The following is a 72089-nucleotide window of genomic DNA, read 5'->3' as shown; positions in this document are numbered from 1 at the left end:
GTTGCACATGTTTGTTTGGAAACCAAGCCGAATGCCTGCCAGGCAGCCAGAGGTCTGGGTGAAGGCTGACTCCCCTGCTCAGTTCAGGGGCGCCTGTCCTAGGCCAGCCTGCCATCCCTGGAGCAGGGGGCTACCTCCCAGGGTTCATTCCTGGGTCAGGGTGCCCAGGCGTGTGGCAGGAGGCTCACCTTGGAGAGTCCTTGTCCCAAGCGCTGAGGCCCCTGAGGGCTGGAGGGTAGCTGAACAGCTGTGCATTGTAGGAGACAGGGCTGCTATGGATCCCAATGGCCAGGAATCAGCTTGGGAATCTCTGTGTGCTGAGGGCACTAGGGGTCTCAGCTTCCCTGGACTTCTCAGACAGCCCTCCTCTTCCCAAAGCTATTGATGGAGCTTCTCTGGGATTGTTTGCCAAACCCCACGTTAGACTCCAAGGGTTCCAAGACCATTTCCATCTGAACACATGTTTTCCTTTTCTGTAGGAACTTGTGTTTTTGTTTTTGTTTTTTCCAACTAGCACCACACCATGCTTCTGAAGGTCACATTTTGCCTTTCCCCATCACTACACTGAAATAGTACAGTTGTACAGTTCCCAATCTTGCCTTGGCTTGCTTGGATAAGACTTTGTATGTATTTTGTAAGACATAGATTCTATATTGTAATGATGCCCTATGCAAAAAGAAAAAAAATTAACAAAACTGTAAATTTTATTGTTTTAATGCATATGCATGTTTAGTGAAGTTTACATTTTGAAATAAAATTTATAATTCATTATTTTAAAAATTAAATAAAAAGAATATATTATGAAGTTCATGGATATGAAAAATGGTAAAATAGGAAAAAATAGAAATAATGAAAGATAAAGGCATGCATTTATCAGAAGAAATATAGACAAAATTTTTTTATAAAATCAACCTCAACCATCTCAGTACTAAGAAAAAGGCAATGAAAACCACTTTTACACTCCTTAAATTAGCATATACTTAGAACAAAAATCAGAAAATACTAAAAATTAGTGAGGATATAGAGAAATAGCAATACTTATGCATTGCTAATGGGATATTAAATGTGCATCCACTGGTTTCAAGATCAATTTAAAATATTTAGCAAAGTTACAGGTATGCATGTCTTACAAACCAGAAATTTCACTCCTCAATATTATCCTTTGAGGCACACTGCACAAGTGAACAGCTATCTTTAAATAAGAATATTAAACACCATTTATTTTGGCATTATTATCTTCAAATGTTTGTTTTTACAGTTGAATCAGAATCATTTTGGCAAGATTTCAAATACAATAAATCATTAAAATGTGTTTGGATTTGCCATTAATTTATAAATTCATTTAAGAAGTTGTAGCCTTTAAATAGTTGTGCTGGATTCCCTCATGGTACAGTGGATAAGAATCTGCCCGTCAATGCAGGGGAAACGGGTTCAATCTCTAGTCCAAGAGGATTCAACATGGCTTGGAACAGCTGAGCCCATGTGCCACAACTACTGAGTCCTTGCTCTAGAACACTTGAGCTGCAACTATTGAGCCCAAGTGCCACAAACTACTGAAGTCCAAATGCCCTAGAGCCTGTGCACCACAGGAGAAGCCATCACAGTGTGGAACACTTGCACCACAGCAAAGAGTAGCGCCTGATCATGGCAACTAGATAAAGCCCGTGTGCAGCAATGAAGACCCAGTACAACCAATAAATAAATGAATAAATAAATTATTTTTAAAAGATTTGCTTTGTGTGTTTATATATATGGGAAAACAAAAGCAAGTAAAATTTCACAAACTAGGATACATATTTAGTTAATATTTAAATGACATTATTTGCTTAGTCATTCATTCATTTATTTGGCAATTATGTATGCCTACTATGTACCATGAAACTAGAGATCTCTTCAAGAAAATTAGAGATACCAAGGGAATATTTCATGCAAAGATGGGCTCGATAAAGGACAGAAATGGTATGGACCTAACAGAAGCAGAAGATATTAAGAAGAGGTGGAAAGAATACACAGAACTGTAGAAAAAAGAGCTTCATGACCCAGAGAATCATGATGGTGTGATCACTCACCTAGAGCCAGACATCCTGGAGTGTGAAGTCAAGTGGGCCTTAGAAAGCATCACTATGAACAAAGCTAGTGGAGGGGATGGAATTCCAGTTGAACTATTTCAAATCCTGAAAGATGATGCTGTGAAAGTGCTGTACTCAATATGCCAGCAAATTTGGAAAACTCAGCAGAGGCCACAGGACTGGAACAGGTGATTTTTCATTCCAATTCCAAAGAAAGGCAATGCCAAAGAATGCTCAAACTACCACACAATTGCACTCGTCTCACACGCTAGTAAAGTATTGCTCAAAGTTCTCCAAGCCAGGCTTCAGCAATACATGAACCATAAATTTCCAGATGTTCAAGCTGGTTTTAGAAAAGGCAGAGGAACCAGAGATCAAATTGCCAACATCTGCTGGATCATCAAAGAAGCAAGAAAGTTCTAGAAAAACATCTATTTCTGCTTTATTGACTATGCCAAAGCCTTTGACTGTGTGGATCACAATAAATTGTGGAAAATTCTGAAAGAGATGGGAATACCAGACGACCTGATCTACCTCTTGAGAAACCTTTATGCAGGTCAGGAAGCAACAGTTAGAACTGGACATGGAACAACAGACTGGTTCCAAATAGGGAAAGGAGTACGTCAAGGCTGTATATTGTCACCCTGCTTATTTAACTTATACACAGAGTACATCATGAGAAACTCTGGGCTGGAGGAAGCACAAGCTAGAATCAAGACTGCTGGGAGAAATATCAATAACCTCAGGTATGCAGATGACACCACCCTTATGGCAGAAAGTGAAGAGGAACTCAAAAGCCTCTTGATGAAAGTGAAAGTGGAGAGTGAAAAAGTTGGCTTAAAGCTCAACATTCAGAAAATTAAGATCATGGCATCTGATCCATGGGAAATAGAAGGGGAAACAGTGGAAACAGAGACAAACTTAATTTTTGGGGCTCCAAAATCACTGCAGATGGTGAATGCAGCCATGAAATTAAAAGACGCTTATTCCTTGGAAGGAAAGTTATGACCAACCTAGACAGCATATTCAAAAGCAGAGACATTATTTTGCCAACAAAGGTCTGTCTAGTCAAGGCTATGGTTTTTCCTGTGGTCATGTATGGATGTGAGAGTTGGACTGTGAAGAAAGCTGAGTGCTGAAAAATTGATGCTTTTGAACTGTAGTGTTGGAGAAGACTCTTGAGAGTCCCTTGGACTGCAAGGTGATCCAACCAGTCCATTCTAAAGGAGATCAGTCCTGAGTGTTTATTGGAAGGACTGATGCTGAATCTAAAACTCCAATACTTTGGCCACCGATATGAAGAGTTGACTCATTGGAAAAGACCCTGATGTTGGGAGGAACTGGGGGCAGGAGGAGAAGGGGATGACAGAGGATGAGATGGCTGGATGGAATCACTGACTCGATGGATGTGAGTTTGAGTGAACTCCAGGAGTTGGTGATGGACAGGGAGGCCTGGTGTGCTGCAATTCATGGGGTTGCAAAGAGTTGGACATGACTGAGCAACTGAACTGAACTGAACTGAACTGAACATCATGAGAAATGCTGGGCTGGATGAAGCACAAGCTGGGATCAAAATGGCTGGGAGAAATATCGATAACCTCAGATATGCAGATGAGACCACCCTTATGGCAGAAAGTGAAGAAGAACTAAAGGGCCTGTTGAAGAAAGTGAAAGAAGAGAGTGAAAAATTTGCCTTAAAGCTCAACATTTAGAAAACTAAGGTAATGACATCTGGTCCCATCACTTCATGACAAATAGATGGAGAATAAATGGAAACAGTGACAGATTTTATTTTGGGGGGCTCCAAAATCACTACAGCCATGAAATTAAAAGACACTTGCTCCTTGGAAGAAAAGCTATGACCAACCGAGACAACATATTAAAAAGCAAAGACATTACTTTACCAACAAAGGTCCATCTAGTCAAAGCTATGGTTTTACCAGTAGTCATGTATGGATGTGAGAGTTGGACTGTAAAGAAAGCTGAGCGGTGAAGAACTGATGTTTTTGTACTGTGGTGTTGGAGAAGACTCTTGAGAATCCCTTGGACTGCAATGAATCCAACCAGTCCATCCTAAAGGAGATCAGTCCTGAATATTCATTGGAAGGACTGATGTTAAAGGTGAATCTCCAATCCTTTGGCCTTCTGATGTGAAGAACTGACTCATTGGAAAAGACCCTAATGCTTTGAAAGATTGAAGGTGGGAGGAGAAGGGGTCAACAGAGGATGAGATGATTGGATGACATCACCTACTCAATGGGCATGAGTTTGAGTAAACTCTGGGAGTTGGTGATGGACAGGGAGACTTGGCGTGTTGCATTCCATGGGGTCGCAGAGAGTCGGACATGACTGAGCAGCTGAACTCATTGATGTGCCATGTGCTGGGCTGTGCTTATCTCAGTCGTGTCTAACTCTTTGCAACTCTATGGACTGTAGCTCACCAGGATCCTCTGTCCATGGAGATTCTCCAGGCCAGAATACTGTAGTGCATTGCCATGCCCTCCTCAAGGGGATCTTCCCAACCCAGGGATCGAACCCAGGGCTCCAGCATTGCAGACAGATTCTTTACCATCTGTGCCATCAGGGAAACCCAAGAATACTGGAGTGGGTAGCCTGTCCCTTCTCCAGGGGATCTTCCCAACCCAGGAATTGAGCCGGGATCTCCTACTTGCAGGCAGATTCTTTACCAGCTGAGCTACCAGGGAAACCTACTATGTGACATATATGATGTTAATGAGAGGGACACACTATTTGCAGAAAAGTTTTGACTAAAATGAGAATCCTCTGGTTGATAATAGAAGGTGCTTGATGGAATTGGGGGCATACTATGAAAAAAGGTTTCTTTAGTAATTGTGTTCAGCTATTTGACAGGCCCGAGGATAAAATAATGACAGGCCCAGGACTAGGAAGAAATGGTTATATTTGATTGCTACCTGTCATTCAGGACCACCATGGGACATAGAGAAAAACAAATGACCGAGCTCAAGATTTCTGCATGTTATTAGAGTTACAGCTTTCTGTAGGGGAAGCTGTGTGGATCTGTCTATGAACAGGTGCATCTATGTTGGCCCTTATGGTGATGCAGTGGTAAAGAATCTGCCTGCCAATGCAGGTGATACAAGAGATGTGGGTTAGATCCCTGGGTCAGGATGATTTCTTAAAGTAGGAAATGGCAACCCACTCCAATATTCTTGCTTGGAAAATTCCATGGACAGAGGAACCTAGTGAACAACAGTCCATGGGATCACACAAAGTTGGACATGACTGAGAAACTAAGCACATAAGTACATTGATGTACTCTTTCTATTGATGTACTGACTGACCCAACACATTAATTTTGTCACTCACATTCCTCTGTCATTGTTTCACTCTTACTGACACCTGACTGTGAACAAAGTCTTCCTACAGAGCCTGTCTGCAGGCAGAACTTGAACTATATCAGGTTTTAAAAATGGCTTCCTGAGCCCCATTTCTGATACATCTTTGAAAGATTTTTATGATGGTTTTGTTCTGTTTTGTGCATTTTGCAATGGACTTGGAGAGATACTTTTGAAGACTTTAATAATTTGCTTTTTTTGGAACCATGAGAAAGGAAATATGGTCACATCTGGACTCAGAGATTGAGAGGATACTGAGACAGAAGAGACTGTGGTGCTGAGTGAAGGAAGTGGTATCGAAGAAAATTCCCTGGAGACTGTTTGGATCAAAACTATTAACCTGCGAAAAAAGTTAGAGTGAAGTCAGAAAGCACTGAGGGACAGACAGAACTTGAGACTACTAACACCATTTTACCAGGGTCTCAACAACAGGGTTTGTGCCTGTGACTATTTCATGAGCTTGAATACTTCAGCCAGAAAGCAAAGTCTCCCTGGTTCTCAAATGCTCACACGTGTGGGAATGGGGTCTTTGGGATGTCCAAACTGCAAAGCCCTAATATAGTTCCAGATTCAGATTTAACTTCACCCTCCATCTACAAGATCCCCTGGAGAAGGAAATAAGGACCCACTCTGGAGAAGGCAATGGCACCCCACTCCAGTACTTTTGCCTAGAAAATCCCGTGGACGGAGGAGCCTGGTAGGCTGCAGTCCATGGGGTCACTAGAGTTGGACACGACTGAGTGACTTCACTTTCACTTTTCACTTTCATGCATTGGAGAAGGAAATGGCAACCCACTCCAGTGTTCTTGCCTGGAGAATCCCAGGGACGGGAAGCCTGGTGGGCTGCCGTCTATGGGGTCGCACAGAGTTGGACACGACTAAAGCGACGCAGCAGCAGAAGCAGCCAGTACTCTTGCCTGGGAAAGATCCCATGGACGGAGGAGCCTGGCAGACTATACTCCATGGGGTCGCAAGAGTCAGACACAACTGAGTGACTTCACTTTCACTTTCCCCTCTCTCAAGCTCCTCTAGGACTGCTAAAAACAGGGTTATTCCCAACATCCCTAAGGTCTATCAGCATTATCTTTTGGGAGCTCAGGGCAACCTTCAGCATCAATCCTACAATTAACACAAGTAGTGTGCATGTTTAGGGGATGAAGGAGTAACAAAGAGCTAATTTTGGACACCCTGGGGTCCTTTACTTAAGTTATTTAATGAGACACACCATGGATTCTGGGTGCCTGAAAGAGAGGAGTGGAGAGATGCTGGGCCATGAGTGTGCTCTTCAAGAGGCAAATGAATGTTTGCTAAGACATGCCTGCATACATGTGTATGTACTCACAGACATTTGAAGACGGTGTGTGTACTAGCTTTCCACTCTCTTATTGCCTCACATTCAGATAAGTGATTCTAGGTGAGTGTGGACTTTATATTCACATTCTGGTGGCCTTGTTTCAGAGATTCTGATGATCAAAATCTTACTGCTTGCTTTATTCTAATTCAGCATTACAGTTTCCATGATTCCTAAGCCTGCAATAAATGTGTATTATTTAGCTGGATAAGAATTCTGCTGTAAGTTTTCAAGTTCTCTTATTTTATAAACAGTTTTTTTGTTGACCAGTTTATTTGGCCTTTGGTTTGTTGAAAAAGGAATGTGATACTTCATCAATTTTTCTCTGTATTTCTATCTATGTCTGTTTCATATACTTTGAGTTATAGTCTTTAGGTGAAAATACATTCAAAATATATGCAATGTATTCTTATAAATTTAATGACATGTCTTGATAATTATGAATCCGTCTGTCCTTAATAAAATAGTTACTATAAAATATATTCTCTCAGATATAAATTTTATGCCACATTATTACTATTCTACTACCATAGCATATAATTCTTTTCTATTCTAATAAAAATTAGAATTATTTTTGTGTATCTTAATATTCCAACTTTTATTTCTACTTTGCAAATCTTGATTCTTTTTAAAATCCAGGCAAGGTTGTTTCTGAATTGCTCTTTTCAGGTGCTCCACCAGGGGGCCAGCATGACTGACTGCAATGCCTCCCAGGGCCACCCATCTTTCTTCCTTCTCCAAGGCATTCCTGGGATGGAGGACAAACACAAGTGGATCTCTATTCCTTTCTCTTCCATGTACTTTGTCACCATCCTGGGGAACTGCACCATCCTCTTCACCATCTCCACAGAGCACTCCCTGCATAAGCCCATGTTCCTGCTGCTTGGCATGCTGGCCCTCACGGACCTGGGCATGTCCACAACCACCATCCCCAAGGTGTTGTGCATCTTCTGGTTTGACCAGAGTGACATCAGCTTCGAGGGCTGCCTGGTCCAGCTGTTCTTCCTCCACTCCATCTCTGCCTTGCAGTCTGCCATCCTCATGTCCATGGCCTTTGACCGCTATGTGGCCATTTGTGAGCCCCTGCGCTATGCCACCATCCTTTCCAACAGCCGCATTGGGCTCATCGGCCTCGTGAGTTTAGTGCGAGCTGTCCTGCTCATTCTCCCCATGCCCATCCTCCTCCAGAAGATGCCCTTTCATGCCAGGCATGTCATCCCCACCACGTACTGTGAGCACATGGCTGTGGTGAAGATGGTGTGTGTGGACACCACGGTCAACAGGGTATATGGTCTGGTGGTGGCCTTGTTGGTTGCTGGGGTAGACATCTCAGCTATTGCCTCATCTTATGTGCTGATCATCCGGGCTGTAATGCGGCTCTCTTCTAAGGAAGCCCATCAAAAAGCAGTAAATACCTGCACCACACACATCTGTGTCATGCTTATCTCTTATACTCCCTCACTGTTTTCTTTTCTCACTCATCGCTTTGGCCAGGGAATCCCACCTCATGTGCACACCATTCTTGGCAGCCTCTACTTCCTTGTACCTCCAATGCTCAACCCTATTATTTATGCAGTGAAAACCAAAGAGTTTCGGGACAAATTGACAAAATATGGGTTCTGGAGGAAGAAGCTTATAAACATTATCCATGATCAGAAACCTCTCTGATTATTAGTGCTGGTGGGGATGAGAAAAAAAAATAATAAGTAGATGCTGTTCCTGGAGGAATTGGCTCATGGGAAAAATATGTCATACTTTAGATTAGCATCCAAAATCCTTGGACAGATGGGCTAAGACACATGAGACCCCCTGTTCACAGTAATTTCAAAGCAAGGCAGTTATCCTCCGTTAAATAAAAATAATGACATATTCTTCCATAACAGACATACTTGTTGGGCAAATTATATGTGGTCATACATGTAAGAACAAGCACTTGGAACAGTAACATACTGTACACATAAAATAGGGTGGTATGTTTCCATAAGAACATAAGAGCAAACAATAACTTGCTCACCACTTTGTCACATCAAGGCTAAGGTGTAATATACCTGTGTGTTTAAGGAGCAATAGAAAGTGGTGAAAGCTTGAGGTGAGTGAGAAGGAACAGGGAAAGTTCTAAATTGCATTTAGGGTCATTATTTTATTATCCCTGCTGCAGAAGGCTTATATTTGGGCATCAAGAATTGTTGCTTCCTTGAAGAACTAGGCAATTTGGGCAGTGAATATCATCTCCAATTAACAGAGAAATTCGAACAGATAGTGAAAAATGGGAAAATTCTAATTTTAAAAGGTTCATATGTATTTTAATTAATTTTATATTTTAATTCCTCAAGTCAACTCTCCTACCCTTTTCAACTAATTCCAGTGTCTGTCAGAATCTCTTAAAAAGAAAGAATTCTGAGAAATTCTGTTGATGGTTACAGTTATAAAAGTTGGTTTTATACTGAACATCTTTGGCTAAAGACATCTACAAGGCAATTTCTCTTGGAATATGGGAGGAAGTCATGAACAAGAACTTGAAGCGGCTTCTGGAGCTCTGATCCTCTGCTCGGATATGGGAATTCATTCAGTTTAGAAGTTATTGTTTAAGACTTCTAGACAATGATTATGGATATTCTGCAAATAATTAAAGATGCATGAAGGATGAAACCAAAATGATTCTAGGATTTGTCATCATATTGTAGAACCAATCTATGAAGGCAGAATTTGGTGAAAAAGAATACCCACCATAGGGTCAAGATGGCCACTGTTTAAAGGAGAGTCATGATACTTAAACTACAGGGGAATGAAAAACTTCTCCCGTGTAGTACCAGCTACAATAAATAATAATAAAGGCTTCCAATATACTGAATAATTCAATAACAAGGTCTGAGAAAGGAGGCATATTTCAAAGCTTGAAATAATGGGTGCAACCATAAGGAGAAAAAATAAAATTATGGATTGTGTAGGAAGTGTGTCTTCTATAAATGGAGAAAACTTGCAGAAGCAATAATGGTTGAGTGCTGCCTATCTCTAACGCATACCAAGAGTAGGTATTTACCCCACCCGCAAACATATAGATGAAAAAAGACCCACAAATTACTCAGCATGATGTTTTATGATTGATCATAATATTTATATTATGTGTTGGAAATGACTAATGTGAACTTTTGAATCTAGGTTATAGAAGGAAATACAGACTTGTTCTCGCCTCTCTGCCTGAGCTTTGCCTTCCTTCCCTTATCCTTTTCATCTCTTCCTCCTCCATCTCTTTTTCCTTCTTCTCTCTCTCACTTATGTGTAAGCATTCCAGCTTCCTTGAAGCTGCCATGATATCATGTACAGATGGAGAGAAATTAATGAGGCTTCCTAGCTCTTCAAGCCCTTACCTATTTATATTCATTCAGCCCAGACACCAGACTTTGGAGTAAGTCAGTATTTAGATGATTTAAGCATTCTGTCTGATACCAAATTGAACTAGCCTTCAAATGCCTCAGCCAGTACCTACAGGAGCAGAAACAAAGGGTCCCTCTGAGCACTGACTAAAAAGTCAGATTTGTAAGCAAAATAAAATTGCTGGTTTCTGCTACTAGTTTTCACTAAAATTTATTTATTTATCTGGTTGCACTGGTACTTCATTACTACATGCAGGCTTTCTCTAGTTGAGGTGAGTAGGGAATACTCTTCATTGCAGTGCATGGGTCTCTCATTGCAGTGGTTTCTCTCGTTGCAGAGAATAAGCCTTATTGTACATGGCCTTCAGTCGTTGTGGCACATGGGCATAGTTGCTCCATGGCATGTGGAATCTTCCTGGACCAGAGATCAAAACCATGTCCCCTGTGCTGGCAGGTGGACTCCCATCCACTGTACCACCGTGGAAGTCCTCAACAACTAGTTTTGAAGTGGTTTGTTATCAACAAAAAATAACAGATACCATGATTTACATTAAAATTTTTCCTTATGGTTAATTTAGCCTAATATGACTAAGAAAATGTTTCTCTACCCAGTGTTTATAGTTATCTAGAATTGGCCAAACTGTAAGTCCTGAGAGAGTAATTCCCACAAGATCACTCTCACTTCAGATGTCATCAGCTAGTTCAGGTTCCCCCAGATGATTAAAAATTGGGGGGTCACAATGATTACCCTCATGTTCAATACTCTTCTAGAGAAATCATGAAAACTTAGAAAAATATACTTATGATTAAAATTTTATTATAACAAGAAGATGTAGAGTAAAACAATAGAAGTAGAAGATATACAGAACAGAGTCCAGGAAGAGTCCATATGGGGAGTTTTAGTCATCTTTTCCCTGTGAAATCATTGTTGTTCAGTTGCTAAGTCATGTCCAACTCTTTGCAACCCCATAGACTGCAGCAGACCAGGCTTCCATGTCCTCCACTATGTCCTGGAGTTTGCTCAAACGCTTGTCCCTTGAGCCGCAGTATTGGAACTTCGGCTTCAGCGTCAATCCTTCCAATGAATATTCAAGGTTGATTTCCTTTAGGATTGACTGGTTTAATCTCCTCACAGTCCAAGGAACTCTTAAAAGTACTACTTCCTCTTGGTCACCATTTGTGACAATACACAAGGTACTGCCAACCAGGGATACCCACATGAGCCTTTGAGCATAAAAAGTTATAAATATATTAAATACAAATATATTAAACTTTCCTCAACCATCTGAGTAATAAAGTAATTTAGTTAGAACCACTTTCACACTTCTCAGATTAGTAAAATTAAAACAAAATAATCACATAATCAAAGGGACTAGATCTGATAGAGTGCCTGATGAACTATGGACGGAGGTTTGTGACATTGTACAGGAGACAGGCAGCAAGACCATCCCCAAGAAAAAGAAATGCAAAAAAGCAAAACGGATGCCTGAGGAGGCCTTACAAATAGCTGTGAAAAGAAGAGAAGTGAACAGCAAAGGAGAAAAGGAAAGATATAAACATCTGAATGCAGAGTTCCAAAGAATAGCGAGGAGATATAAGAAAGCCTTCCTCAGCTATCAATGCAAAGAAATGAGGAAAACAATAGAATGGGAAGGACTAGAGATCTCTTCAAAAAATTAGAGATCCCAAGGGAACATTTCATGCAAAGATGGGCTCAGTAAAGGACATAAATGTTAGGGACTTAATAGAAACAGAAGATATTAAGAAGAGGTGGCAAGAATACACAGAAGAACTGTACAAAAAAGATCTTCACAATCCAAATAATCATGATGGTGTGATCACTCACCTAGAGCCAGACATCCTAGAATGTGAAGTCAAGTGGGCCTTAGAAAGCATCACTATGAACAAAGCTAGTGGAGGTGATGGAACACAAGTTGAACTATTTCAAATCCTGAAAGATGATGCTGTGAAAGTGCTGCACTCAATATACCAGCAAATGTGGAAAACTCAGGAGTGGCCACAGGACTGGAAAAGGTCTGTTTTCATCCCAGTCCCAAAGAAAGGCAATGCCAAAGAATGTCAAACTACCGCACAATTGCACTCATCTCACAGGCTAGTAAAGTAATGCTCAAATTTCTCCAAGACAGGCTTCAGCAATACGTAAACCTTAAACTTCCAGATGTTCAAGCTGGTTTTAGAAAAGGCAGAGGAACCAGAGATCAAATTGCCAACATCCGCTGGATCATGGAAAAAGCAAGCGAGTTCCAGAAAAACATCTATTTCTCATTTATTGACTATGCCGAAGCCTTTGACTGTGTGGATCACAATAAACTGTGGAAAATTCTGAAAGAGATGGAAATACCAGATGACCTGACCTGCCTCTTGAGAAATCTGTATGCAGGTCAGGAAGCAACAGTTAGAAATGGACATGGAACAATAGACTGGTTCCAGATAGGAAAAGCCGTACGTCAAGGCTGTATATTGTCACCCTGCTTATTTAACTTATATGCAGAGTACATTATGAGAAATGCTGGGCTGGAGGAAGCACAAGCTGGAATCAAGATTGCCAAGAGAAATATCAATAACCTCAGACATGCAGATGACACCACCCTTATGGCAGAAAGTCAAGAAGAACTAAAGAGACTCTTGATGAAAGTGAAACAGGAAAGTTAAAAAGTTGGCTTAAAGCTCAAAATTCAGAAAACTACGATCATGGCATCTGATCCAATCACTTCATGGGAAATAGATGGGGAAACAGTGGAAACAGTGGCTGACTTTATTTTTGGGGGCTCCAAAATCTCTGCAGATGGTGATTGCAGCCATGAACTTAAAAGACCCTTACTCCTTGGAAGGAAAGTTATGACCAACCTAGACAGCATATTAAAAAGCAGAGACATTACTTTGCCAACAAGGTCTGTCTAGTCAAGGCTAAGATCTTCCTGGTGGCTCATACAGTAAAATGTCTGCCTCCAATGTGGGACACCCAGGTTTGATTCCTGGGTCGGGAAGATCCCCTGGAGAAGGAAATGGCAATCCACTCCAGCACTCTTGCCTGGAAAAACCCCGTGGACGGAGGAGCCTGATAGGCTATGGTCTATGGGCTTGCAAATAGTCAGACATGACTGAGCGATTTCACTTCACTTCACTTCAGTCAAGGCTATGGTTTTTCCAATGGTTATGTATGCACGTGAGAGTTGAACTATAAAGAAAGCTGAACACAGAAGAATTGATGCTTTTGAACTATGGTGTTGGAGAAGACTCTTGAGAGTCCCTTGGACTGCAAGGAGATCCAACTAGTCCATCCTAAAGGAGATCAGTCCTGGATGTTCATTGGAAGGACTGATGTTGAAGCTGAAACTCCAACATTTTGGCCACTTGATGCAAAGAGCTGACTCACTGGAAAAGACCCTGATGCTGGGAATGATTAAGGGCAGGAGGAGAAGGGGACGACAGAGGATGAGATGGCTGGATGGCATCACCGACTCAATGGACATGAGTTTGGGTGGATTCCAGGAGTTGGTGATGGACAGGGAGGCCTAGTGTGCTCTGATTCATGGGGTCACATAGAGTTGGACACGGCTGAGCAGAACTGAACTGAACTGAACTGAATCAAATAATACTGACAATTAGTGTCAATGTTGAGAAGTAGAAACACTATCATCTCTATATCCTCACTGTTAATATAGAGAAATAGGAATCACAGCTTATGGGATGCTAAATATGGATCAACTACTTTCAAAATCAATTTATTAATCTTTAGAAAAGTTAGAGATATTCTACACCCAGGGAATTTCACTCCAAATATAAGCACTTGAGGCACACTTCACAAGTAAGCAAGATAGCCTCATATTAGAATATTAATAACAGTATTATATTTACAAATAATTATAAACCACCTATGCTCATCAAAGAAAAATGAATTAATTAAATACAGTTTTTTCATTCAAACAAAGGAATGAATTAAATGTGCTGTCTTAACTAAATATAATATCTTAACATGCCTGCTGCTGCTAAGTCACTTCAGTTGTGTCCGACCCTGTGCGACCCCAGAGACGGCAGCCCACCAAGGTCCCCTGTCCCTGGGATTCTCCAGGCAAGAACACTGGAGTGGGTTGCCATTTCCTTCTCCAATGCAGGAAAGTGAAAAGTGAAAGACAAGTCACTCAGTCGTGTCCAACTCCTAGAGACCCCATGGATTGCAGTCTATCAGGCTCCTCCATCCATGGGATTTTCCAGGCAAGAGTACTGGAATGGGGTGCCATTGCCTTCTCCAAAATAAAACATAGGAGGAGCATATAGATGCATATAGTAGTAATAAAAGATTTATCAGTTCAGTTCAGTCACTCAGTCATGTCCAACTCTTTGCGACCCCATGAATTGCAGCATGCCTGGCCTCCCTGTCCATCACCAACTCCCAGAGTGCACCCAAACTCATGTCCATCGAGTCAGTGATGCCATCCAGCCATCTCATCCTCTGTCGTCCCCTTCTCTTGCTGCCCCCAATCCCTCCATGCATCAGAGTCTTTTCCAATGAGTCAACTCTTCACATGAGGTGACCAAAGTATTGGAGTTTCAGCTTTAGCATCAGTCCTTCCAATAAACACCCAGGACTGATCTCCTTTAGGATGGACTGCCTGGATCTCCTTGCAGTGAAAGGGACTCTCAAGAGTCTTCTCCAACACCACAGTTCAAAAGCATCAATTCTTCTGCACTCAGCTTTCTTCACAACCAACTTTCACATCCATACATGACCACCAGAAAAACCGTAGCCTTGATTAGATGGACCTTTGTTGGTAAAGTAATGTCTCTGCTTTTGAATATGCTGTCTAGGTTGGTCATAACTTTTCTTCCAATGAGTATGCGTCTTTTAACTTCATGGCTGCAATCACCATCTGCAGTGATTTTGGAGCCCCAAAAATAAAGTCTGACACTGTTTCCACTGTTTCCCCATCTATTTCCCATGAAGTGATGAGACCAGATGCCATGATCTTAGTTTTCTGAATGTTGGGCTTGAAGCCAACATTTTCACTCTCCTCTTTCACTTTCATCAAGAGGCTTTTGAGTTCCTCTTCACTTTCTGCCATAAGGATGGTGTCATCTGCATATCTGAGGTTATTGATATTTCTCTTGGCAATCTTGATTCCAGCTGTGCTTCTTCTAGCTCAGAGTTTCTCATGATGTACTCTGCATATAAGTTAAAGACACAAGGTGACAATATACAGCCTTGACATACTCCTTTTCCTATTTGGAACCAGTCTGTTCCATGTCTGCGGGGAGCCGGCGTGAGGACCTCCACCCGTGGCAAAGGTCATGAGGAAGGAGGCTCGGCATATGCAAAGGCGGGATCGAGCCTCAGGAGTCCCCCTGGAAATTCTCATCCATCTACCCCCAAATCCAGAGCCTGCCTACTTTACTACTTTGTGTTCTCACCTACACCTCTGACTTTACGGGGGGTTGTCCCCCACCACCTCTTTTGGAGAAGGAGTTAACTTAGAGCTCCAGTTAATAATAATTCCTGGGCATGATAGGAGTGTTTCAACCTACAAACTCCTCTGAAGGTTCTCTAGCCTGCCTGACAGGCTTGTCCGGCCACATGTGATTGCTCACAGCCTCCCAACCGTGAGAGGCACGAGATGCTTTAAACCTTCTAAAAACAGGTTCTTTAGAGAAGTTAGAAAACTATTAGTATAGTAGAGTGGGCTGATTAGAAATTGTATTGATGAAGGGTTTTTCATTTGTTGAGCCAATGTTCACTGCTAAGTCTCCACATCCCATGCCCTTATACACATTAAAGAATATATAGAAGAAATAAGTATTAACCTTTGATATTAATCACGTTAGACCTTAGGCTAAGTAAATTCTTTCCTTGATTAAAACCCACTACACCCTAACCCTATAGGAATGTAACTTTATTTGGGTGGCATCTGTTTTAAGAATAATCACCTCTGGAGAAATAAGTATTGACTGACCGCTGTCACAAGGAAAGAGTCATAAATTGTCAGCAGGCCCTCCTGGCCAGAAGATGATATAACACCCCTAAGACCTCTGTATATATTTGTATGAAGCACCTGACTTTAATAAAAGTCAGGACTGCTGACCCCGTGTGACTTTTGTATAACATCTCAGTGTATAAAAACAGATCCTGGACAAATAAAAAATGGGATCAGTTCCTCAAAAGACTGGTCTCCCCATGTCCTTCTCTCTCTCAAACTCTGGCTGAGTTTCCATCTGGAGCACGGAGACCACCAAGCTTACTAATTTTGCCTGGGCTTCTAAGATCTGACTGGGGAGGCCTCAGTGTCTCCTCTCCTTTGGGAGAATGGAAGGACGCCTGTGGCCTATATAAGTGGTGCAAGCTTCTTGTCTTGAAGTTTTATTGGTTTCCTGCATAAACCAAGCTACTCAGCCTCTTTTCTCCACTGAATTTTCCTACTGAAATATCCTCATTCTATTACTCTTTGTATCTCTAATTAATATTTAATTAAAGCTATTATTTCCTGATTGCCAAAGCCGTCTCCCCTTCGAACTCCCTGGATCAGCCAGGGCTGGACCTCGGCACATGTCCAGTTCTAACTGTTGCTTCCTGACTTGCATACAGATTTCTCAAGAGGCAGGTCAGGTGGTCTGATATTCCCATCTCTTTCAGAATTTTCCACAGTTTATTGTGATCCACACAGTCAAAGGCTTTGGCATAGTTAATAAAGCAGAAATAGATGTTTATCTGGAACTCTCTTGCTTTTTCCATGATCCAGTGGATGTTGGCAATTTGATCTCTGGTTCCTCTGTCTTTTCTAAAACCAGCTTGAACATCTGGAAGTTTAAGGTTCATGTATTGCTGAAGCGTGGCTTGGATAATTTTGAGCATTACTTTACTAGCCTGTGAGATGAGTGCAATTGTGTGGTAGTTTGAGCATTCTTTGGCATTGCCTTTCTTTGGGATTGGAATGAAAACTGACCTTTTCCAGTCCTGTGGCCACTGCTGAGTTTTTCAAATTTGCTGGCATATTGAGTGCAGCACTTTCACAGCATCATCTTTTAGGATTTGGAATAGCTCAACTGGAATTCCATCACCTCCACTAGCCTTGTTCATAGTGATATTTTCTAAGGCCCACTTGACTTCACATTCTAGGATGTCTGGCTCTAGGTGAGTGATCACACAATCATGATTATCTTGGTTGTGAAGATCTTTTTTGTACAGTTCTTCTGCTTATTCTTGCCACCTCTTCTTAATATCTTCTGCTTCTCTTAGGTCCATACCATTTTTGTCCTTTATTGAGCCCATCTTTGCATGAAATGTTCCCTTGATATCTCTAATTTTCTTAAGAGATCTTTAGTCATTCCCATTCTGTTGTTTTCCTCTATTTCTTTGCATTGGTCACTGAGGAAGGCTTTCTTATCTCTCCTTGCTATTCTTTGGAATTCTGCATTCAGATGCTTATATCTTTCCTTTTCTCCTTTGCTTTTTGCTTCTCTTTTTTCATAGCTATTTGTAAGGCCTCCCAAGACAGCCATTTTGCTTTTTTGCATAATAAATATTTCTCTAGACATACATGCAGAAACATAATTGTATCCCACAAATAAAATGTTATACCTGCATAAACATATGTGTATCTCACAAATAAAATCTCACAAATGATAAAAAATTAAAATTCAGAAAAATGGCATGGCATACACTATCTATATAAAGTTTAAAATATGCTTTAAAATATTATGAATTAACTAAGGATTCATACTTAAGTAGTGAAAATAAAATATATAAAATGTTATGGAAATGGTATGATATAATTCAACTCTGAAGAATAAAAGTAAAACAAATATTACATGAATAAACTGCACTGGAGGCTCTTAATATTTTTGTAGCACTTTGTTTCTTAATCTACATAATGAATATAAGAATGTATTCTATATTGTTCTTTATAAGCTTTGTGTGTCCAAAGTAGACTAAAATAAAAGAAACCTAGATTTGACATTGGTAGGCATGATAACATCATAAGTCATCTGAAAACATACATTTAATTATTAATTATGTTATCTAGAATCTAGCTTTTCTTCAGTGTTTTGAGATATTACCATAGTTGCATAATATACATTATACACTTGGACATCTATGTTGATGCCTTTTGTCCAGTTATTTATTTCTAAACCATAACCTAATTGTTCAAAGTAAAGAGGTTTTATAATGCACTTTAATTTCTAGTAGAATAAGCTCCCCTCTGTTGAATTATTATCTTCAGATATTTGTTTTTCCCATTTAATTTCAGAGTCATTTTGCCAAAATTTCAAGCAAAGCAGGTAAAAACTTATGTGAATTTTGCCTTGAATGTACAAATTCATTTAAGGAGAAGTTATAGTCTTCAAACATAGGCATGCTTTTGGTGTTTATAGACACCAGACACAAACAAAAACATGTGAAATCTTATGAAATAGGATACATTTTAGTTCATATTAAAATGAGCTGATTCATCTGTTTGTTCATTCATTTGACATTTATATATGCCCACCATTTAGGCTTACCTGGTGGCTCAGTAGGTAAAGAAGTTGCCTGCAATGCAGGAAACTTGGGTTCAGTCCTTGGGTCAGGAAGATCCCTGGAGACGGAAATGGCAACCCACTTCAATGTTCTTGTTTGGGGAATCCCATGGACAGAGGAGCCTGGCAGTCTTCAGTCCTTGAGATTGCAAGAGTAGGACATGACTTAGCAAAACTAAACTACCTACTATTTGCCGTATATGATGTTAGTGAGAGGCATACAGGATCTGGAGAGAAATCAGATGGGAATGATTGTCCAGAAAGCTAAGGTTAAAAGTTTTGATTAAAATGAGGATCCTCTGGTCAATAACAGAAGGTGCTTGATAGAATTGGGGACATATTATGCAAGAAAAGTTTCTTTAGTAGCTTTCATGTATTTGACAGAACCAAAGATAAAATAATGGGAAGGAGGACTAGGAAGAAATGATTGTTTTTTTCCTTGTTACCTGTCATTATAGCCCCTCAGGGCCAACTTGGAGTTGACTGAGCCCAGAATTTTTGCCTGTTATTAGAGCCACAGCAGCTGCCTGGCGCTTGAGCAGCAGCTGTGAAGCACTGGAGTGATTGTGAAGTGATACCCCACATCCAAGGACAAAGGAGAAGCCCCAGCAAATGGTAGGAGGGGCAAAATCACAGTTAGAATCAAACCCCATACCCACCAGAGACGCTCAGAGCGCTCAAACATACCTTGTACATGTCAGGACCCAGAGAACTCACAGAGACTGAGACAGAACTGTATGTGAGTGTCTCTTGAAGAGGTATAGGTCAGCAGTGGACTGCTGCAAGGGCAGGGGCTCTGGGTGCAGTAGACCTGGGTATAGCAAAAGCCTTCTTGGAGGAGGTTGCCATTAACTCCACCATAGAGCTGCTAGAACTTACACAGGACTGAGGAAACAGACTTTTCGAGGGTACAAACAGAACCTTATGTGCACCAGGACCCAGGGGAAAGGATCAATGACCCCACAAGAGACTGACCCAGACTTTCCCATGAGTGTCTAGGAATCTCTGGTGGAGGCTTGGGTTGGCAGTGGCCTGATGCAGGGTTGGGGGCACTGAGTGTAGTGGAGCTTGCATGGGACATTTTAAAGGAGGTTGCCATTGTCTTCATTACCCCCACTCTTTGCCCCCCTCAGGTCAAATAACAGGGAGGGAACACAGCCCCACCCTTCAACAAAAAATTGGCTTAAAGGTTTACTGAGCATGGCCCTGACCATCAGAACAAGACCCAGTTTTCCCCTCAGTCTCTCCCATCAGGAAGCTTACATAAGCCTCTTATTCTTCTTCATCAGGGGCAGACAGAATGAAAACCACCATCACAGAAAACTAACCAATTTAATCACAAGGACCACAGCCTTGTCTAACTCAATGAAACTATGAGCCATGCCATGTAGGGTCACCTAAGATGCACGGGTCATGGTGGAGAGTTCTGATAAAACATGGTCCACTGGAGCAGGGAATGACAAGCCACTTCAGTATTCTTGCCTTGAGAACCCCATGAACAGTGTGAAAAGGCAAAAGGATAGGACACCGAAAGATGAACTTGCCAGGTCAGTAGGCACCCAGTATGCTACTGGAGATCAGTGGAGATTTAATCCAAGAAAGAATGAAGAGACAGAGCCAAAGCAAAAACAACACCCAGTTGTGGATGTGACAGGTGATGGAAGCAAGTTCCAATTCTCTAAGAGCAATATTGCATGGGAACCTGGAATGTCAGGTCCATGAATCAAAGCAAATTGGAAGTGGTCAAACAGGAGATGGCAAGAGTGAAAATGAACATTTTAGGAATCAGCGAACTAAAATGGACTGGAATGGGTGAATTTATCTCATATGACCATTATATCTACTACTGTGGGCAAGAATCCCTTAGAAGAAATAAAGTAGCCATCAGAGTCAACACATGAGTCTGAAATGAAGGACTTGGGCACAATCTCAGAAACAACAGAGTGATCTCTGTTCCTTTCCAAGACAAACCATTCAATATCACAGTAATCCAAGTCTATGCCCCGACCAGTAAAGCTGAAGAAGCTGAATGATTCTATGAAGACCTACAAGACCTTCTAGAACTAACACCCAAAAAAGATGTCCTTTTCATTACAGAGGACTGGAATGCAAAAGTAGGAAGTCAAGAAACACCTGGAGTAACAGGCAAATTTGGCCATGGAGTACAGAATGAAGCAGGGCAAAGGCTAATAGAGTTTTGCCAAGAGAATGCACTGGTCATAGCAAACACCCTCTTCCAATAACAGAAGAGAAGACTCTATACATGGACATCACCAGGTGTTTAATACTGAAATCAGATTGATTATATTCTTTGCAGCCAAAAATGAAGAGGCTCTATACAGTCAGCAAAAACAAGACTGGGAGCTGACTGTGGCTCAGATCATGAACTCCTTCTTACCAAATTCAGAACTAAATTGAAAAAAGTAGGGAAAACACTAGACCATTCAGGTATGACCTAAATAAAATCCCTTACAATTATACAGTGGAAGTGAGAAATAGATTTAAGGGACTAGATCTGATAGACAGAGTGCCTAATGAACTATGGACGGAGGTTCGTGACATTGTACAGGAGACGGGGTCAAGACCATGCCCAAGAAAAAGAAATGCAAAAAAGCAAAATGGCTGTCTGAGGAGGCCTTACAAATAGTTGTGAAAAGAAGAGAAGGGAAAAGCAAAAAAGAAAAAGAAGTTACATCCATTTGAATGCAGAGTTCCAAAGAATAGCAAGGAGAGATAAGAAACCCTTCCTCAGTGATCAGTACAAAGACACAGAGGAAAGCAATAGAATGGGAAAGACTAGAGATCTCTTCAAGAAAATTAGAGATACCAAGGGAACATTTCATGCAAAGATGGGCTCAATAAAGGACAAAAATGGTATGGACCTAACAGAAGCAGAAGATATTAAGAAGAGGTAACAAAAATACTCAGAAGAACTATCCAAAAATAATCTTTATGACCCAGATAATCACAATGGTGTGATCACTCACTTAGAGCCAGACATCCTGGAATGTGAATTCAAGTGGGCCTTAGAAAGCATCACTATGAACAAAGCTAGCGGAGGTGATGGAATTCCAGTTGAGCTATTTAAAATTCTAAAAGATGATACTGTGAATTTCAGTTGAGCTATTTAAAATTCTAAAAAATGATGCTGTGAAAATGTTGCACTCAATATGCCAGGAAATTTAGAAAACTCAGCAGCAGCCACAGGACTGGCAAAGGTCAGTTTTTCATTCCAATTCCAAAGAACGGCAATGTCAAAGAATGCTCAAACTACCACACAATTACACTCATCTCACACACTAGTAAAATAGTGCTCAAAATTCTCCAATCCATGCTTCAACATTATGTCAACTATGAACTTCCAGATGTTCAAGCAGGATTTAGAAAAGGCAGAGGAACCAGAGATTAAATTGCCAACATCTGTTGGATCATGGCAATGAACTCTCGAAAAAGGAGGAAGGTTCCAGAAAAACATCTACTGATGCTTTATTGACTATGCCAAAATTTTTGACTATGTGGATCACAACAAACTGGAAAATTCTTCAAGAGATGGGAATAACAGACCACCTGACCTGCCTCCTGAGAAATCTGTATGCAGATCAGGAAGCAACAGTTAGAACTGGACATGGAACAACAGACTGGTTCCAAATAGGGAAAGGAGTACATCAAGGCTGTATCTTGTCACCCTGCTTATTTAACTTAGATGCAAAGTACATCATGAGAAATGCTGGACTGGATGAAGCACAAGCTGGAGTCAAGATTGCTGAGAGAAATAGCAATAACCTCAGATATGCAGATGACACCACCCTTATGGCACAAAGCAAAGAACTAAAAAGCCTTTTGATGAAAGTGAAGGAGGAGAGTGGAAAAGTTGGGTTAAAACCCAACATTCAGAAAACAAGGATAATGGCATCTGGTCCCATCACTTCATGGGAAATAGATTGGAAACAGTGACAGATTTTATTTTGGGGGGCTCCAAAATCACTGCAGATGGTGGTGACTGCAGCCATTGTATTATAAGACGCTTGCTCATCAGCAGAAAAATTATGACCAACCTAAATGGCATATTAAAATGCAGAGATATTGCTTTGCCAACAAATGTCCCTTCTAGTCAAAGCTATGGTTTTTCCAGTAGTCACGTATGGATATGAGAGTTGATTATAAAGAAAGCTGAGTGCCGAAGAATTGATGCTTTTGAACTGTGGTGTTGGAGAAGGCTCTTGAGAGTTCCTTGGATTGCAAGGAGATCCAACCAGTCCATCCTAAAGGAAATCAGTCCTGAATATTCATTGGAAGGACTGATGCTAAAGCTGAAACTCCAATACTTTGGCCACCTCATGCAAAGAACTGACTCATTGGAAAAGATCCTAATGCTGGGAAAGATTGAAGATGCAAGGAGAAGGTGATGACAGGTGATTAGGTGGTTGGATGGCATTGCCGACTCAATGGACATGAGTTTGAGTAAATTCCAGGAGTTGGTGATGGACAGGGAGGCTTGGGATGCTGTAGTCCACAGGGTTGCAAAGAGTTGGACATGACTGAGTGACTGAACTGAAGTGTACTGAAGAGCCACAGCTTCTGCAGGGGAATCTGTGTGGATGTGTCTATGAGCAGGTGCATCTATGTTTATATTGATGTACTCTTTCTGTTAATATATTGATTGACCCAGCACCTTTATTTTGGCACTCATAGTCCTCTGCCACTGTTTCACTCTTATTGACACTGACTCTGAACAAAGTTGCCCTACAGAGCCTGTCTGCAGGAAGAACTTGCACTACATCAGGATTTAGAATCCAGCTCTCTGAGTCCTATTTCTGTTTAGTCTTTGCGAAATTTTGTGATAGTTTTGTTCTGCGTTGTGCATTTTGCGATGGACTTGGCGGCATACTTTTTGATGAACTTTAATACTTTGCTTCCTCTGGTCTCTTGAGAAAAGAAACATTGGCCAAATCTGGATCCAGTGCTTGAGAGCATATAAACAGGCCAGCAAAGATGTATCTGCTTAGAGACACAACCACACAGCTTCCACTGCAGAAAGTTGGGACTCTAATAACATGAGAGACTATAAGGGCTCGGGGAAATGTGAGTTGCAGAAAGTGACCTGAGGAGTGTCCATGGAAAAGCCCTTGACCTGCAAATAGGTTAGAGCGAAATTCAGGATATCAACAACAGGGGTTTACCTCTTTTGCATTTATGAGCATGACTACTCCAGCCATGGAGTAAAGCTTTCCTGGCTCTCCTACCTACACATGTATGGGAATGAGGGCCACTGGGATACCAAAACTGCAAAGCCCTAATCTAGTTCTAGATTAAGTTTTAGCTTCACATCCTGTCTCTCAGGCTCCTCCAGGACTGCAAAACCCTGGAAGTTTCCCAGAATCCCTAAAGTCAACCAGCTTTATCTACCGGGAGCACAGGGCAACCTCCAGAGTCAATGTTACACATAATAGTAGTGATGCATAGTGAGTACGTTTGGGGAATCAGGGAGTAAAAAAAAAGAGCTAATTCTGGGCATTATGGGGGCCTTTACTTAGGTTACTTAAAGAGCCACATCATGAAGAAAGCCTGAAGGTGAGGAGTGGAGAAATGTAAGATGATGAATGTGCTCTCCAAGAGGCAAATGGATGTTTACTGATATGCCTACATACATGTGTACACATTCACATGTCCATATTTGAAGACAGTGTGTGGGACTAGTTTTCCACTCTCGTTGCCTTACATTCAGGTAAGTGGCTCTAGGTGAGTAAGGGCTTTATATTCACATTCTGGTGGCCTCATCTCTGAGCTTCAGTTGATCAAAATCTCATCCCTTGTTTCATTCTTATTCATTATTATACATTTCTAGTCACTAGGGTCCCCTTGAGTCCCATATGAACAGTAAATCTGTATTTTTTAAATAATTGTGGATTGCTTTACTGTGTGAAAGTGATACATGTTCTCAAAAAATTTTCCTCATTGATAAATGTATATATTCCTTATCTGCACCATAAGTTTTCTTTTCCATCCCTTTTTTACTTTTTTACAATACTTTTTTTTTTAATTAAAGTATAGTTGACTTACAATATTGTATTAGCTTCAGGTTATAGTCTAGTTATCCAATTTTTTGTAGATTACAAACATAAAGTTTATTATAATATTATTGATTATATTCCCTGTTCTAGGCATTACATCCTTGTGACTTATTTATTTATAACAGGTAATTTGTACCTTTTAGTTCCCTTCACCTTTTTCACCCATTCGTCCACCCTCCCCTCTGGCAACAGTTTGTTCTCTGTATCTTTGAGTCTATTTCTTGCTATTTTTTTATTTTTTAGATTCCTCATATGAGTGAAAATATACAAATATATTCCAAATAAAAGTGAAAAAAAAATGTAGTTTTCTTTCCCTGTCCGACTTATTTCACTTAGCAAAAACCCCTCTAAATCTATCCACATTGTCCCAAATGGCAAGTTTTTTATGGTTGAATAATATTACACTGTATATATAACATCATAAATGTATATATTTACATTCTTGAATAGAAAATTATATTATAAACCTAAGTTTTATTATTTTTAAAAAACTTTTGTTGACCTATTTGATCTTATTGCTGAGAAGGCTATGTAATATTTTATTAATTTCTCATTGAATTTATTTTTGTTTCACATATTTTAACTTCTAGTCTTTAAGTGAAAATACATTAAAAATAGATGCAATATATTCTTAAAATTTAGCATCCTCTGGTAATAAACAATGAATCAATCTGTCCTTAATAAAATAGCTATGATAAAACATATTCTCTTAGATAGTAATTTTATGCCACATTATTACTACTCTAATACTACAATGTGCTACTGTATTATATTGATTATATATATCATGATATCAGAATTATTTTTTATGCTACTTTAAATCCACCTTTTTTCTCATTTATTATTATTTTTAATTGGAGTCCCAGGTTGTTCTTTTAGACTGCAACATAGAGGGGAATCAGGAGCATGAAGTCAATAGCAGTATTAACATACCAAGGTGTTATTACAAATTATAGCTTATCTAAATATAGTCTAGAAAACAGGGGAGTCAGTGCTTCATAGGATATATTCAACCATAACAGTCTAAATTTCTTGCCAGATGGACACATGCGGGCTTGCAGGAAAATCCAAACTGTGCTGAATCTTCGGTGTTCAACTTTGGAAAACACTGTGGAAACCTACAATTCTGATCAAATGGAAGTCAAACAGTCTGTGGTAGTTTTGAAGATATTCTCTTTTTTTCAGTTTTATTGAGATATATTTGATATACAGCACCTGTATAAGTTTAAAGAATACAGCATAATTTAACTTATATACCTCATGAAATGATTATCACACTAAGGTTTGTGAACATCTCTCATCTCATGTATAAACAAAATTTATTTGACAAAACTAATACAATTATATGAAGTTTAAAAATAAAATAAATTAAAAAAAATAAAGACATAGAAAAAATATTTTTCCTTTTGATAAGAACTCTTAGGATTTACTCTTAACTGTCATACATATTTATCATACTGCACATTACATCCCTGGTACTAATTATAACAGAAACTTTGTACCTTTTGATTGCCTCCATCCAGCCTCCCCAATTATTTTTGTGTATCTTAATATTCCAACTTTTATTTCTACTTTGCAAATCTTGATTCTTTTTAAAATCCAGGCAAGGTTGTTTCTGAATTGCTCTTTTCAGGTGCTCCACCAGGGGGCCAGCATGACTGACTGCAATGCCTCCCAGGGCCACCCCTCTTTCTTCCTTCTCCAAGGCATTCCTGGGATGGAGGACAAACACAAGTGGATCTCTATTCCTTTCTCGTCCATGTACTTTGTCACCATCCTGGGGAACTGCACCATCCTCTTCACCATCTCCACAGAGCACTCCCTGCATAAGCCCATGTTCCTGCTGCTTGGCATGCTGGCCCTCACGGACCTGGGCATGTCCACAACCACCATCCCCAAGGTGTTGTGCATCTTCTGGTTTGACCAGAGTGACATCAGCTTCAAGGGCTGCCTGGTCCAGCTGTTCTTCCTCCACTCCATCTCTGCCTTGCAGTCTGCCATCCTCATGTCCATGGCCTTTGACCGCTATGTGGCCATTTGTGAACCCCTGCGCTATGCCACCATCCTTTCCAACAGCCGCATTGGGCTCATCGGCCTCGTGAGTTTAGTGCGGGCTGTCCTGCTCATTCTCCCCATGCCCATCCTCCTCCAGAAGATGCCCTTTCATGCCAGGCATGTCATCCCCACCACGTACTGTGAGCACATGGCTGTGGTGAAGATGGTGTGTGTGGACACCACGGTCAACAGGGTATATGGTCTGGTGGTGGCCTTGTTGGTTGCTGGGGTAGACATCTCAGCTATTGCCTCATCTTATGTGGTGATCATCCGGGCTGTAATGCGGCTCTCTTCTAAGGAAGCCCACCAAAAAGCAGTAAATACCTGCACCACACACATCTGTGTCATGCTTCTCTATTACACCCCTCCACTTTTCTCTTTTCTTGCTCACCGTTTTGGCCATGGCATTCCACCTCATGTGCACACCATTCTTGGCAGCCTCTACTTCCTTGTACCTCCAATGCTCAACCCTATTATTTATGCAGTGAAAACCAAAGAGTTTCGGGACAAATTGACAAAATATGGGTGCTGGAGAAAGGAGCCCATAGATATTACCTATGGTCAGAAACCTGTCTGATTATCTGGCACTGCTGGTTGAAAGAAAATAAAAAATTTCAACATAAATGAAGTTCCTTGAGGAATTAGCTCATGGAAGAAATACATCATATTACAAATTATCTGCCAAAATTCTTAAATTGAGAGTCTAAGACACAGGAGAACTTACTCTCACTATTTCCAAAGCAAGGCTACAATCTCACATTAAATGAAAAAATAATATATTCTCTTCATCTGACGTGGTAATTGGGAAAACTGAATGTGACAATGGACATAAAAGAACTTTGAACAACACACACTGAATGCATGTAAAATGAGGTGGAATGTTTCCAAATGAAGAGAATATTGGTAGAAGAGAATAGTGGTAGAACTTGTCTACCACTTTTCCAGGAGAAGGAAATGGCAACCCACTCCAGTTTTCTTGCTTGGTAAATCCCATGGACAGAGGAGCCTGGTATGCTGCAGTCCATACGGTCACAAAGAGTCAGACATGACTTAGTGACTAAAACAAAAACAACCACTTTGCCAAGGCTGGTCAAGTTGTGGGGGAAAAGGTTACGATTATTTGAGGATGAGTGAGTAGGTCAGGGAAAGTACACTAATTTATTATACCTGCTGCAAGAGACTTATGTTTGGTTTACAGGACTTGCTTCTTTGTAGAACTAGGGGCAATATGGACAAGAAACATAATCCCCAATTCCTAGAGAAATTCCAGTGGAAAAGGAGAAATGGGAAGCTCCTAAGCTTAAAAGGTGGATATGCCTTTAAACTAATTTCACATTTTTAAAAATTCTTGTTGTCAACTCTCCTGCTTGTCTCTACTAATTCCAGTGTTTCTTAAGAATCTCTTACTGAGAAAATTCTGAGAATGTTTTGTTATTGCCTGTAGTTATAAGTCAGTTGTACACTGGAAGTCATTGGCTATAGACCTCTGAAAGGCAGTTTCTCTGGGAACACAGAAATGTCATGGGCAAGTTCTTGGACAGTTTGTGGAGCTCAGATCTTGTGCCCAAACTTAGGAATTCATAAAGCTCAGAGGATATTATTTATCACTTTCAGACAATGATTTAGGATATAGTGCAAATCTTTCAAGATGTATGAAGGGTAAAGTCCCAAAATTCTAGGGTTGGTCATTATATTGTAGAAGTAATATTTAAAGACAGAGCTCAGTGAAAAGACACCCTTGAAGCCACATAGCTACCATTTAGAGGAGACTTTTTTTTTTTTTTTTGGCCATGCCTCGCAGCATGTGGGATCTTAGTTTTCTGACTAAAGATTGAGCCCATGCCCTCTGCAGTGGATGCACAGACCCCTAACCAATGGATCACCAGGGAATTCCCTAAAAGGAGACTCTTAAAACACTAATCTAGAGGGAAATAAATGATACTCCTCGAGAGTGATACCAGCTATAATAAATACTAATAAATTATTTATTAAACAATTATATATATTGTTCTTTGAACAATTCATTATATTGTTCAATCCAGTATATTGAACAATTCATTAACAAGGGCTGTGAAAGATGGAATATTTCAAAGCTTGAAATAATGGGCACAACCTTCAGGAGGAAAAAAAAAATGAGGCTTACTAGGAAATATTTCTTCTACAAATGGAGAACTAGAGATGAAGGAAAGCTTACAGGGGAAAAAATGGTTGAGGTACAGAGTATTGCCTATCTGACACCACAAACTTGAAGATTACACACACACATGCACAAATTACTCAGCATAATATTTTATGATTAAACATTTGATTGACACATAAGTAGCAGTTTGTGAAGGAACTTGAAGCACTCATTAGCTGGAGGGGCTGTGGTAGCACAAAACTTAATTTTGCTGAGATCTCTGTCTGATTTAATGAGTTAAATTTAATGAGTCTGCATAATAAAATATTGCCTATCTCTCATATTTATTTTCTTCCTTTTGCTTTATGACTGGTTATTTTATAAAAATAAGAAGTCTATTTGTACTGAAATTACGAGCAAAATATTTATTAACTTGGGAATAAAATGCATATTGGGAAAATTGTGGCAGGAAAGCTGTCAGCAGCAGATGATTCTGAGAAAACAGAGAGAGCTGAGAAACTCAGAAAAAGAAGCAAGTCTGACTCCATCTGTGTTTTTTCTCTTGGCCTGTTTTCTTATTTAAAAGTGTTTTATTGTTTCTACTGTAAGATCAGCTTGATTCATCTCCTGTAGACTTGCTAACAAGATAGTATATGACATAGATATAAACTATTATTTTTCTCATGTCTATAGAATTGTTTCTAGCCATGCAAAGCTAGAAAAATGTTCAAATGTTTCGTATCATGGTCAGGTTTAAATCACTTTCTGTCTGCTAGGTATTCGGATTTGAGTTAATACAGAGTTGACTACCCTTCTATCATCTCCATTTTATGGAGAAGTTAAGGTAAAGAATCGGCCTGCAATGCAAGAGATGCAGCTTCAGTCCCTGGTATGGGAAGATCCGCTGGAGGAGGAAATGGCAACCCACTCCAGTATTCTTGCCTGGAGAATCCCATGGACAGAGGGTTCTGGTGGGCTACAGGCCATGGAGTCACCAAGTCAGACACAGTTGAGCAACTAAACAGCAAATATGCCTAGTAAGAGTCTCAGGCTCCCAAAATATAAACAGTTAGAAAATAATTATATAGTAGTAAATATATAAATAAGTATCCTGTAATAAATTTTCATGGAGGCAACACCTGACTAGAGTTTTAGGTATTGGGGCAAAAGATTTTGTAGCATTGGGGAATATAAATCTAGATTCCCCAGAAAACAGGCCTGAGACAAAAGCTTGCATATTGGCAGCTCATTTAGATATGTAGTCACAAAATATGGCCTTGTAAAACAGAGTGAAACAAGAAAGAGGAAAAGCCAATATAAGATTTTTGGTCCAGTTGCACACTGTTAGTGGAGACTATTGTCCAGCCCTGCCAGAACCATCTAAAGAGACTTCTGAAATACATCTCAGAGTATTTCATCTCCAGGGGATGAAAGGACTTCTCCCAATGGCTCAAACAGGGTTCCTGGCCTGCTCAACAGGTGTTAACTCCAGGTACTTATGCACGACAGCAGAGCTGTTTGCTAGGGGTATCCATGGACTTGGGGAAGCCCCATGGCAAGACATTACTAGGCATGACCTGAGCTTGACTGTCTGATTATACCTGCTAGGAACTGGTCACAGCAGCACTGTTTGAATGAATACAAGAGGACTGTGGATGGTATGCAAGAACTGTCTAACGTAAAAATCTACATGACCAAGGCCTCACAGGCTTCCCAGGTGGCACAGCAGTAAAGAATCTGCCTGCTAATGCAGGAGACACAGAGATGCAGTTTCAATTCCTGGGTCAGAAAGATCCCCTGGAATAGGAAATGGCAACCCACCCCCAGTATTCTTTCCTGGAAAACGCCATGACAGAGCAACCTGGTGGGCTACAGTCTATGGGGTCACAAAGAGTTGGACACAACTGAGCAAGTGAGCATTCAGGCAGTCTCACCATAAGCTGTGAACTTTCTTTGAGATTAAGAAGGGCTCACACCTTGAGTTCATCCAATAGATTCATTATTTTAATTTTTCAACTTCAAATAAAAAGTTATCTCATTATCATGGTTCAACATCCATAACTATAGCTAACTAAAAAGTATTCTTAAAATATTTAAAAGTGTTTCTAGAAAGAAAAGAGCTTCTATAGATGTGTATATTTCTTCTCAATTCTTACTTCTTTCTCTCTTCTTTTTTACACAGAATGAAATAAATAGTGCTACTTACTATTGTTGTTCTTTCTATTTTTGTTGTTAAAATAATACATATACTTTGTAAAGCAAACAAATGTGATAAGATACACAATGAAGTATAAAAGTCTTCCTTCTCCTTTTACATGAAACTGGTCCCTGGAAGTAAGTCTTTTAAATAGATTTTATGCATAATTTACTACCTGTAATTACTTTGCTATTTAAAGTAAGAGTATAGATACAGGCATCTAGATATGATTCCTTTTTTCATAAGTATGACTTACGTATTTATTTAACTTTGAACTTTTATGTGCAGCAGGATTTTTAAAATTTCTCTCTTTGTTGCCAATCGTGAATTTCCTTTTTCTGCCGCTTGACAAGACCAAGGAGCATTTTTCTTTGTTTTCATTTGCTTCATCGAGTCCTGGACTTTTCTACTTTGGTTCTTTGGTCAGCAACAATTCCCTGTGTATAATTCATTCTTCTTTACCATACATGAGACAAAAACAGACCTACTTCAAATAAAAATTAAAGACAAATATGTCTATAGTTCCCCTTCCCTTTGTATTATCAGGTTGCCAGTCATAGACTTCCTGTATTGAGAAGGACAATGTTTCCTCCACTGCTGCAGGATTCTTTTACCTGAAGTGCTTCTTGTATTTTTTCCTCCATTGAGAAATATTTCCCAATTGCAGCTCATGCTCCATTTTGTTAAAATAAAAATACCACTCCACATGCCTCTCCTGAGAATCTCCCATGTATATGCAAGAGAGCTGATTTCTTTGTTGGAGGCTTGGTGGCATTCTCTTCTTCCTATCCAATAGTGTCAAGAGAAGCTTTAAGTTTACTGGTTTTACTCTGTAGTTTAAAATAATAGTTTATTTCTGCTTGTGAGGTATCAAATTTCATATCATGTGACTGAATGTGCTTTTTCCAAACAAACCTATCGTCAGTTTAACATAGATTTTTAGATAGGTTTTCTATGCCTTTACTTAAAATAATACTGCTCAGAAGTTCTTTTCTTAAAATGTTAGTCCCTGTGGCTGTTTTAATAAACCAACACATCTGAGAATAAACTAGCATATTCATAACTTCTCAGCTTTACTTTATTTAACTTTAGAGAAAAATATGTATTTATCTAGCCATGTATCTCATCACATTCTTTGTTAACAACTCTATCAAAACATTTCAATATTCAGTTCTGTGGCAATGATGTCTGCAGATAGGTCTGTATATTTAGATCTAAATTTTGGAGTCTGATACTTTGTATATGTGCAACTTACTAAGGGCCTATTATTCAGGTGATAAATACTTCAGCTTCAGACAAACATTGCTTTATTTTTCTTTGTTTCTTCATTTGTTCACATTTATAAAGCTTTCAGTGATCAATGCAAAGAAATAGAGGAAAACAATAGAATGTGAAAGACTAGAGATCTCTTCAAGAAAATAAGAGACATCAAGGGAAGATTTTTTGCAAATACAGGCACAATAAAGGATAGAAATGGTATGGACCTAACAGAAGCAGAAGATATTAAGAACAGGTGGCAAGAATACACAGAAGAACTATTCAAAAAAGATCTTCATGACCCATATACCCACGATGGTGTGATCACTCACCTAGAGTCAGACATCCTGGAATGCAAAGTCAAGTGGGCCTTAGGAAGCATCACTACGAACGAAACTAGAGAAGGTGATGGAATTCCAGTTGAGCTCTTTCAAATCCTAAAAGATGGTGCTGTGAAAGCACTGCACTCAATATGACAGCTAATTTGGAAAATTCAGCAGTGGCCACAAGACTGGAAAAGGTCAGTTTTCATTCCAATCCCCAAAAAAAGGCAATGCCAAAGAATGTTCAAACTACCTCACAATTGCACTCATCTCACACACTAGCAAAATAATGCTCAAAATTCTCCAAACAAGGCTTCAATAGTAAGTGAACTGACAACTAAAAAGCGAGAGAATTCCAGAAAAACTTCTGCTTCTGCTTTATTAATTATGTTAAAGCCTTTGACTGTTTGGATCACAACAAACTGTGGAAAATTCTTCAACAGATGGGAATACCAGACCTCCTTACCTGCCTCCTGAGAAACCTGTATGCAGATTTCAAGAAGCAACAGTTAGAACTGGACATGGAACAAGACTGGTTCAAAATAGGGAAAGGAGTACATCAAGGCTGTATATTGTCACCCTGCTTATTTAATTTCTATGCAGAGTACATCACACAGAATGCTGGACTGGATGAAACACAAGCTGGGATCAAGATTGCCAGGAGAAATACCAATAGCCTCAGATATGCAGATGATACCACCCTTATGGCAGAAACTGAAGAGGAACTAAAGGGCCTCTTGATGAAAGTGAAAGAGGAGAGTGAAAAAGCTGGCTTAAAATTCAACATTCAAAAAATGAAGATCATGGCATTTGATCACATCACTTCATGGCAAATAGATGGGGAAACAATGGAAACAGTCATAGACTGTTTTTTAGGCTCCCAAATCACTGCAGATAGTGACTGCAGCCGTGAAATTAAAAGACGCTTGCTCCTTGGTAGAAAAGCTATGACCTACCTAGACAGCATGTTGAAAACCAGAGACATTACTTTGCCGACAAAGGCCACTCTAGTCAAAGCTATGGCTTTTCCAGTAGCCATGTATGAAAGTGAGAGCTGGACTATATAAAGAAAGCTGAGCACCGAAGAATTGATACTTTTGTACTATGGTGGTGGAGAAGACTCTTGAGAGTCCCTTGGACTGCAAGGAGTTCCAACCAGTCCATCCTAAAGGAAATCAGTCCAGAATATTCATTGGAGGAACTGCTGCTGAAACTGAAACTCCAATACTTTGTCCACCTGATGTGAAGAACTGACTCATTGGAAAAGACCTTGATGCTGGGAAAGATTGAAGGCAGGAGGAGAAGGGGACGACAGGATAAGATGGTTGTATGGCATCACTGACTCAATGGACATGAGTTTGAGCAAGCTCTTGGAGCTGGTGATGGACAGGGAAGCCTGGTGTGCTGCAGTCCATGGGGTCGCAAAGAGTCAGACACAACTGAGTGACTGAGATGAACTGAGCTGATAAAGATCTATCCAAAGAGATGTCCTATTAAAATTCTGGGAATTATTAGCAAGTTTTCAGAGTTTATGTATTATAGCTCTATGGAAGAAGCTACAAATTTGATTCTTTGTCAAGAATGGGCAGAGGACCACAACTGAATAAGTAAATATTAATTCAAATAGTTAATATCAGAAGAATAAGAGGAATATTCACATAGGTCATGCAAAATACTACTGACCACAATGGAAGAAAACCACATCAGAGTTTGATAGATTTTTGTGGTCTGTCAACATCAGTTGAACTGTTGCTGAGCTATTTTAGAAGTGGCCTATTTCAGGGAAGTTTCACTATGGATTTATGAGCTATGTACCTGGAATTTCATCAGAAAAAAATTTCAGTAACGGCTGATAGGTGAAAAATAAAAATTATTCCAAATTGAATCGTCTCCTTACCCCATTATATTTGAAGAGTCTTCTTTTGCTTAAATATATTAATGATAAAACCAATTAATTTTGTATTTAAATAATCCAAAGATATTATTTTTATTTTTAATACTACAAAGCATCACAACACTCTTGTCCACTATAATGTAACCAGACTGTGCTGTTTAGATAAATTGGAATCTCGAAAACTAGGATCAGGGCATGAAAATCTGGATGGATGTTATAGCTCAGCAACCACTATAAATCTGTTGGTAGAATATTCTAATTTTAACTAATTACTAAATGAACTAAAGAAAAATGCATTTTAAGAAAAGATAAGTGTCATTGTATGTAACTTTGTTCTGTATTTTCCAAGTCTTCTGTAACTGTGTTATCATACTTTCATAACTTAAAAAATAAAAAAGAAAGAAAAAAGATAAGACAGGTATCTTCACATGTCTTCTATGGAAAAAATATATGCATTGGAAAAATTAGACAAGAGATAACTTGTTGACAGCATTACAGATGAAAAACATAAATGATAACATGTTACTATGTTTTAAAATTTGTTTATTTAATAATATCTCTTAGCATTCATTCCATATTAGCATAGGTAGACCTATTTTATTCCATTTCATGATTCTATAACATTCCTGTAGATATTTGTCAACATTTATTTCAGCAGTCATCTATTGATAGACATATATTTGTTTCCAGGATCTTGTTATGTATTGTGTTTTTAGAATTTTAAAGTGGCAAATTTTGTTGCCATTAGCTGTTTGGTGGCTCAGTCACGTCTGACTCTTTGTGACCCCATGGACTGTAGCTTGCCAGGCTCCTCTGTCCATGGGATTTCTTAGGCAGGAATACTGAAGTGGTTGCCATTTCCTTCTCCAGGGGCTCTTCCCAGTCCAGGGATGGAACCTTCAGCTCCTGCTGGGTAGGAGATAGACTAGCTCCAGTTTGAAAATTCACCATCAGCCAGCCTCTTCTTTGCATTTCCTGAGATAAGAGATATGTGTGCTCCAGCTGAGGAATTTACAACCAGCTCCACATTTGGGAATGAAAGTAACAACAGAAACAGGGTAAATAGCTAGTCTTTGTCTCTTGTTTACACCTCAAGGGAATAATCATGGCAAGGACAAAGAGAGGCACAGATTCTTGTAAGTAAAAGGTAAGGGAACACTATACATGCACAGAAAGGCTCCTTGGAGTCAAAAGCCAAGGCATAATGCCAGGCCATAATGAGTCTTGTTCCTTCCAGAAGCCTTCACTTTGAGATCCATCTTGGCTGAGGGGTGCATGTATACCCCAAGGGAGAGTCCCAGGGCAGGGCAGGGCAGGAGCGGAAAAAGAAACCAGATAACTGGCTAGAAAGGAAGGCAAAGTCAGAAGAATCGCCTTATATTGTTGTAGCCACGTTCATTCCAGAAAACAAACTCACTCAGAAAGACAATGCAGATAGTGGAGTGCAGTTTATTTCCCTGGTGGGCCCAAGGCAGAGTCTCCTCTTAGCCAAGGACCCCAACCAGTTTTTGTGAAAACCTTATATACTATAAGTGTACGTGCCCAAACCCACCTCCCCAAATTCCCTGAAACTAGTCTGAACAAAGGAAAAAAAAAATAGGAGTAGCACTGAATGCTGTGGGAGTCAACCCAGGCCTATGACAGTGGATGGTGCAGTGCTAAGTCATGTCCAACTTTTTGTGATCCCATGGACTGTAGTCTGCCAAGCTCCTCTGTTCATGGGAATCTCCGGGCAAGAATACTGGAGTGGTTTGCCATGCCCACCTCCAGGGGATCTTCCCAACCCAGGGATTGAACCCACGTCTCTTACATCTCCTGCATTGGCAGGTGGGTTCTCTTACCACTAGCGCCACCTGGGAAGCCCCATGGAAAAGAAAGATATGATCAAAGTTAACCCGTGATCCATATGCCTTAAGCCTAGGTAGTTAACAATGGAGAGTTATCAATAGGCCTGTGGTCATACCCCAGTAAGCGTAATAGAATTTATGATTGTATTCGGTTACACAGATAATTAGGGTATTTTTTTAGGCTACAGAGAGTCTAGGTACAAGCTCTGGGGCTCTTCCATTTGGCGGGGCAGGGGGGCAGTGTGGGGGGGTCTGGTTTTCCAGTTGGTATGTTGTTTCCATAGATACTGGGCATATAGCTCAAATTCCACAGTCTGGCCCAAGATGGAAGCCTGCTTTCAAGATGGAGCCTGTTCTGTCTGTTTCCTCCCTTAATATAAATGACTTAACTGCCTCTTTACTATGTTCTTCCTCACTAGAGGGGACACCCACACCCTTTCTCTCCAGGTATGCATCTCTGCCTTGCTTCTATCTCACCTAAACAAACTGCTTCTCCGTGTGCTCTCCTACTTGCGGTTGTGCTGTGTCTCTTATAATAAACTTTGTACCAGCATTTACAGTTTCTGTCTTTATGAAAAATGCATTTTTCTCGGGGGGCGGGGCAAAGATCCAGGGAAAATTAGCCTCTAGCTTCTAGCCCTTGTTGGTTTGGTGGCCAGGATTCCTGGTTCTCATCCAGGTGGACCCAGGTTCAATAACTGGACAAGGATTTAAGATCTCGCTTCATGCCACCACTCACTGCTGCCTCACAGAGATCACTGCCACATCTCCTACACTGCAGATGGATTCTTTTACCGCTGAGCCACCGCAGCATTATTGTGTACGAGGGCCATGTGAGTTAGACTATTATCATCTGGAGCATGCCCTTATTCAAAAATCTATTGGGAGAGTAGCACTGAAACATATACATTACCGTATGTAAAATAGAAAGCCAATGGGGATTTGCTGTATGACGCAGGGAGCTCATCCTAGTGACAACCCAGAGAGGCGGGTTGGAAGGGGAGGTGGGGGGAAGGTAGAAAGGGAGGGAACATATGTATGCATACTTGTTGCAAGGAAAAGTCAATTCGGACTCCAAGTTGGAACTGTTTCTTTGACTTGCTTTTGTTATTGTAATCATATATAATGACTTGCCTCAGAGAATCCTGCCCCTCTGCCTTGTGTTAAGCTTAAGAGCCTTGGTTCAGGACTTTGTCCACCTGTGGATGTCAGGAAGGAAGAAATTAACACATCTCCTACCTAAAGCTTGCCATTCTAGGAGATATTTGCAAGATTCATGGCGTTTTTACTTTGTTTCCTCACCTCCCTCTCGTCTCTGATTGTAAAGAAACAGCACTTCTAGACCTCAATAAGATGGTTTTTTGGAGACATTAATCAGCTGGCTCAGGAAAAAGTAGTATTCCTTGCCTCAATATTTCATCTCTGATTCAATTCATTGGCCTCTTATGTGGTGAGCAGAGTGAGCTTGGTCTTGTTGATACCTATAACTGATTCTTTTGACGTATTGCAGAACCCAGTACAACGCTGTAAAGCAATTATCTTCCAATTAAAAATAAAATTTTTTTTAAGAAATAGCAAAAAAAGTCTATATTAAAGAGCTAAAGCTCTATCTGTAGGCATCCACCAAATAGAGGTTAAGTCATACAAAACCAACATTACGTAAAAACTGGCAATGGTCAAAATTATCCCTTTTCTCCTGAGAGTTACTTTTCAGGTTATGTTGTTCTTTGAATGAATCCAGCCCAATGGGATACTCTAATGAAATAGTTTGTTTTTGTTTTTTTAACCCTCCCTCTTTCTTTGATCTCTATAGAATCAGGCTGTGCCCTAAGTTCTTGGATGATGAAATCATAGAGTCCAAAATTTCCCTTATATAGTGTCAGAGCCTTAGTCCATGTAGAAAGGATGCTATATGTTGTGCCCCAAGAAAAAGAAACAGGAGGAGATCCAGGGTGGCAGAGATCCCTTTCCCAGGGGCTAAGATCAACTCAGTGGAAAAGAAAAGTAGTGTTCTATGAAACATGAAATAGGCAGATTCAAGTTGTGACTTTGGAATGACAAGCTCAGGTTATCAAAAGAAAAGAGACTGGTAAGAATATGGGAAAACATTTCTAGGTAAGTTCTGATGTAAATCATTAGAACTACTCCTAAATCCCTTTCTTTTAATCAGATTGTTTTCTGTAAGTGCCTTCCATCTGTAGCACCCACTACTTTGAACTGGCCATTCATCTGCTAGTCACTTAGCAACCTCTACTCCGGATATCTGAAAGCAGTGCCTCACTTCAGAAAAGTATACAGGTTTACAGGGTATATAGGAGGTAACAGAATAAAAGTTTCAAGAATCAGATGGTTTTCAAATAATGCAGAAATGTATTTAGATATGAGCATGTAGGGCTGATTTATAAGTCCCAGCTCATTGTTACCGTACAATCAGTAAGTTGTGTCTGACTCTTTGTGACCCCATGAACTGCAGCATACCAGGCTTCCCTGGCCTTCATTAACTCTCAGAGTTTGCTCAAAGTCATGTCCATTGAGTCGGTGATGCCATCCAACCATCTTATCCTCTGTTGCCCCTTCTCCTTTTGCCATTAATCTTTCCCAGCATGAGGGTCTTCTCCAATAAGTCGGCTGTTCTTATCAGGTGGCCAAAGTTTTGGAGCTTCAGCTTCAGCATCAATGCTACCAATGAATAATCAGAACTGATTTCCTTTAAGATTGACTATTTTTATTTCCTTGAAGACCAAGGGACCTTCAAGAGTCTTCTCCAGTACCACAATTTGAAAGCATCACTTCTTCAGTGTTCAGCCTTCTTTATTGTTCAACTCTCACACCCATAGACAACTACTGGAAAAACCATAGTTTTGGCTCATAGTGAGTACTTAATAAATATTACTTAAGTAGAGAAATTGTTTAAGGAAAGGAAACTTAGCTTAAGCACTATGCAATAGGGTAGAGATATAGGCAGAAGCATGATGTGGTTTCCCTGGTAGCTCAGTTGGTAAAGAATCTGCCTGCAATGCAGGAGACCAGAGCTTGATCCCTGGGTCAGGAAGATCCCCTGAAGAAATAAATGGCAACCCACTCCAATATTCTTGCCTGGAAAATATTATGGACAGAGAAGCCTGGCAGGTTAGAATCCATGAGGTTGCAAGGACCCAACTTAGCGACTAAACTCACCCCATGATGTGAGCAACAGCAGGAAAGGGAAGGTAACAATGAGGCAAGGATAATTCTTGAGTTTTCAAGAAAAAAAGAAAGAAATTTTAGGTAAATTTTAGGAAAGCATTTTAGGTAATAGGAACTGTCAGTCATAGATCCCACTTCTAACCTTGTTTCCAGAACTCCACTCACGTGACAGCAAGGTCACACTGATTTTCTCACTATTCCTTAATATACCTAAGTTTCCTAGGAATCAGAAGTCTACAAACTTTTCAGATTCTTCTAATATGCAACCAAGACTGGGAACCATTCTTTTGACTCTATGAAGTATGAAAATAAGCCAGGAGAGGGAATAGAGAAAAATGGCTGCTTCAGAAGATGATATACAGTTATTGTGATAAAAATAGAAGTTTAATAAACCAGTATTTTTTTTTTTTTTTTGCAGACCTACATAAGGGTAGGCAGTGGGTCATGTGAAAGTACACAGAGAAATTGAACAGTAAGGGCAAATACCCTGAAGCAGGAACAAACTTATCATGCTTCAAGTACTTCATGATATGTCTGAAGAATAATTAGTAGCCCAGTGGACTAATTTGAAGTAAATTACTCATGATTAAAGGCAATTCAATCTACACAGGAGGGCTGACTGTAATGAAAGAAAGATGCACAAATCAGAAGAAAAAACACAGAAGACTGTCTATCAAGTGCATAAATACATAGCTTGCGAGAGAGAGTAGGAGATTGTTTTGTACCTGACAATACCTATGGATAGCCAGTCTGGTAGTTGGACCTGTCCTTGTAGTTCTTGGCATAAATGGAAGATGCCCTCAGCAATAGCCATCAGGAAACTTTGCAGCAAGTGGGGAAGGAGAAGAATGTTCATTACTAAGAAATGCTAGAAATTACATAGCAAACTTGGGACCACACAGTGAGGTCATGAGGAGCACCTAGGTCTTGGGTTCTTCTTTTATTGGAGTCAAGCATGTGGGCTTAGGATTTTGTAGGCTCACTGTTTGTTGGTGAATTTAAAACATAAGAGCAGAAATCTAAAGTATGGGGAAAGGGAAAACAAAGGACCCAAATGGCCAGATATCAAAAATAACCAAGAACTCTAAAATAAAGGAAACTGGCCTCCCCATTCATCTAGTCCTCTGGCTGCCAAAGTGTTTATGAGATAGCCATGTCTGAAGTGTATGCCTAGGCAATCAAAGCTCAAGGCAAGCACTTGCATTACAAAAAAAGAGAAAATCCAATTGTAAGGGTTTATCCTACAAAAGGAGCAAGCTGATGTTGTCTTCATTTAGACAATCTATGACATTTTGTCCAAGAGAAACAGAGGAATCCAGTGGGGAGAAACAGGATCATAACCAGAGACTAGATTTCTGAAAGAAGGATAACACATAAGGAACACGGAGACTCCCAACAGCACATCACTCTTGCAATAAAGGGTAAGCATATTTCCTCTCCGTAGGACACTTCCCAATGAGAATATTACAGTTCTTCTATCATGTTCTCCCATCTTTTAATCAAGGTTGAAAATCTTTTCTCCTATTCTTACTCAGAATTTCAGACAAAATTTTTGATGTAGAGAATTGCTGAACTGGAAGAGGTGAGAGTTAAAGTCCATCACAACATTCCTTATACAGAAAAGAAGTTTGAGGCCCATAAAGAAGTGAGTGTGAAAATGATGTTGTGATAGAACTGAAGCCATGTTGAAAACTCCATGTTTCCAAAGGGGTATTCTTCCATTTTTCTCTGAACCCCAACTCAAGTGACTCACTGAAAGCCAAACTGATATAAAAAAAACGGCACACTGCCATGTCTCATTGGGAAGTGTCAAAACTTCCTTTATCAACCACCACCAGTTTCTACTATGCTATCTTCAACCGCTCCAACTTTATGACCTTCACTTTGATGGGCATACCTGGCTTAGAGGCACAGCACTTATGGTTATCTCTTCCTTTCTTCTCCATGTTTTTGGCTATCCTCATCAGTAATGGTGCCATCCTTTTCATGCTGGCCAGGGAGCCCACACTTCACACACCAATGTACCTGCTCCTGGCTCTGCTGATGGTGGCTGACCTTATATCCACTCTGGCTCTGTTGCCTAAGCTCCTCTGCCTCTTCTGGTTCAATGATCGGGACATAGCTGTCAATGCCTGTTTCACTCAGATGTTTTTCATCCATGGAACATCTGTGGTACGATCAGCCCTACTTGTTGCAATGGCCTTTGACCGATTTGTGGCTGTGTGTGAGCCACTACGCTACAACACAGTTCTGAGCCATTCCCTAGTTGGACGCCTGGGACTGATGGCTTTAGCCAAGGGGGTGATTCTTATCCTGCCCATGCCTCTTCTACTGCAAAGGTTGACCTTCTGCCACAAGGTCATTCCTCATACCTACTGTGACCACATGGCTGTGGTGAAACTGGCCTGTGATGACACCAGGCCTAACCAGATCTATGGGCTCTTTGTGATTCTTCTTGTGGTGGGGCTTGATTTAGTGCTCATTGGCTTCTCTTATGGTCTCATCTTGCAGGCCGTGATACGTCTCAATTCTCAAGATGCCATCTACAAAGCCCTTAACACCTGCTCAGCCCACCTCTTTGTCATCCTTATCACTTATGTGCCTGCACTTTTCTCTTCTCTCACCCACCGCCTTGGTCACAATATCCCACCTCATGCCCACATTCTTCTTGCCAATCTCTACCTTCTCATACCCTCAATGTTCAATCCCATCATTTATGGCATGAAGACAAAGGATATACAGGTCAAAGTGGCCAAATGCCTGTGCAGAAGACATTCATAGGTTACAAGTCCTGATCACGTACCTGTGAGTAAGTGAACACTGAGGACAATTGTATACACCTTTGCCCAACCATCCAAGATCCAGTTGTCTCCAGATGATCTGTGGAAACCATGAAGAAGTATGTGTTGCATGTGTTAGCTTATATGAAGAGCAAATATGATTGCACTTTCATTGATTTGTAAACTAGAAAGGGGAAAGCCAAGATAGCTCTTTCTATGTCTGTTTAACAGCACCACTCTTATGACATGGGTCTCTTTATAATTTTCACATATGTGTTCATGTTTGCTAACTGCAGAAAAAATTTTTCTGTGAATGATCCAAGATAAACTTTTCCTATATTGGTAGAAAGTTTGTGTTTGTTTCAGTTTTCTATTTCTCTAATTCTATGTCTGTTTCTAAATAGTATTGTATTGTTGCAAGGGACCTGACAATACTCATTATCTTAAATATCACCTTAACGTGTAAAGTTTCTGAATTTTTTAGTGCAATGGACCTGGAGGGTACTTTGCTTAGTGAAATAAATCAGAGAAAGGCAAATACAATGTTATCACTTATCATGAATGAATATCATGAATGACTGCTGCTGCTGCTGCTAAGTCGCTTCAGTCGTGTCCGACTCTGTGCGACCCCATAGACCGCAGCCCATCAGGCTCCCCCGTCCCTGGGATTCTCCAGGCAAGAATACTGGAGTGGGTTGCCATTTCCTTCTCCAATGCATGAAAGTGAAAAGTGAAAGTGAAGTTGCTCAGTCGTGTCCGACTCTTAGCGATCCCATGGACTGCAGCCTACCAGGCTCCTCTCTCCATGGGATTTTACAGGCAAGAGTACTGGAGTGGGGTGCCATTGCCTGGCATGAATGACTAGCAAAACAGAAAGAAACTCCCAAATATAGAGAAAAATCTAGTGGTTACCAATGAGGAGAGAAAATGGAGGAGGGGTAAAATAGTGATAAGGGATTAAGATGTACAAACCATTTTGTATAAAATAATAATTATAAAATTACATAGTATAGCACAGGGAATATATCCAATGTTTTATAATAACTTTAAATTGACTTTATCTATGAAGATATTGAATTACTATGTTGCACATCAGAATCTAATATAATATTGTAAATCAACTATATTTCAATAAAACAAGTTACTTAAGATATAGCAGTGAAAGAGATACACTTTGATAGTTTACGGTGAACAATGTCAGATTCACAAAGATTCCGAAGATTTAGCTTCGGGGCCAGAGACCAGGCTTGATCACTCAAGAGCTTTTGTGTAGCAGTTTTATTAAAGTGAAAAAGGATAGAATGCTTCTGAGGTAGACATCAGAAGAGGGACAGAGAATGCCCCCCTCTCTAGTCTTTGGACAGGGAATTACATACTTTTTCAACTGGTTATTAAATCAAAAGAATGTCTCAAGGTTGTAAAGATCTTACTAGACCTCCCACAATTTACATTTTAAGATGGCAGGATTAGAATTAATAATATAAAGATCTTACCAGACCCAATCCCATAGTATACATTTTAAGATAATAGGATTAGTCAGAAGTTTCTCAAGACCGACAAATGTGTCCTCAAGTAGGATACATTGTTGTTATATAATCCTTACTAGACTAAGGTATGTAGAAAAAAAAGTTTGATCTTTCCTTCTCCTTGAGAATTCCAGACTCCTGTCTCCTTTAGAGACCTAGACCTCTTTCTCCTCCTCAGGTACCCTGGACTTCTTATCAACCTGCCTCGGAATTGACTCTCTCAACTTTAATGACCCACCTCTCAGAGTAATGGAAATAAAAGCACAAATAAACTAATGGGACCTAATTAAACTTAAAAACTTTTGTACAATGAAGGAAGCTATAAACAAGGCAGCCTTCAGAATGGGAGAAAATAATAGCAAATGAAACAACTGACAAAGAATTAATCTCCAAAATATACAAGCAGCTTATACAGCTCAATTCCAGAAAAATAAACAATTAAATTAAAAAAAAAAAAAAAAAGGGCTGAGGAACTAAACAGACATTTCTCCAAAGAAAACATAGAGATGGCTACCAAACACATGAAAAGATACTTGACATCATCATCAGAGAAACGCAAATCAAAACCACAATAAGGTACCATCTCATGCCAGTCAGAATGACTGCCATCAAAAAGTCTACAAATAACAAGTGCTGGAGAGGATGTGGAGAAAAGGGAGCTCTCTTACACAGTTAGTGGGAATGCAACGAGTACAGCCACTATTCGAATGAGTACAGTGTGGAGATTCCTTAAAAAACTGGAAATAGAACTGCCATATGACCCAGCAATCTCCTGCTGGGCACACACACTGAGGAAACCAGAATTGAAAGAGACACATGTAACCCAAAGTTCACTGAAGCACTGTTTACAGTAGCTAGGACATGGAAGTAACCTGTGTCCATCGAGACAAATGGATAAGGAAGTTGTGGTAACGTGACTCATTGGAAAAGACCCTGTTGCTGGGAGGGATTGGGGGCAGGAGGAAAAGGGGACGACAGAGGATGAGATGGCTGGATGACATCACCGACTCGATGCACGTGAGTTTGTGTGAACTCCGGGAGTTGGTGATGGACAGGGAGGCCTGGCCTGCTGTGATTCATAGGGTCTCAAAGAGTCAGACATGACTGAGTGACGAACTGACTGACTGATACACAATGGAATATTACTCAGTTATAGAAAAGAACACATTTGAGTCAATTCTAATGAGGTGGATGAAACTGGAGCCTATTATATAGAGTGAAATAAGTCAGAAAGAGAAACACCAGTACAGTATATTAATGAATATATATGGAATTTAGAAAGATGGTAACAATGAACCTATATGCAAGACAGCAAGAGACACAATGTAAGAACAGACTTCTGGACTATGTGGGAGAAGGCAAGGGTGGGAAGATATGAGAGAATAACACTGAAACATGTATATTACCATTTGTAAAATAGATGACCAGTGCAAGTTTGATGCATGAAGCAGGGCAGTCAAAGCTGGTGCTCCGGGACAACCCAGAGCAATGGGGTGGGAAGAGAGTTGGGAGAGGGGCTCAGGATAGGAGGACACATGTACATCCATGGCTGATTCATGTCTATGTATGGCAAAAACCACCACAATATTGTAAAGTAATTAGCCTCCAATTAAAATAAATAAATTAAAAATAATAAAGACAGATCTCAAAAAAAAAAAAAAAAAAGGGAAAGAGATACACTTTAACCCTCCTCTCTCCCTCCATGAGAGCAAACAATAAGTTTCTGATGTCAAAATGACAACCTCCTCACCAGAGACAGGATGTTGGGGCCAAGAAGCCTGTATAAAGAAATGGTGTCCCTTTTCTAATTTACTACCTCAAGCCCACACTCTGTTTAGATTCCTCATTAATTAAGTTTATTTGTCTTATCAATTCCTCACAAATTTATAGTTTCCTTCTCTAAATGTATAAAAACTGCCTGCTTTGCCATTTGTTAAGTTCTACATCTACAAAACCTCAATGTACATGGATTAAATTTGTTTCCTTTTCTCCTGCTAATCTTTATGTGCCAATTTTATTATTCATCTGGCCATAAGAACTCAAGAGGAATACAAGGGGCAATTTTCCCCTCTCAAACTATAGTTTAGACTATCCAAGTTGACACATCATAGCACTACTGTAAGCTCCATAGAATGCACCACCCGGGACTTTTCCTGTATCTTGCTGAGAGCTAGACTTGATTAGAGGGGAACAAAGGCATTGCAAACCTTTATTTCTCCCTTGTTTTATTTTTATTTTTCATTTAACTAAAAGGAGTGAAATGGATTGAAAGTTTCTCTAAAGCACTTTTAGCTATAGACAGATGAGAACATTCAAGGCAGGTTTCAGGAAAGGAAAATTGCTACAATCCTGTTCTTCTCTAGGTTTTTAAGGTAACATGTTACAGGTGTTTATGATAACTACATCGTCCAATAGCACTCACCAGAAGTGTAGACCATAGAGCAATTTGATAAGGAAAATCCAACCAAAAGATTTTTTTTTAATTTTCATTTTCTTAAAACAGTGTTTCTTAAAGTGTGATTCCTTTACCAGTGACATTTGCATTAATTGGGAAGTCATAAGAAAGGCACACATTAGGACCCTGCTCCAAATTTAGTGATTCAGAAATTCTGGAGGTATGGACTGGCAACCTGTGTCTTAACAGGAGCTACAGGTAATTTTGAAGAACACCAAGTTTGAAAACTGTTGACTTTGGAGAGACTCTCCAAAACTAGGATCAAGAGCATGCATGCAGTTGATTGAACATAGATCTAGTCTAGTTGTGGGAAGTGTCTACAAATGAAAATTGATCTCTTTGAATACGGTGGGACTAGAGGAGAAGCATTCAGAATGGTGATAAGGAGACCAAATTTTGCAGTAAATTATGGATAGAGACCATAATTCTACAGATAATTCTTGGACTATCCCCTCATAATATAAGGCCCTAGATGATGGCTGGGGCTGGTTTACTGGGAATAGGAGTTTAAGACATTTTTTCAAGAGACTTGGGATGCATAGTAAGTAAACTCTATGAGTGGTAAATTATATCAAATAAATAAACTCTTTACATATGAGAGTATTGTTACCAAGAGTGAATTAGACCCAGAGAAGATAGGATTGTGGTTTTAATGCAAATGAGCTCTCTAACAGTACAGTTTACTGAGATTTGTTGTTTAGCCACTAAATCATGTTTAACTCTTTTGTGATCCCATGGACTTCAGCCTGCCAGACTCTTCAGTCCATTGGATTTTTCCAGGCAAGAATACTAGAGTGGGTTGCCATTTCCTCCACCAGTGGATATTCTTGACTCAGGGACTGAATCAGCATCTCCTGCACTGGCAGAAGGATTCTTTGCCACTGAGTCACCTGGGAAGTCTTCATTGAGATTAGCACAGTTGATAAATTCTCAGCAAAGAACAACAGGAGATAGAGGTTTAGTAATGTTTAATGTATATGACTTTTTAATATAATTACTTCATATGGTGAAAAACTGCATTCACATCTCCTGCTGCTGCTGCTGCTGCTAAGTCGCTTCAGTCGTGTCCGACTCTGTGTCCGACCCCATAGATGACAGCCCACCAGGCTCCCCCGTCCCTGGGATTCCCCAGGCAAGAATACTGGAGTGGGTTGCCATTTCCTTCTCCAATGCATGAAAGAGAAGTCGCTCAGTCGTGTCTGACTCTTAGTGATCCAATGGACTGCAGCCCACCAGGCTCCTCCGTCCATGGGATTTTCCAGGCAAGAGTACTGGAGTGGGGTTCCATTGCCTTCTCCTAGATACCAGTATAATTTCCTTTTGAATTCCATCACTAGCTTGCTACATCATGCACAGGTTAAAAAAAAAAAAAAAGTGTCTAACAAAGCCAATTACTGTGCAACTATGTAACAGTGACCAGTCTGGGGACATGTGCAGTAAATCCTCTATAACAGTGTAGTCCCAGGAAAAAGTAAACAAGGCAGAATGACTCTGGGATAAACAGGGACATGAAAGAGAAAGTATATCCACCCTGGGATCCTTGGAAAATGGAGCTGCATTGGAAACAGGGATCCAGGTCAGATAACCATAGCGCTTGTATCTGCAAGTTAAAAATGTTAGGTGCCCTTAGATAAATAGTCCCATCTCTGAGAGGTGGAGAATTAGAAAGAAAATGAAACAAAAATAGAGAAAGAATTTCAAGGATACAGACTATTAATACTCCTTCCCAGACTCTTTAACAAAAGCCTCTAGCTTCACCTCTAAAATCTGATCTGATCATCTGGAAAAGAAAGGCTTGGATGTTCTGTTTCCTAGGAAACACAGATTCTCCCTAGATGGCTCTGGCCTTAAACACAATGCAATCCACCTAACTCCCAAGTGGGACTGAGAGACAGATTTCATCAGCACAGCAACCTCTGGGCTCAGTATTCAGAAAGTTGAGGGCAGGAGACTAGTACTGTTCTTTCCATCTTCGGAGAATATTTCTACAATGTTGTGCCTTCTCTTCTCTGCTGTCCTGCAGTTATGTGAGTTTGGGCTAGGGAAAGATTCTAGGAAAGATGTTTCCTAGCCCTCAAGAAAAATCTTCCTGTGTAGACGGTGATGGAAATTTACTTCAAAGAAGAGAAAGTGAGATTTAGAGGTATGGAAAGGGGATTTTGCTAAATAACAACTCTATGTAATCTAATTTGGAATTTGTTCAGCAGATTTCCTAAAATGGGAGTTTTAATTTGTCATTAATCCCTCTAGTTGAAAAGGGAAGCTGAGTGGGGAGCCTTCAACAAAGCAAGTAGCAAGTGATTTATTAGTCAAACCAGAGAAATGGGAGGCATTATGAAGTAAATTCAAGACATGTGCTAAGAACTGATTACTCACTAAGCACTTGAGAGGAATGTGTGCGTGGTGACACTTTGCAGAGATCAACAACAGTTCAATGGTCTTACAATTGCCAGAGGTATCCCAGTTTAGCTGTGCTCTTACACAGACAGAATGACAGGCTTTGATTTGTGCTGCAGTTTCAGGCATGGAAAGTTTCTCCAACCTATGTTTAGCCAAATGGTGATGCTGGAACTTTTATCTTACTGAGGGCATTGGCTTTAATGTCACAATAAGAATTGGATTAGAAATTTAGTCAGAAGGCGAGATTCAAACTGAGGTGTGACTAAGAATGATCCCAAATATTTACCAATATCGTAAAATATTTTATGTAAGAGATGGTGTGAGACAGGGGTTTATTCCCGTGAGCTGGATGAGATGATAGTGGGAGAGAGTGACATGATAGGAGGACATGGCCTTCTGAAGGTGGTGGTACGCATAAAGTTTGGGATCCCTTAGATGAAAACTACAGGAACTACAGGTCATGTTCACTTGCATCAACCAAATTATGAGCCAATCTAATCAGGTGATATGTGCAATATGTGATAAGTCCAACTTCTACAAGAAAAAAAGTCATAAGACAGAAAGTCAGTGACTTAAGAAGTAGGAAGGAAACTCAGAGAACCGTCCTCAAATTAAGCATCCGGGCTAAGGGTGAGTGAATTTGTGAGAGACCGAAAGCCATAGGGATGTCTGGCATAAACTAAGTGGCTGGGTGGTGCTGTGAGCAGAGGTTTTCTGCTTTCACAATCTGACTCCTGCTCCGCTATCCATGTTGAGCCCTTCACATTAGCTCAGTGAGCATATCTGTGTCATAAAAGTAAGAGCTGAGGACATATAGTGTAGTTGAGATCAGACTGGGAAGCTGTTTTCCAGTCTCTGAATGATCATCATTTAACTGTAGAGATCATACAGAAAACACTTTAAAGAATATGTATTTTGTCAGTAGGTTTACCTTCTAATTCTTATTGTATAAATAAATATTCAAGATAAGATTAGATTCTAATAAATAGCAGGTTAAGGAAATTGTGTTAAAATAGGATATGAGGTCGCTGACCTATTAATATGAAAGCAATGGTAACAGCAAATGACATTGTTTACTGAACACCTTCTATGAGCCACACACTGTACAAGGTGGTGTTTGCATTTCAACATCCTTACAAAGTATTATTACCATATTCCAGACCAGAAATGGAAATCTGGTCTTAGAGGAAAATTGGCTTGTCCAAGGCAATAGTGTCAGTAAGAGATTTGTTCCCAGTTATATGGGTCCCAAGCTCTTTTTTTTTTTTTCTCTTGTGAGCACCCCTTCCAGCTTTAAAAATTCTAAGATTCTGTATCTCTAAAATATTCCTGCCTCTCTTAAAAAATGAGAGAAGGCAAAAGAAAAAATCTAGAATATACTGTCACTTGAATATTTGGTGGAGATCTGGAGAGCTCAAAGCACATAAATAATGTTCACACTTTTGGACAGTAAAAACTTTTACCTCAATCAGTTTTAATTTAGGAATGAAAAGATCCTAAGTTAAATAGATCAGAACATTAGATCTTTGCTGTCTCTGCCCCCTCGGATATAAGTTCATGGGACAGTGTGTCCAACAATACTCTACATAAATACCTAATGGAATAAGCCATATTTATCCACCTTCTGTGGAGGTCATGTATTTATTGATCTTGACCTGTTGATAGAATAGTGCTTGTCACCAACCTTCTCTCCTCTTAATCCCTATGTTTATGAGAACAAACAACAGTTGCTCTTGTTCTGCACATTTGGGCTATCTGGTGCATTATCTCTTAAATTCATCCACATTGTAAGGAATGATATCCTGTGGAGTCCAAAATAAAAAAGTTTCTTCCCTGATTTTTCTCATCCTGTGACTATGCACATGCAGTGTCTGGTCTATTAAGGAATAGGAGAGTTTACTTCGCTTGTATTCTGTTAAGTACAAATGTGGTGTAAGAAAGAGAAATGTGACTCTAGCTGATTCATATCCCTGTTCTGTGTTGTTTCCTTAGGTGATGTCATGCTGTAGGAGGGTTTTTGACCCAAGAAGTTGCCTAGTACTCTTGGCCAGACCATGGTGTCTCCTAATCATACTTTCCTGGACTCTTCTGTTTTCATACTCATGGGCATCCCAGGTCTGGAAGAGTTCCACCTGTGGCTCTCACTCCCTGTGTGCCTCCTGGGCACAGCCACAATTGTGGGTAACATAACCATCCTGGTGGTCATTGTCACTGAACCAGCCCTGCACAAGCCTATGTACTTGTTCCTGTGTATGCTTTCAACCATTGACTTGGCTGCCTCTTTCTCCACAGTCCCCAAGCTGCTGGCCATCCTCTGGTGTGGAGCTGGACACATGTCTGCCTCTGCATGCCTGGCACAGATGTTCTTCATTCATGCTTTCTGCATGATGGAATCCACTGTGTTGCTGGCCATGGCCTTTGATCGTTATGTGGCCATTTGCCACCCACTCCGCTATACCACTGTCCTCACTGACACCATCATTGTCCGCATCGGGGTGGTAGCTATGGTGCGAGGTTCCATTCTTATGCTCCCATGCCCCTTCCTCATTCAGCGCTTGAGCTTCTGCCAAAGCCATGTGATCCCGCACACCTACTGTGAACACATGGCTGTAGTGAAGCTAGCCTGTGGAGACACCAGGCCTAATCGTGTTTATGGGCTGACGGCAGCACTTCTGGTCATTGGGGTGGACTTGTTTTGCATTGGTCTTTCCTATTTCCTCATTGCACGAGCTGTCCTTCGCCTCTCATCTCATGAAGCTCGGTCCAAGGCCCTAGGGACCTGTGGTTCTCATGTCTGTGTCATCCTAATCTCTTATACACCTGCCCTCTTCTCTTTTTTTACACATCGCTTTGGTCACCATGTTCCACTCCACACTCATATTATTTTGGCCAATGTGTATCTGCTCTTTCCACCTGCTCTTAACCCTATGGTATATGGAGTTAAGACCAAAGAAATTCAGGAAAGAGTTGTCAGGGTGTTTCAAAAGGGGCAGGGAACTGGGCTCAAGGCACCGGAGTGATCTAGGAGTATAGAAGGGACTTAGTCCATATGGTAATAAGCTTTTCAAGATTAAACTGTCCTTAGTGTTTGATACTTGCACAGAGGTTTAAAGAAGGTTATGTTGGGTCAAAGTATTTTCTAGACCATTCCAAAGCATAAGAAATCACAGTGAAAGTAAAGTTGGTTCATCATTCTTAATTTTCATCCAAGGAAGTATAACATAGTGAGATGCTTCCAAACTTGGTTAGAGGAGCTTTGGCATAGTCACTGGAACTTTCCTCACTACCTGGCCCTCTCCCAGTTCTGTGGGCATGGATTTTTAGCCTTATATTATTGCAGCTATATTACCAGACTTCCCTGGTAGCTCAGATGGTAAAGCATCTGCCTACAATGCAGGAGAATCAGGTTCAATCCCTGGGTTGGGAAGATCTCCTGGAGAAGGAAATGGCAACCCACTCCAGTATTGTTGCCTGGAAATCCCACGGACAGAGGAGCCTGGTAGGCTACAGTCCATGGGTCGCAAAGAGTCGGACACGACTGAGCGACTTCACTTTCACCTTCATTACCATCAGAAAGATCAAATAATAGGACCATACACAGTTAAAGAAATTAGAACTACAAGGGACTTACGCACTTTTGCATTAATGCTATATTTCTCCATTAGAACTTGAAGGCAGAAAGAGAAAAAAGTCTAACCAATATTCTCAATTTTAGCAAGTGGCAGATCAAGGGCTTGAAACCTAGACTCCTAAAACAGTAAGACCTTCATGGATGAGGGCACAGCATAGGTAAGGGAGGGCTGTTTCTAAACTTCTGACTCCAGCCTCTAGGGATCCAACCTAAGTCCGAGTGACCTGGAAATTATTCTGGGTCTAAGGTTTCTAAATATTATTATGCATTCATGTAATTAAGAGGTCCTTCCAGAGATCACTGACTCGTAACTACGAACCTAGGAGTCAGGATAGTCACTTGCTCAAACTAGTTGGGATAGGAAGTCTCAGCCTTTCATTCATACATTTATATAGAAGGAAAAAAGTCCCAAGTGGATCTTAATCTTTCAGTCTTAGCTAACACAATGTAGTGGAAAGGTCTTAATTGCATCTTTAAAACTGGGCTTGGAAATTGTTACTGTACAACCTAACTCTTCTGCTTTCCAAAAAGAATAGCCTCAGACAATCAGCTTGACACATTTAACTGACAAATTAATTTTCAACTGTGAATTTATCGATGGTTCTCATTGTCTGCTTGTCATTATCTGTTTGCCATCTTACACTGTTAGGTAGAAGAGACACAAAATTCCCTGTTGTAATTAACAGAGTTTCCCATATCAGTCTCAAGGTGGTAAAACTAAGATGAGCTTTTAAAGCTTCCATTCTCATGAATATGAATAATTCTGATACTTCACATAGATGGGAATAAAATACATCAAACACTATTTTTCAGAGGAAAGGTAATCATTACACTGTTCTATAGGAAGATTGCCATTGCGTGGAGTGGCACTGATTTTAATTCTTTTTTTTAAATTATAGTCCTCAAACAGAAATGTTAACAGATTTTTAAGAATTGTGTACAATTCTTAACACCATGGTTCCTCAACTAAATTTCTATTTTGTCCTTCAAAATGACCAGCATACTGGCACACAAGCCCTACAACACCAATTCCGGAACAATTCTGTGCTCTGTGTCATGTGTTGCTATACTCCCAGTATGGAGCACTTCTGAAGAAAGTATAAGGATGGGCAGATTTCAAGCACCATGTGCTCATAATTTCAGATTTTAACTGGTATCTCATTACATAACTATGCTTTACCTATTACATGGTTTATAGCAATAAATTTTTTATCATACTAAATTTGTTATGTACCTCCTGCCTTTCATGGCTTCCATATTCCATTAATTTCTATTCCATAAGGAAAAATGAAAGCATTAGAAGTAAACTGGACTTCCCTGGTGGCTCAGATGGTAAAGAATCTGCCTGTCATGCAGGAGACCGGGGTTCGATCTCGAGTAGAGACGATCCCCTAGAGGAGGGCATGGCAACCCATTCCAATATTCTTGCCTGAAGAATTCCATGGACAGAGGAGCCTGGCAGCCTACTGTCCGTAGGGGTTCAAAGAATTGGACACGACTGAACGACTAACACTATCTCACTATCACCGTAGAAACAAACTATCTCAAATTCCAATCTTTTGACATCTACAGTCATTATTTTCTCATATTATTGTATTTGTTTATTACTAATATATTTTTATGATCAAGCAAAGTTCTCAAACTATGCTCTTGGGAGCTCAGACCATCACTCACTTTCTCTATTTCTTGTGTTCACAATGTGCTTGAACTTACTGACTTTTATATCTAATACCATAAACCTTGTGACTTTTCTTTTTTATGCAAGTTTTTGATAAATATATTTGGAACTAATCATTTCTGCTTTCTTGCTTCCTATCTCTTCCTCCCATTATAATCTGGCTTCAACTGCAGGTTGAAGTTTCCAGTGAGGTGTGGGTCATCAAAGTCAACAGTATCTTGTCTAATTGGACTACTTTTCAACAAGTTGTATTATTGACCAATGTACTTCTCCACCATCTGTCTGCTATTGACTTCCTTGATACTGCACTATCCTATCTTTTCTTCTAAGTCTACAGTGTTTTCCTTCATGTTCTGAAAAAAAAAAATGATATTAGATCAAAAAGAAAACCTCAATGAGGTCCACAGAAAAAATAATAAAAAATACTTCAAAACTGAGTGCAATAAGACTAGACATTTTTTGAAATGTCAATACTATTGACCTGAAGCAAACAGACTGGCAGGTATGTTTCCAGTACAGATAAGTCTATTTGCAATCACCAGGGAATTGCAGTCTGGGCTCTGAAACCCTACTGACACATATGAGTATTTGGGATATTAAGGAAAGAACTATTTTGCAGCAGGAGAAAGAAAGTTGGGATGGCCATAGTGAACCAAGGCTTCATGGTTTTTTATTAGCTGAATCCTTGCCTGAAAGAATAAAGGTCTTTCTTCCTGTTGGGCTATAATCTGTGAAAGCTTCCCTTTCTGAACTCCAAACTCCATATAATTGAAATTTCTGTTTGTTAATTTTTTTAACAAAATCTGGTTATTAAGCAACTCTAAATTTGAATGTCCATCTCCATGATATTTTTTGCAGGATATCAAGTAAATTTCATGTGACCTCACCCTCCACATGAGTTCTCCCTGTAATTCAAGTCTCAATAACATCAGTTTACAGGAAAGAAAAATATGAATAGGAAACTGAACAGTCATCTTGAAACATATATCTACAGAAACCAATGGTCTGGGGCAAGATGACTGAAATTACTGTTTTCACTTGTGAAAGAAATTTCAATTTAATAACTGTGATTTAACTCTGAACAAAATGTACTGTACATTCTTGTTTTTCATCAAAGTTCTCTGTTTTCTCAATGATATCTTAAAGATGAAATAGAGAGTTTACCATGAGGTCAATAATATAATGAATTGTAAGCCTCTGCTTGTCTTATGAGAAACATAGTGACCTGATATCTGACCAGGTCTCTCCTTGCATGAGTCTTACTTATATTTGCTTCATTCCCACCTAATGAGTTGTCTCCTTTATTTAAGAGGGCTTTCAAAGAATGCACATTTTGGAGGGAGAAGTACAATAATGAAATGTATAAAATATTATAATAAATGTATTTCTATGAGTACATAGGGTTATGGAGAGCAGTGGTTGCTTTTCTTCCATTGAGCTGAAAATGAGACTAATTGACTTAAACATTTTCTGTATAATATTCTGGATCTTTTTAAATTAATATGAAGTTGAGTGACAATGAATAATTTTACTTTTATAGACTTGTCACAGGTATCATAGCAAAGATTTCAGCATTAATTATTCTTGCCCAGTTTCAAGATTTCACAATACTTTCCCCAATGTTGTTAGTTTACACTAATTTCTATTTTTTGATATATCTTTTTGTGTTTTTCATTTCTTAAAGGCACAAAGCAATCTTTCATCACAAAATCACCCTATTTTAATAGTTTATCTTGAAAGCAAAATTTAATGAAAGATTGCCAATGTTCATTCTCTCTACCTACTCATCACAGAATAATTCTTAGCCACCTCTGGCTTTCTCCAGAATACCTTACCTCTGAACATTTCACTGAAATAGCATTTGTCAATTTCACATATTACTCTCATGTCATTAAATCTAGTACTTTCACCTCTATGTCAATTATAGTCTACTTCTCAACAATCCTAAATATAACTGATTTGTCCCTTCATCTAGAAACATTTTCTTTGCTTGACTTCTGGATCATGCCACACATTCAAACTTACTCTTCACTCTCATGGAACACTTCTGATCATCCTTTGGCCCTTTATTTTTTTCTGGGTTTCTTTATACTAAGACATCCCTGGACTTAGGTTTCTTTTCCACTCTTTCCTTAGGTTTTCCAATATAAATGGCCATAAGCTTCAATGTATGCTAGTGACTCCAAAACTGATTAACTCATTAATAAATTTATTGAAGCTCAGTTGCAAGTTCAAGGTGAAGTAAGTTTCATGGTATCTTTTTCTTAATGGTACACAAACTGCATCTTTTCTGAGTCTATTTCTTGTTTTGCTTTTTGTTTTTACTTTTATGCTCTAATTTCACTCCTAATCCTTAGGCCTGTCAATCACTGGAATCCTCTATACTCTGTTTGACATACGTCCTCAGATACATGAATATAAAGTCATTTACTGAACGCTTACTTTAGAAACTTGTATTCATCATATTGTGTTAAGTATTATTATATTGCTTACTTTTAACTCAATCATTTTAAATGTGTTTATGTAATTCATATTTCACTTTTGCTTCTAATTATTTTATAGACTTTCATAACATGCAACTGAAAAAGTTATTATCTGATTATTAATATCTAATTTTTTCCAATCTCTCTGTCACCAGGAATAGTTTTATGATAAACATCTCTCACATACACACATACACACACATGGGCATGTTCTTATGAAACAAGGGATATTTTATTTAGAATATAAACGAAGAAGTGAGCTTGCAGAATAATAATCTCTGCGCACTACCTTTAATATAGTAGCCTTTATACATGCAGTCAACTTTGCAAAAGACACCATTGAAGCCAGAAGACATGAAATTATATTTTTGAAGTGCTGAAAAAAATTTCTATCTTAGAATTCTAATCCAATGAAAATATAAATCAAAAATAAATACTTATTTACATAAATTATGTTATTCAGAATGTAGAGTAATGATTACTAATGGAAGAAAGAACTACAGAAATTAAACCACTAGAAAGAAAAAGCTGAGGATATTAATGACAAATATTTACTCTTTTAAATAGGAAAAATAATATGTAAGGTCTAAACATACATAGAGGTAAAATATATAGCAATAAACAGCAAGAGCAGGAAAGGAGTTATTGGAGTCAAAGTCTAGTAAGGTTCTTATATTATTACAGTGATAAATGTGCTACTTTGAGCACCTTAGACATTGAGAGGTAAAGTACAAAGTGATACCTGTGTTAACGACTACAGAAAAGTAAAGGGACGCATAACAAAAACAGCTGCTGCTGCTAAGTCGCTTCAGTCGTGTCCGACTCTGTGCGACCCCATAGACGGCAGCCCACCAGGCTCTGCCGTCCCTGGGATTCTCCAGGCAAAAACACTGGAGTGGGTTGCCATTTCCTTCTCCAATGCATGAAAGCGAAAAGTGAAAGAGAAGTCACTCAGTTGTGTTGGACTCTTAGCGACCCCATGGACTGCAGCCTACCAGGCTCCTCTGTCCATGGGGTTTTCCAGGCAAGAGTACTGGAGTGGGGTGCCATTGCCTTCTCCTAACAAAAACTACCACTGGAGAAAAACACAATAACAATAATAACACCTATTTTACTGGTCTAAAATGGCAAGAGGAACAAAGGAAAAAGAGAACAGAGGAAACTAAACTAAGATGATAGAAACACAGTAAACTTGAAAAAAGGTCAGAAACTACATAATGTAAGTTGACTTAGCAATCAAACTGAAAGAATATGAAATAAAAGTTTAGAAAATATCTTCAATAAAAATATATGATTTTAAGAGACATCATATATATATAAATACAGAAAGAACTTGTGTTCTACCTATAACAGACAAAGTAGATTTTAACATAATAAATATTAGAAGTGATAAACTGCAGCATTTCATAATGATTACAGTAGTACTTCAACACAAAAATATAAAATGACTCAATTTGCATGTGCTTAATATCATTATGGACACATATGCGTATATACATACACACAGAATTTAACAGAACCAAGCAAAATTAGCAAATTCACAGTGAAATTAAAGTTGGATCTTTAAACAGGTCTTTTCAGTAACTGAGGGCTTCCCTTGTGGCTCCGCTGGTAAAGAATTTGCCTTCAATGCAGGAGACCTGGGTTCGATCCCTGGGTTGGGAAGATTCCCCTGGAGAAGGGAAAGGCTACCCATTCTAGTATTCTTTCCTAGAGAATTCCATGGACTGTATAGTCCATGTGGTCACAAAGAGCTGGACAGGACTGAGCAACTTACACTTTTTCAGTAACTGAAGAACAAGGGGTTAGAAAGGTCAAAATGCCTGCAGAAGATCTGAAGAAGATGAGCATCGTATCTTGATTAGTTCATGCAGAAAACAATAACCAACAGCTCTAAGGTACAGTATTTATTTCTCAAATGCAAAAAACAAAAACAAAATTAGTAACTGGACAGAAAATACAAACAGAACTTTCAGTGATAAAATCTACAAATGGCAAATGTGCACATGAAAAATGTTTGGCATTATTAAGCACAAATTAAAACAGAATATGAATGCACAAATATGAGAATGGATAAAGTATAACTTTAGAAGAAATTCAGGCAAGGATATGGAAAAACTGAAACATTAATACTTTGCTGGTGGGAATGTAAAATGATACAGCCACTCTGGAACATATTTTAGAAATTCCTTTAAATCACAACCTGTAACTATTTCAGCTTAGCAGTTAAATCTCTGGATACTTATCCCAGAACAATGAATATTTATGTTCACATAAAAACCAGTAGATGGTGAATGACATCAATAAAAATAGCAAAGTAGGAATATAAAAGTCTGTCTCTAATAAAACAATGGATAACCTGGAAAAGTAATTGTCAGAATCAATCTTTCACAAATCTCAATGTTAATTAAAAACTTGCTACAATTAGGGGAAGGCTTAACCAAGAAAAAAAAAAATTAGCTTAATCTCAGTAAGAGAGGCGGGCTTCCCAGGTGGTGCTAGTGGTAAAGAACCTGTCTGCCAAGGCAGGAGATGTAAGACATATGGATTTGATGCCTGGGTTGGGAAGATCCCTGGAGGAGGGCATGGCAACCCACTCCAATACTCTTGCCTGGAGAATCCCATAGACAGAGGAGTCTGGTGGGCTACAGTCCATGGGGCCACAGAGAGTTGGACACAACTGAAGCGACTTAGCATGCACACAGTAAGAGAGGTATATGGCATTTTTTTAAATGTTGTAAAACTCATATAGTATGAAATTTGCTCTTTAGAGCATTTTAAAGGTACAGTTTTAAATGTACAATTCTGTGACTTTTCGTACACTCACAATACTGTGCACCCTTACCACTAGAATCAGTTGTTGAATTTAATTATTGCTTCTTTCATAGTCATCATCATCACGTAAAGGTTCAGGCATCTAATTATTCTTAACTTAGTATGTATGCATGACAAACCTGAATTTTTGATGACTTTTTAGAATGCCGTAATATGCATTATCTACTTCAGTTGAAAGTAAACTTCTTGAATAACAAGACCAATGGTATCTATCCTCTACACATTTCCTAATATGATTTGGAAGGCACTAAGTACACTATGATGTTATTTACAGACATGACAAAATAAAAGTTTGATGGATATTTGAGTAATTGAAACATTCTTATTTAAGAGCTTTTGACTTGTGTCTCAGAATGCCTCCCATGGAAAGACAATACTCTGCAATAAATACTAAAAACATTCACTTTTACTAAAATTAGTTTGTATTCATTTAAATTTCTCTCCTTTGAATACATGTACATACACAAGTACATTCATAGATGCCAAAATATGGAATAATTTACTTATTTAAGTATTATCATACAGCAGTTAAGTGTGGAAGGCTTGTTCCTTTCTTTTTCCCATGAGGTTAACCTGATGGCTGTACAAGCATCTATGTCTTTTATCTTCTGAATTATCCCCTTGACATATGTGACACAGATTTTCCTTAAATACATATTCAATAGTACAGATATCAAGGGGTTTAGAAGTTGAGGACTACGCATGTACATATACTGTAGAAGCGTGATAGTTTCTGGTCAAGATTCTGAACACCTAGACCAGATCACATTCAGCTCACTGTTCTTCTATCCAGAAGCTAAGGTATTTAAGGAAATAAAAAATGCAGTAGTGATAGAATTATTAGGGCAGTAAGATAATGTGGAGAGAGGTTTTGAATGCATATGAATTGTTTATGATATTTTTCAGAAATGTAGCTTTGAGTTCATCAATTATGTTTGAAGGCAGAAATGTACTGGGAATTTGGGAGGTTGGAAAATGCTTATTTCTTCAATTCTCAGATTGCATTTCAATGTAAATTCCCATCTTGATTATGAATAGCTATTTTATTTCCTATTGGAATGATTGGTTCAGTTGTGGTAGAAGTCAAATACAAATCACCCCCATGACAAGAAGAAATAGGGGGAGAGTTAGAGAATATTTCTGTTATGGTCAGAATATTCTTGCCTTTTAACTGCCCTCCCTTAACTGTTCTCAAATGACAGTCTAATTTTTCTTGGTTCATTTTTAGAGAGATGTAGTTATGACTATCGGAGAAGGCAATGGCACCCCACTCCAGTACTCTTGCCTGGAAAATCCCATGGACGGAGGAACCTGGTAGGCTGTAGTCCATGGGGTCGCAGAGAGTCGGACACGACTGAGTGACTTCTCTTTCACTTTTCACTTTCATGCATTGGAGAAGGAAATGGCAACCCACTCCAGTGTTCTTGCCTGGAGAATCCCAGGGAAGGGGGAGCCTGGTGGGCTGCCATCTATGGAGTCGCATAGAGTCGGACACGACTGAAGCGACTTAGCAGCAGCAGCAGCAGTTATGACTATATTTCATCCATTTTAGATAATACTTGCCTGGAGGAGCCCACTATCATATCGAGAGAAAAACATGAGTTTTTAAGATTGAGGATCTCCTAGTGAGAAAACACAGAGAAGGCAATGGCAACCCCCTCCAGTACTCTTGCCTGGAAAATCCCAGGGACAGGGGAGCCTGGTGGGCTGCAGTCCATGGGGTTGTGAAGAGTCAGACAAGACTGAACGACTTCACTTTCACTTTTCACTTTCATGCATTGGAGAAGGCAGTGGCAACCCACTCCAGTGTTCTTGCCTGGAGAATCCCAGGGAAGGGGGAGCCTGGTGGGCTGCCGTCTACGGAGTCGCATAGAGTCGGACACTACTGAAGCGACTTAGCAGCAGCAGCTGTGAGAAAAAAAAGCTTGTTGTCTACAGGGTTTAGGAAAGATATATAACAGATGATGTCAAAATAGTGCTTTATAAACGATGATGTTCATGTGTTAATGTTACTCTTCCAATATGTGCTTTCCACATTCAGAGCATAATATTAATTAATTTTCCCTGTAATAAAAATTAAATTATAATGTACTTGAATGATCTTCAATTTGTTTTAGAAAATGTGTTATTGTGTGGTATAAGAATGGAGCTCTGACAGTGCTGCAAATGTGTTGAAAATGGGACCTAAAATTATTATATAACAAGAAAATCAGTTTTAGTAATTAAAAAATATCTATAAAAGCACAAAAGTATAAATAGGATATTTATTTGGTATTTAGGAAAGATATTTTTCAGAATGCAGCACTTTGAAATTTGTTGTTTGTTTTTAAATCATAAATACCTATACTTTTCTTGATTTCTTTAACTGATTACATGGAGTTAAGAGTTGAGTGTTCAAATGTATTAAGAATAAATGAGTAGTGATACCATTTTGTCAACAATTAATAACAATTTAGTATACACTATCCAAACATTTGACATCACCGATGCAACGGACATGAACTTGGGCAGACCTCTGGAGGTGGTGAGGGACAGGGAGGCCTGGCATGCTGCAGCCCATGTGGTGGCAAATGACACGACCGGGCAACTGAATAACACAGCCATATTTATCAAAAATCAATTTCAATTTTAATGGTACTTTTATATTTATATATATACATATGTACGATTTTTATAGTGTTTTTATTTCTTTCAGTACCTCTGTGAAAGTAACTTGAAAAACAGAATGTATTCAAAGAATTGTACCTTTACAAGCCTGACCGAAAGAGTGTTAAGTGTTAGTTGCTCAGTCGTGTCCAGCTCTTTGCAACCCCAGGGAATCATCCCTACCGAAGGACTGAACTCAGGTCTCAAGCATTCGTGGCAGGTTCTTTACTATCTGAGCCACCAGGGAAGCCAGAAAGACAGTTGTTGACAATTTTGGTATTCATGGAAAAACAACTGCAAAATTGTAAATCCAAAGTATTCTTTTTTTCAAAATGCAAAATTTAAGGTTTTTGTTAACCTTTTGATTACTACTTTAAAGCAATACCAATGACGTTAAAATATAATTGGGAATCAGCTAATAAGCTGCAATGTAATTTCAGGAATTGTACCATTTTAAAACTTCTACTGTGGACCAACAAGGTGAGTAAGAGAACTTATTTCTGTACTCCCTAATGTGCTGGTTGTGTAGAATCTTTGCCAAGCCTAGAAATGGAACTGTTTGGTACAGCAACTTATTTGCACTTCATTATACCTTCTTTTATTTTTCCCAAATGTGAACTTGATCCAAATTTTTCTTGCTTTTATTTCTGACTTGTCTGAAATTAATATTTGGTATGTTTCCATTTTGGTGTTTTCTGTTCAGCATGAAAATATTTCTACCTACTTTGAGCATGGTTTTTCTTTCTGATACACTTTTTTATTGTGATGCACATGTTTTTAAAAATGACTCTGAATTAAGATAAATTTATAGTATAATTGGGAGGGTCAAGGAGGCCTGGCATGCTGCAGTCCATGGGGTTGCAAAGAGTTGAACACAACTTAGCAGCTAAACAACAACAACAACAAAATGGTATCATTGATCCTATTTACCAAATAATTGATCCTATTTACCAAATCAATGTATTTTTCTTTTGCCTACTATCTTATTTTTTCTACTTTCTTGAGATTATTTTCTTTTCTTTATGATGAGTCTTCTTTGAAATTTAGAATATCTAGTGATTTATGAGCTATAAATTATGGTTTCATTTCTTCTGGTGGTTCCTTTGTGTTTTCCAAGTAAAAATATTTAGACCACAGTGTTTCAATTTAATAATGCTTAAAGTATAAAAAGTCTAATTCATTAACCTGTTCATTCTTTGAAAAATACTTACAGGCATGTCATATTTAGTAGGTGTCTTGCTATATACTTCAGGTTTAAAATACAAATTGTTCTAAAATTAAGAATTTTATTAAACTGGATGATTTAAGGATATAACAATATTTTCATAATACCCTATAGGTAAAATAGTGACAAAATTGATTTCATCAACAAATCTATTCCTTAAACAAGTCTGGTACTTTGCTAATCATATGAAATTAGAAAATATATGTGTATATAACAAATATATATTATATGAACTTAGAGGTTGGCACTCTAACCTGATCAAGAGACTGGAATTTTACTGAAAAAATGTTATTCTAGAGGCTATTTTGGCTGTGACAAGGTGAATGTCAACAAAGGAGAAAAGATCGCAAATTCACAAAGCAAAAAATGTTAGTATGATTTGAGTAGGAAATAGTGAACAGCAACAAGAAAGAACACTGCTCTGCTTATTTTGGTCTGGTAGAAATATAAGCATGATTCAGATCTAAGAGAAATGGTAAATTTCTTTTAGAAAATTTTCCTAATATAACTCAATATTTACTTAGGTTTCATTTCTACCTGCTCCTATTTGATTCTAAGATTTCTGTAATGGCATAAGAAGAGGTCTTTGAAGAACTCTATTATGAAGATGTTTATTCCATGTTGCTTTACTGTTTCCAAAAAAGTTTCCTTTTACAATATTTAATCTGTCATCCTATGTGCAAATACATGAAAATAAAACCAAGACACAGGCAGAAAAAACTAAGGAAATATTTGATACCTCTGATTAACACATTATTCTAAATATTACTTCTCCTCTTATACTGACTGGAAATTTATCCTGGGAAGAAATTTTAACATGTTCTATGAATACTCCAGTACTTTGGCCACCTCATGCGAAGAGCTGACTCACTGGAAAAGACTCTGATGCTGGGAGGGATTGGGGGCAGCAGGAGAAGGGGATGACAGAGGATGAAATGGCTGGATGGCATTGCTGACTCAATGGACATGAGTCTGGGTCAACTGCTGGAACTGGTGATGGACAGGGAGGCCTGGCGTGCTGCGATTCATGGGGTTGCAAAGAGTCGGACATGACTGAGAGACTGAACTGAACTGAACTGATGAATACATATATACAGAGTGTGACAAAGGTCAAAGATCAGCATCATTAAATATGTGAAGGCTGGATCCAGTATTCATATTCAAGTGTGAGATCTTCAGTAGCCTACTACTTATCTCCAAAAACACAGGCAACTAATTATATAATCCTTTAGGATACAGATTATTGTATTTTTCCTTCCCAGAGAAATAAAAAGAAAAACTAACTTTGAATCTGATACCTAAAATGCCTCGAAAGAGGCAGAGGTCCCTACTTGAGCACTCAAAGTAAATGAAACCAATTGATGAGGTTCACTCATCACCTGGAATTTTGAATTACTTTTCTGTAGTCTCTTATGTGTGTGTGTGCGCGCGTGCGCACGCACGTGATAAGTCGCTTCAGTTGTGTCCAGCTCTTTGTGACCCTATGGACTTTAGCCCACCAGGCTCCTCTGTCCAAGAGATTCTCCAGGCAAGAATACAAGAATAGGTTGCTGTGCCCTCTTCCAGGGTATCTTCCAGACCTAGGGCTTGAACCTGTGTCTCACATCTTCTGCATTGACAGGCCAATTCTTTAGCTCTACATGGAAAGTCCCTATAGTCTCTTGCTGTGCTGTACTTAGTCGTTCAGTCATGTCCAACTCTTTGTGACCCCATGGAACTCATGGACTGTAGCCCACCAAGCTTCCCTGTCTATGAGATTCTTCCAAGCAAGAATATTGGAGTGGGTTGTCATGCCTTCCTCCAGGGAATCTTCCCAGCCCAGGGATTGGAACCCAGGTCTCCCTTGTTGCAGGTGGATTCTTTACAAGCTGAGCTACCAGGGAAGTCCCTGCAACCCAGTCCAGGGTTCTTGCCTTCAGAATTCCATAGACAGAGGAGCCTGGTGGGCTACAGTCCATGGGGTCACAAAGAGTCGGACACAACTGAGTGACTAACACACATAAGTGTAAAGTAATAGTCTAGCCAAGGGTTACCATACACTTGAGAAATAACTCCAAAGTAAAAGATTACAAAAAGATATAAAAATAAAACATTGAAACTTCTACAATATAAAATAATATATATAAAGCACACATTTGTGTAATATATATGTATAATTATATATTATTGTCAATTCACAAATTTCAGGGAAAATAAGGTCAAATAGATTTAAGATCAGACTTTAAAAATGCTAATATATTTGGAAGATATGATTGATGAATTTTTAAGAAAAAGAAGCCAAAAAAAATAGAGAGATGAGGTTCAAGGGGAAAATTTTTTTAAAGAAACCAGCAGGAAAAAAAAATAAAACAGAATAGACAGTATCTGGCTAAAAATAAATATAAGAAAATAACAAGGACCGCAGTTGGGAAGAAATAATCCAAAGTTAACAGAAGAAAATTTCCAAAACCAAAGATCATAGAGTTCCAGATTCAAAATTCCCAGTAAGTACCTGTACAATAAAAGATGCCAATGCATATTTATATCTCTATCATCACCAACATCAGCACTAATCTTGAAAGCATAGACATTTTAAAATAGTATTAGATATTTCCAGAGTCAAAAAGTAAATAGCATAAGGAGATTAAACTTAAAAGCCTTTGCACAACGGAGGAAACTATAAGCAAGGTGAAAAGACAGCCTTCAGAATGGGAAAAAATAATAGCAAATGAAGCACTGACAAAGAATTAATCTCAAAAATGTACAAGCAGCTCATGCAGCTCAATACCAGAAAAATAAATGACCCAATCAAAAAATGGGCCAAAGAATTAAACAGACATTTCTCCAAAGAAGACATACAGATGGCTAACAAATGCATGAATAGATGCTCAACATCAGTCATTATCAGAGAAATGCAAATCAAAACCACAATGAGATACCATCTCACACCGGTCAGAATGGCTGCTATCAAAAAGTCTACAAGCAATAAATGCTGAAGAGGGTATGGAGAAAAGAGAACATTCTTACACTGTTCGTAGAAATTCAAACTAGCACAGCCACTATGGAGAACAGTGTGGAGATTCCTTAAAAAGCTGGAAATAGAACTGTCATACGACCTAGCAATCCCACTGTTGGGCATACACACCAAGGAAACCAGAATTGGAAGAGACATGTGTACCCCATTGTTCGTTGCAGCACGTTTACAATAGCTAGGACATGGAAGCAACCTAGATGTCTATTGGCAGATGAACGGATAAGGAAGTTGTGGTATATATACACAATGGAATATTACTCAGCTATTAAAAAGAATGCACTTGAATCAGTTCTAATGAGGTGGGTGAAACTGGAGCCTATTATACACAGTGAAGTAAGTCAAAAAGAAAAACACCAATGCAGTATATTAATGCACATATATGGAATTTTAAAAGATGATAATGATGACCTTACATGCGAGACAGCAAAAGTGACACAGATGTAAAGAACAGACTTTTGGACTCTGTGGGAGAAGGCGAGGATGGAATGATATGAGATAATAGCATTGAAACATGTATTTACCATATGTGAAATAGATCACCAGTCCAGGTTCAATGCATGAGAGAGGGCGCTCAGGGCCAGTGCACTGGGATAACCCTGAGGGATGGGATGAGGAGGGAGGTGGGAGGGGATTTCAGGATGGGAGACACATGTACACCCATGGCTGATTCATGTCAACGTATGGCAAAAACCATTAAAATATTGTAAAGTAATTAGCCCGCATTAAAAATAAAAAAAAAAGAATAGTTTAAAAGGATCAAAATTGGAATGGTCCTCTTAATAGCTCTAACTGAGGCCAAGAGATTGAGAAAGCCTTTGAAAGTTGTACATGAAGAAACCTCATATACATTGGATCTCCATTTACTCAATTACAGAGTGCAGATTAATAGAAAAAAGACTTCATGATCTTGTTCAGTTCAGTTCAGTCGCTCAGTCGTGTCTGACTCTTTGCAACCCCATGAATCACAGCACGCCAGGCCTCCCTGTCCATCACCAACCCCCGGAGTTCACCCAGACTCACGTCTATCGAGTCAGTGATGCCATCCAGCCATCTCATCCTCTGTCATCCTCTTCTCCTGCTTCCCCCAATCCCTCCCAGCATCAGAGTCTTTTCCAATGAGTCAACTCTTCGCATGAGGTGGCCAAAGTACTGCAGTTTCAGCTTTAGCATCATTCCTTCCAAAGAAATCCCAGGGCTGATCTCCTTCAGAATGGACTGGTTGGATCTCTTTGCAGTCCAAGGGACTCTCAAGTGTCTTCTCCAACACCGCAGTTCAAAAGCATCAATTCTTCGGTGCTCAGCCTTCTTCACAGTCCAACTCTCACATCCATACATGACCACAGGAAAAACCATAGCCTTGACTAGACGGACCTTTGTTGGCAAAGTAATGTCTCTGCTTTTGAATATGCTATCTAGGATGGTGGTGAGGATTAAATGAGTTAATATTTATGAAATTCTAAGGCTGTGCTTGGTGTATATTAAGCATGAGTATGAACCAAGAATGTGTTTAAACTATGTTTCTATTGTAAATTCCTGACATTTAAATTTTTGGGTTCTGTGATTTAAAGTGCAATACTGAACAAAGATAAGAGACACAGAGAGAAGATCCACAAATTTTCTGTTTTTCCAAATCTAGGAGGGTTAAAAAAAAAAAGCAATACAGGCATAAAACTAAAAACATACAATTTTCTTAATGACTCCACCAGCCTGATCATGATAATGCTGAACCAAACAGACGTGACACCAGCCTCCTTCATTCTTAATGGGATCCCAGGACTGGAGGACATGCACGTGTGGATTTCTCTCCCGTTCTGCTCCATGTATGCTGTGGCTGTTGTAGGGAACTGTGGTCTCCTCTACCTCATCCGCTATGAGGATGCCCTGCACAGACCCATGTACTACTTTTTGGCCATGCTTTTCCTAACTGGCCTTTTCATTAGCTCTAGTACAATCCCCAAAGCCCTCAGCATCTTCTGGTTCCATTTCAAGGAAATCAGCTTTGATGGATGCCTGATCCAGATGTTCTTCGTCCACACCTTAACAGGGAATGGAGTCTGGGGTGCTCATGCTCATGGCCCTGGACCGCTATGTGGCCATCTGCTACCCTCTGCGCTACTCAACTATCCTCACAAATCCTGTCATTGCAAAGGCAGGTCTCTCCACCTTTCTCAGAGGGGTGTTGCTCATCATTCCCTTCACTTTCCTCACCAAGCGCCTGCCCTACTGCAGAGGCAATGTAATCCCCCATACTTACTGTGATCACATGTCTGTGGCCAAGTTGTCTTGTGGCAACATCAAGGTCAATGTTATCTATGGTCTGATGGTGGCCCTCCTGATTGGGGGCTTTGACATCCTATGCATCACAGTCTCCTACACCATGATCCTGAGGGCAGTGGTCAGCCTCTCCTCTGCAGATGCTCGGCAGAAGGCCTTCAGCACGTGCACTGCTCACATCTGTTCCATTGTTTTCTCCTATAGTCCAGCTTTCTTTTCATTCTTTTCCCACCGCTTTGGGGGTCACAGGATTTCTCCTTCATGCCACATCATTGTGGCCAACATTTATCTGCTCCTACCCCCCACTATGAATCCTGTTGTCTATGGGGTGAAAACTAAGCAGATATGAGATTGCGTCATAAGGATTCTTTCAGGTTCCAAGTTTATCAAATCCCATAGTATATGAAAGAGCTGTTTGCCTATGATGAGATGTGAAAGGAAAGAATGATCCTGTCTGTTTGTCTAAGGAGAAAGCTTTCCAAGAATACGTATCTGAATTTGCCAAGTGAGTGGATAATAATCCATCTCCTTATTTTTTTTGCTTTTTTGCAGAATTCCAAAATTTTTCATGTCAAATCACCATCCACATGAGTTTTTCACGTCTAGGTTCTCTGTATAACTCAGATCTCAATAATGTCAAGTTCCAAGAATGAAAAAATACTAATGGAAACTGGTGCAATTATTCAGTAAACTGAATTAGGCAAAAGCAATGATCTGGAACCAGATGACTGAAACTGCTGTTTTTAATTGTGAATGAAGTTTCAATATAATAACTGATTTAACTGTGGAAAAATCACAGTATATTTACTTTATTCCATAAAGTCTTCTGTTTTCTCAACAACTTCTTAAAGACAAGACTGTAAAGTATATACCACAGGGTCAATAATATTATGTTGTAAGCCTTTCTGTGTCTTATGAGAAACATAGTGACCTGGAATCTGACCAGCTATCTTCTTGTATGAGTTTTTCTCATAATTGCTTGCTTCTCAGTGAATGTTTTGTCTCTTTTTTCAAAAACACTTTAAAAGTTTGCACCCATTGGAAGGAGAAGTAGAGTAATGAGATTTATAATATATTATAATAAATGTATTTCTAAGAGTATAGGGTTATGCACAGCAATGTTTACCTCTTTGCTTTTGAGCTGAAATAAAATGACACTGAACAATAAAATTAGTTGAACATTTTCTGGAAAGTATTCAATGTCTTCCTAAATTAAAATGAAAGTGAGATATTATGAATATATTTTTATAGCATTGTCACAGATATCATAAAAAGAATTTCAAAGTTGATTCTCCTTAACCAACTTCCAAAATTCTACATTACTTTCCCCTGATGCTACTAACTTACACTAATTTATTTCCATTCTCTAATTGATCTTTTAGTATTTTTCTTTTTATAAATGCGTAAAAAAACGTATACAAAATCATCCTATTTGCATATTTAATTTCTGTGTTCATCTGGATAGTAAAATGTATTAAAGATTGCCAGTATTCATTCTCTCCAGTTGCTCATCCCAAAATATTCTTCCCAACCTCTGGCTTTCTCCAGAATTCAATGAAATTGTGTTTGTCAGTTTCTCCAGTGATTTTATATTAAACCAAGTAGGTCTTTCTCTGTGTCAACCTTGTCATAGTTTTCACCTCTACTGAATATAATTGATTCATCTCTTTGTCTGGAAACACTTTCTTTGCTTGATTTCTCAAGTGCCACACTTCCCACCCAGGTCGTTCTTCATTATCAATGAACATTTTCAACCGTGTCATTTGCCTGTTCTTTTCTTCTGGACTTACCATGGTTTCAGGTCTCTCCACTTTGCACTCTTTCCCTAGGCCTTTCAGTATAATTGGCTATAAATATCATTGCATGCTGATGACTCCCGAGTTGATAGACTCATTGATAAATGTATTAAAGCTCAGGTGTGTGTTCAGGTTAAGTAAGCTTCATGATACCTTTTTATTCATGGCACATTAACTGTGTCATTTCTGGGACCATTTCCTGTTTTGTTTTTACTTTAATGTGCTTATTTCAGTCCTAATCCTCAGGCCTGTCAATCACAGAAATCACTATGGCGTGTTTGACATGTTCTTTGATTTGTAAATGACTTACAAATCAGCCATTTACTGAATGTTTATTTTAGAAACATATCCATTTTTACTGTATTAAACGTCACGACTTACTTTTAATTGAATTTTTGAAATGTACTTTTGCTATTACCTGTACTTCATTTCTTGCTTCTAATTATAGACTTTCATAACATGCAACCAACACTATTTTCTTAATCATTTCCTGACTATGGATATCTAAGCTTTTTTCTTCTCTCTGTCAGCAGAAATAATGCTATGATGAACATTTTTCTCACATGCACACATATATCACACATATATACACATGTGTACATATTTGTGAAACATGGAATGTGATATTTTATTTCAAATATTTGCAGAAAAGTGGGTTTTCCTATCATAATCTCTGCACATTGCCTTTAATGAAGCAGTCTTTAGATTGGTGGCCATCTTTTCAATAAAAATTATGGAATCCAGAAAACAATGAAATTATATTTCTGGAGTACTGAAAAATCATTTTCAATTTAAAATTATAATATGATGAAAATATCCTTCTAAAAGAAGATAAATGTTTATTAATATAGACGAAAGTATGTTATTCAGAACATAGAATAGTGATTACTCATGGAAGACAGAATGACAGAATTTAATAAAACCACCAGAAAAAGTGAGAGTAATTTGAAGAACATATACTCTTTAAAATGGGGAAAATAACACATAAAGTCTAAACAAATGTAGAGGTAAAATATATATAGTAATAATTAAACAAATGGCAGGAAAGAGGTTAATGGAATTAAAATCTTGATATATGCTAACACAGTTAAAATGTTAAGTGTCCTGTTTTAACATACATTGATAATTAAAAGATGTATATTGCAAAGTCTAAGTTAATCTTTGCACCAACATAAAGGAATACATAACAAAAACCAAACTTGGAGAAAATTGCAGCAATAAAAATAATAACAGCTGTTTCACTGGTCCAAAAGTAGCAGGAAGAACAAAGGAAAAAGAACACAGGTGAGACTAAATTAAAACAGTGGGAGCATGGTACACCAGTACATTTGAAAACAAAAGGCAACAATTACAATAATGTACTTTGACTAAACAATTGAAAGAAAATGAAATGAAAGATAAGAAAATATCCTCAATAAAAATATATATGACTTAAAAACATGTATGTATAAATACAGGACAAGTTTGTGTGGCTATAGCAAAGTAGATTTTAACACAATAAATATTAGGTGTGATAAAGTGGAGCATCCTGTAATATTTATAGTAACAATTCAACAGGAAAACATAAAATAACTAAATTCACAAATACTTAATATAATTACAGACATCTATGCTTATATACACACACATAGAAGAAACTGTTAGAACTAGAAGGAGAAATCACTAATCCACAGTGAAATTGTGGATTAGATCTTTCAA

General features: G+C 39.0%; 4 protein-coding genes and 1 pseudogene across 4 annotated transcripts; all 5 read left to right on the top strand.

Moving 5' to 3' along the window:
* Nucleotides 1-7487: 7487 nt before the first annotated feature.
* OR52U1 (olfactory receptor family 52 subfamily U member 1) lies at nucleotides 7488-8465 on the top strand. The gene has a single exon (NM_001255967.2). The coding sequence runs from the start codon at nucleotides 7488-7490 to the stop codon at nucleotides 8463-8465; it is 978 nt and encodes a 325-aa protein (NP_001242896.1).
* A 17960-nt stretch (nucleotides 8466-26425) lies between these two features.
* OR52U1D (olfactory receptor family 52 subfamily U member 1D) lies at nucleotides 26426-27403 on the top strand. Its single transcript, NM_001390532.1, has one exon. It carries the CDS (start codon nucleotides 26426-26428, stop codon nucleotides 27401-27403), a length of 978 nt encoding a protein of 325 aa, NP_001377461.1.
* A 14037-nt stretch (nucleotides 27404-41440) lies between these two features.
* OR52AC1 (olfactory receptor family 52 subfamily AC member 1) lies at nucleotides 41441-42430 on the top strand. Its single transcript, NM_001390531.1, has one exon. It carries the CDS (start codon nucleotides 41441-41443, stop codon nucleotides 42428-42430), a length of 990 nt encoding a protein of 329 aa, NP_001377460.1.
* Nucleotides 42431-50845: 8415 nt separating this feature from the next.
* On the top strand, nucleotides 50846-51830 carry OR52P1 (olfactory receptor family 52 subfamily P member 1). The gene has a single exon (XM_059875045.1). It carries the CDS (start codon nucleotides 50865-50867, stop codon nucleotides 51828-51830), a length of 966 nt encoding a protein of 321 aa, XP_059731028.1. The 5' UTR covers nucleotides 50846-50864.
* Nucleotides 68035-69001, top strand: OR52N4FP (olfactory receptor family 52 subfamily N member 4F, pseudogene; annotated as a pseudogene).

Source organism: Bos taurus, chromosome 15, assembly GCF_002263795.3.
Source record: "Bos taurus isolate L1 Dominette 01449 registration number 42190680 breed Hereford chromosome 15, ARS-UCD2.0, whole genome shotgun sequence".
Classification (NCBI taxonomy): domain Eukaryota; kingdom Metazoa; phylum Chordata; class Mammalia; order Artiodactyla; family Bovidae; genus Bos; species Bos taurus.
Note: the sequence above shows the minus strand (reverse complement) of the source record. Positions and strands in the feature narration are given on the sequence as shown.

What these genes read in the sequence shown, in the direction of transcription:
- OR52U1D (NM_001390532.1), top strand. Translation starts at nt 26,426, where the DNA reads ATGACTGACTGCAATGCCTCCCAGGGCCACCCCTCTTTCTTCCTTCTC.
- OR52AC1 (NM_001390531.1), top strand. Translation starts at nt 41,441, where the DNA reads ATGTCTCATTGGGAAGTGTCAAAACTTCCTTTATCAACCACCACCAGT.
- OR52U1 (NM_001255967.2), top strand. Translation starts at nt 7,488, where the DNA reads ATGACTGACTGCAATGCCTCCCAGGGCCACCCATCTTTCTTCCTTCTC.
- OR52P1 (XM_059875045.1), top strand. Translation starts at nt 50,865, where the DNA reads ATGGTGTCTCCTAATCATACTTTCCTGGACTCTTCTGTTTTCATACTC.